Source organism: Nicotiana tomentosiformis, chromosome 9, assembly GCF_000390325.3.
Source record: "Nicotiana tomentosiformis chromosome 9, ASM39032v3, whole genome shotgun sequence".
NCBI lineage: Eukaryota > Viridiplantae > Streptophyta > Magnoliopsida > Solanales > Solanaceae > Nicotiana > Nicotiana tomentosiformis.
In genome coordinates, this window is record NC_090820.1 from 104,018,375 (window position 1) to 104,090,463 (window position 72,089).

The 72,089-nt window shown below is 39.8% G+C and overlaps 2 protein-coding genes across 2 annotated transcripts; both read left to right on the top strand.

Moving 5' to 3' along the window:
- Nucleotides 1-35,348: 35,348 nt before the first annotated feature.
- Nucleotides 35,349-42,469, top strand: LOC138899305 (uncharacterized; the record flags this gene model as incomplete). Its single annotated transcript, XM_070185463.1, has 5 exons — nt 35,349-35,673; nt 36,118-36,239; nt 41,147-41,370; nt 41,722-42,153; nt 42,253-42,469. Coding segments are annotated over exons 1-5 (1,320 nt in total), but the record flags the coding sequence as incomplete, so codon positions are not given.
- A 3,399-nt stretch (nt 42,470-45,868) lies between these two features.
- On the top strand, nt 45,869-46,874 carry LOC138899306 (uncharacterized). The gene is made up of 2 exons (XM_070185464.1): nt 45,869-45,990; nt 46,322-46,874. Exons 1-2 carry the CDS (start codon nt 45,869-45,871, stop codon nt 46,872-46,874), a joined length of 675 nt encoding a protein of 224 aa, XP_070041565.1.
- Nucleotides 46,875-72,089: the final 25,215 nt, after the last annotated feature.

Consider the following 72,089-nt stretch of genomic DNA (forward strand, 5'->3'; position numbering starts at 1 on the left):
AGTATTTGACATTAAAAATTTGGTATTGAGGCAAAGTGTTAAATTTGTGAAATATTATTTTTGTTGAGTTATTCACTCCCGAATATTTTGTGAGATTTTGTATTCATTGTGATTGAGCCGTGAGCTCCTTATTGTGAAAAATAATGTTGTTGTTGATTTATTTTGGCAAGTTAAAATATTTGGACACTTGAGGTGCAAAGTATGATATATTGTGATATTGATACGCATGCGGTGGTATAAGGTCTAGGTGTTGAAACGCATGCGATGAGATAAGGGTGGCTTGATTCGCGCGGCTAGTAGGGGAACTACTAGAAGTCATGCGGTGTGATAAGGGTAGCTAAAATGCGGGATGCTATTTCGAAAAATATAATTTCTTTAAAATTAAATGTGAAGGCTCCCGCTGTGATATTAGAAAAATAATTATTTTGAATTTATTTATTGTTTGGGACTATGAGGCGGTACCTCGGGAGTGCCCTTGTTGATATTTCTCTATGGCTGCACTTACTTTTGGTTATTTTGTATTTTCTTAAATATGAAAATTCTTGTTTTCCTTCCATGAGGTATTATTTGCCTTATTCTGTGTAGTTAAATTGTAACATACTCCTTACTTAATTCATTCCCAGTGTCATTATTATTATTATATTGTTAAACTTTTCACCCTGTCTTTTATTATTTCCAGTAGGGCCTGACCTGACCTCGTCGCTACTCTACCGAGGTTAGGCTTGGTACTTATTGGGTACCGATGTGGCGTACTCATACTACGCTTCTACACATCTTTTTGTGCAGATCCAGGTACTTTCTATCAGACCAGATATCAGTGAGCTAGTCGTACACGGGCCAGCATCCGCAGACCCCAGAGTCTCCCTCTATCCTTATTATATTGTTCTCCTTATTCTCTTTAGACTCTGATGCATAAAGACATTTAGTATTTCTCTTAGAAGCTTGTGACTTATTTCTACCGGGTTTTGGGAGTTGTAACTATTTTGAATTGCACTTTTTATTTAATATATTGAGTTTTGACTTTCAGTTTTAGATTCCATTATTCCGCATAATTGATAGGCTTAGGTGTCATCACGACATCCTACGGATGGAATTTGGGATCGTGACAAAAGCCTAAATTATTTATGTTGATGAGTTGGTGCTTTTTCTTTATGAGAAGATAGAATTTGAGTTGGTGCCCAAATTCAGTTGGAAAAGTGGAAATTATTGTAAAATTGTTTGTTAAAAAAATTATCAAATATAAATTATTAAATAGAATGTTCTAATTCTTAAGGATTTAGAAAGAAAAGAAAAAGAAAAAAAAGAGAGAACGTGTTTAGGACAACTAAAATATTGCCGAATACAAATCTTGTGAAAAGTGAAATTAAAATTAATGTTATGATTTTTTATATAGTTCAAATAAGGGAAGATTTTATAATTAAAAGTTTAGTTAATTTCAAACTCCTAAATATGAGGAAAATAATTTAAATGACAAATTTGTCTAGTGTAAAATCTATTTTTAAGGGGTAAAAAAGACGAACGACATTACCCTTAGGGCCTTCGTGCTTTTAATATAGTATATATTTGGCGTTCATTGCATCTTCTAGTTATTTGGTTTCTGGACTTTTTCTTAATATAAGGTAGCTAGAGCAAGTTTGTAAATACGGGCAGGGTCGTATCTAGTGTAAAACTATGGGTTCAACTGAACCCATAACGGGCAGGGTCGTATCTAGTGTAAAACTATGGGTTCAACTGAACCCATAGCTTTCGCTCATACCTTATATTTTTACTCAAAATTATTAAAAATGTACAAATAATAAATTTTAAACTCATTAAATTAGATGAGATATAATGCAAATTTGAACCCATAAATTTTAAGTCCTGGATCCACCTCTGTATATGGGTGCAGTTGCGGCGATATTTTATTAGACTAATTATTTGTCAAATCTACGATTACATTCAATTTTGATACACACATATACAGTGACGGACCCAAGATTTTATACAAGCGGAGTGAGTCAAACAACATAATAGCCACTTGTAAAAGCGGCACCAGTAAATAGAATTTTCTCCACTACTCAGTTTTGTTCATCATGTGACTTCAAAATAAAGTCATTGACGCTCTTTTTTAATCAAAGTTGGGATTTGCTTTTTAAACAAAACTAATTACTTTTAATTTTAAAATTATATATATATATATATATATATATATTTAAAAAAATTATAATTTAACAAAAAAATATTTAACCAACTTAAGAATCTTATAATTGTAAGAAATTTAACAAAATAAGAATTCACAAACAAAAAAGGTAAGAAAAGGAGTTTCTGTGTGATGAGACGATAGGTCATTTTCGGTTTTAGCCCTCATTTTTATGTTTCGAGACCTCGAATAGCTCCATTTAGCCTTTCTCGATTTGTGTGTGCAATTCGTGTCTTTTCCGGAAAGTTTTTATGCGGAAAATTTAAGAAAATGTGAAAATTTGGCTTAAAACTCATTTGAGTTGACTATGATCAATATTTTGTGTAAACGAACCCGGATAGTATTTTGACGGTCCATGTAGGTCCGTATCGTGATTTGGGACTTGGGCATAAGCCTGGAATCGTATTCGGAAGTCCCTAACTTGATTTAACGTAATTTATTGAAAACTAGTAAATTGAAGGCTTAAAGAATTCCAAAATTCGACCATAGGTTGACTTTATTGCTATCGGATTCGAACTTCGGTTCTAGAACTTGGTATAAGTTCATTTTACTATTTATGACTTGTCCGTAAAATTTGGTGCAAAACGGAGCTGATTTGACATGATTCAGACGTCCGGTTGTAAATTTGCATGTTCTTGAGTTTCTTTGGAAATATCATTCATTTTGGTGTCTGATTCATAGTTATAGGTGTTATTTTGGTATTTTGATCGCGCGATCAAGTTCGTATGATGTTACACTTCTGTGCATATTTGGGTTGGAGTCCGAGGGGATCAGGTGAGTTTCGGATAGGCTACAGAGTGATTTTTGGACTTGGGCATCTACTGCTTTTGCTGATATCTGATGTCTGGTGTTTTGTGCTTCGCGATCGCGAAGGGGAAATAGGACAGGGGCAGAATTCATTCATCGCGAACGCGATAGCTGGGTTGCAAATGCGAAGCATTTGGGGTTTTTCCTTCGCGAACGCGGCCAGCCTCTCACGAACGCGTAGGATTGAGGGGACCTGGGAAGGGGGCATCATTGTTAATCTACGCGAACGCGAGCCCCAGCTCGCGAACGCGAGCCCTTGCTCGCGAACACGAAGGCCAGGGGAAAAAAGCCTTCACGAACACGTGAGAAATATCGTGAATGCGTAGGCCATTCTGGGTATTGTGCATCGCGAACGTGTCAGGCTCTTCGCGAATGCGAAGAAGGCCTGACGCCCAGTCAATTAAAATTCCAAAGACGATATTTTCTTCATTTTTCTCCATCTTCACATTAGAGCTCGGCCTATAGGCCATTTTGAAGAGAAATTTCATTCCCATTTCATAGGTTAGTATACTTTAACTCGTTTTCTTCCATTTCCATCAACACCCATTGATTTCTAACCTTAATTTGTGCTCTTTTATGGTAAAAAATTAGGGATTTAGGTAGAATTTGTTTGGGGGGGGGGGGAGGGTTATAAAATTGGGATTTAGACCTTAAATTGAGGTCAGATTTCGAAACTAATCAAATAATCGGGCTCAGGGGTGAATGTGTAATTGGATTTTGGTCTGAATCTTGGGTTTTAACCAAGCGGGCCCGAGATTTACTTTTGTTGACTTTTTGAGAAAAGTATAATGATCTTAACTTATCTATTGTAATTGATTTCCTAGCATTGTTTGTTGATATTAAGTCAATTTTGTTAGATTCAATTGGTTTGGAGGCGAATTTTAGAGGAAAAACCCCGGTTGAGCTTTGATTTGCTTGTAAAGCGAGGAGCTTTGATTTGCTTGTAGAGCGAGGTAAGTATTGGGTCTAACCTTGATCTGAGGGAATTACGAATCATTGAACTATATGTTATGTGAATTATGTGTGTAACGGAGTATATGCGAAGTGATGAGTGTATATAAACCGTTAAAATAATTGTATCCATGTTTTCCCATATTTCATTAATTATCTTATTCCATGTCTTAACTGTTACATGTTTTAATTGCTTTCTATGTCTTAACTTGTTACTTGTCATTTATTTACTCTAGTATTGAAATGCTTGTTTCATCCATGGTTCCATGATTAATTGCTACTTGTCTTAATTGTCTTACTTGTATGTTTCATTCATGATTCCATGATTAATTGCTACTTGCCTTAATTGTCTTACTTATACACTTTAACTGTCATATATTTGGCTTGTCTTGTTGCTTTGTATTAATTGCAGCATTCCTTGATTTGGTACAGGGTTGCTTTATTCCATTGCTTTCATATTCTTTAATCGTAGAGATTTTTTTGAATTAAGTTGTTGGACTAATTACATTTATTGAATTTGTTTATGGATCGGGTTGAACGCCGCAATGGTTGTGATATGGTGTAATAAGGGAGGATTTGATATTAATATGGTGGGATCGGGTTATGTGCCGCAATGGTTGTGATATGGTGGAATAAGGGAGGATTTGATATTGATATAGTGGGATCGGGTTGCGCGCCACAATGGATTGTATATGTTATTCTTGATATTGGTATAGTGAAATAAGGGAGGATTGTGTTTGTACGGTGGGATCAGGTTACGCGCCGCAACGGATTGTGTGTGTTGTACTCATTGTTGTATTATGTTAACTTTCAGTATATTCATACGAGATTCTGAGGACTGATATTTATGGATTTACTGATTTCGAGGATTGAGTTTCTTTTCATTAGTTAACTACTTTACCGTCATTTCCTATTTTCTTTTCCTATTATTTTTATTATTGTTATTATACTGCGTATAGTTTATTATAAGTGTCTCCCCTTAGCCTCGTCACTACTTGGTCGATGTTAGGTTCGGCACTTACAGAGTACATGGGGTCTGTTGTACTCATACTACACTTTGCACTTCTTGTGAAGATTTTGGAGTCGGTACTAGCGGCGGTCAGTAGATTGCTCATATTCGGAGCCTGACGGAGACTTGAGGTACAGCTGCACAGCGTTCGCAGCTCTGAAGACCCCCTCTACATTGCTCTAGCTGTTTATTTTGTTTCAGACAGTTATTCTTTCATTCATACTTTTATTTGTAGTACTCTAGTCGCTCGTGTACTTGTGACACCAATTCTGGGATTGTATCTGGATATTGCTGTTAATTTGGTTTACTCACTCTACTTGAGTTTATTTAGTTTCTTGGTTATCATTTAATTTGAATTGTTAAAAATGGCTAAAAATAAATTTCTAATGTTGGCTTGCCTAGAAAGTGAAATATTAGGCGCCAACACGGTCTCGAGCGTGGGAATTTCGGGTCGTGACAAGTTGGTATCAGAGCACTAGGTTGCCTAGGTCTCACAAGTCACGAGCAAGCTTAGTAAATTTTGGAGGATCGGTACTATGTCGTCTGTACTTATCTTCTAAAAGATATGGAGTTTAGGAAAATTTTCACTTCTATCCTTCTCTATCGTGCGATTTTATTCTATCATTGATGACTGACTCATTCTATTCTTATTCTCTCGCAGATGGAAAGAACATGTGAAGCATCTACAGCTGGACATGAGCCAGATCCCCCTGTGACAGCTACTACCAGGGGCAGAGGCCGAGGTCAAGCCAGAGACCAAGGCAGAGGCAGAGCTCAGCATAGAGCTCGAGCAGCAACACCTGCAGTTGAGCCTCAAATTGATCATGAGGAGGAGGTCCCAACTCAAACCGTGCATGTCGGCCTTATGGAGAGTGTTGCCCAGACTGGAGCATTCCTGGAGGCACCAGCCGTCTCTCGGGCTGGGGGAGGTGCACATACTCCTGCTACTCATACCCTGGAGCAGGTGACTCCCCAGTATCAGACTCCAGCAGCCCAGCCAGTTGTGATGGTTCATCCGGTTATTACGACACAGGCCGGTGATAGGCCCATTATGTCTTCTAAGGCCTTGTTGAGGTTGGATAAGTTTGCCAAGATCTTTCCTGTTCATTTTAGTGGTGCACCTTCTGAGGACCCACATGATTATCTGGACAATTTCCACTAGGTGCTATGCAACATGGGTATAATTGAGATCAATAGGGTAAACTTTATACTGTTTCAGATGACTGGTTCCGCCAAGAAATAGTGCAGAGATTATATGCTGACTAGACCAGCTGGTTCGCCTACACTTACCTAGGATCAGTTTTCACAGCTATTTCTAGAGAAGTTCATTCTTGTCACTCTGAGAGAGGATTACCGCAGGCAGTTTGAGCGTCTTCAACATGGTAGTATGACTGTTACCCTGTACGAGACTCGATTTGTGGACCTAGATGGTCATGCCATTATCTTTCTTCCTACTGAGAGGGAGAGAGTGAGGAGATTCATTGATGGGCTCATATTCACTATCAGGCTGCAGATGGCCAAGGAGACTGGAGATGATATTTCTTTCCAGAGGGACGTATCTCATTCTGTGCAACCAATCTATATTGCACCATCAACTCCTATCAGTGCGCCTCCGATTCAGATCTATCACCGTGGTTATCCGACCCGTTTGGGTCAGTTATAACTTCAGCAGCCACAATAGCAGGATGGGTGTTTTGAGTGTGGGTGTGATGACCCAAAATGTCATCTTTAAATTTAATAATTAATTATGTGATCTAAGCACTATTTACCATTACTCGACTTGCGTGTGCAGTCCGTAAAAAAAATTTCAAAAAGTTTTCAGGTGAAAAATGGATTAAAATGTGAATTAGATGTTTAAAACACAATTGAGTTGACTTTGGTCAACATTTTGAGCAAACGGACTCGGATCAGTATTTTGATAGTTTCGGTAGGTCCGTATCGTGAATTGGGACTTGAGCGTATGCCCGGAATTAAATTCCGAGGTCCCTAGCCCGAGATATGGAATTTTGATGAACAATTTAAAGTTTAAGTTCAAATAGTGACCGGATGTCGAATTATGTGCAAATGACCCCGGAATAGAATTTTGATGATTGCAACAGCTCCGTATGGTGATTTTGGACTTAGGAGCGTGATCGGAATTTTATTTGGAAGTCCGTAGTGGAATTAGGCTTGAAATGCCGAAAGTTGAATTTTTGGGAAGTTTGACCGAGGGGTTAACTTTTTGATATCGGGGTCGAAATCCGATTCTGAAAATTTTCATAGCTCCGTTATGTCATTTATGACTTGCGTACAAAATTTGAGATCAATCGGACTTGATTTGATAGGTTCCGATGTTGTTTGTAGAAATTGAAAGTTTCAAAGTTCATTAGGCTTGAATCTATGTGTGATTCGTGATTATAGCGTTGTTTGATGTGATTTGAGGTTTCAAATAAGTTCGTATAATGTTTTAGGACTTGTTGTTGTATTGGGTTGAGGTCCCTAGGGCCTCGGGTGAGTTTCGGATGGTTAACAGATCAAAAATGGGACTTAAACAGCTGCTGCAAAAGCTGCTGCAAATTTTCTTCTGCTGTGAAATCAAGCCCCCAGAAATCGAGCCGAGGATCAAAGGCAGGATCGAGATCCATGATTGAAGGCAAGCTCGAAGGCCAGTGATCGAAGGCCACTGATCAAAGGCCCAAGATCGAGGGCTATGACCAAGGCCAGTGATCGAAGGCCATAAAGATCGAAGCCATGATCGATAGCCAGGATTGATGGCTGTGATCGAGCCCCAGGGTCGAGGACCATGATCGGACCCCATGATCGGACTCCCCTTAATAGGACTCCCCACGATCGGACTCCTATGATCGAGGTCCAGGATCGGACCCCATGATCGAGGTCACCCTGGACAGATCTGTAAGTTATAAAATCAGGGGGGCTTCGTCCCATTCGCCATTTTTAACAACTTGGAGCTTGAGCAGAGGCGATTTTTGATATTTCTTCAAGGAAAAACATTGGGGTAAGTGTTCTTAACTCAATCTTGGTTAGATTACCCGAATCCATCACTGTTTTTAACTTTTAATTGGTGATTTAAGTTGGAAAATTTTGAAAACCCTCTTGGATAGATTTGTGGATTTGAGGGTCGAATCGTTATTGGAATTTAGTCATTTTTGATATGGTTAGACTCGTGGTTGAATGGGCGTTCCTATTTCGTAACTTTTGCCGGATTCCGAGATATGGACCCCACGGGCAAATTTTGAGCTAATTTCGGATTTAATTGAAAAAATATAATATTTTCTTATGAAATTGATTCTATAATTTTTGTTGACTATATCGAATTAATTATGACTAGATACGAGTCGATTGGAGTCGAAAAATCGAGGAAAAAACATAATACTTGGTTAAATTCGAGCAAGTCGAGGTAAGTGACTTGTCTAACCTTGTGTGGGGAAATTTCCCCTAGAATTGATATTAATGTGATTATTGAAATGTGTTGAAAGTCGTGTACACGAGGTGACGAGTGTGTACACGGGACAAATGTGAAAGATTATATTTTTAAATTGTGTAGATCATTGTTGCGCATTTATTAAATTATTTTATCTTGTTATATTCTTCATCATTGATCTGTGATATATATTTTAAATTTGTTTGACCTTTTCCTGCTAATTGTTTTACCTGTTTAATTGAAACTTGGTTTCTTTTATACTGTGCATTATTTGAAGGTTGATTTTTTTAAAATTAAATATTATTAATATGAAGTATTTTACATTTTTAAATTTGATATTGAAGCAACGTATTAAAAATTTGAAATATTATTTTCCTAAATTATTTATTCTTGAATATTTTCGTAAGATTTTTTTTTTTTTTTGGATTATTCTGGCATGAGCCGTGAGCTCTTTATTATTGAAAAATATTGTTGTTGATTTTTTTGTGGAAAATTGAAATATTGGGCACTTGAGGTGCAAATTGTGATATATTATGATATTGATACGTATGCGGTGGTATAAGGTCTGGGTATTGAAACGCATGCGGTGAGATAAGAGTGGCTTGATACGCGTGGCTAGTAGGGGTGATTACTAGAAGTCATGCGGTGTAATAAGGGTGGCTAAAACGCGGGATGCTATTTCAGAAAAAATATTTTCTTTAAATAAATCGTAAAGGCTCCCGCGGTGATATAAGGAAATGAGATATTGTGAAATTATTTAAAATTTGGGACTACGAGGCGGTACCTCGGTAGTGCCCTTGTTGATATTGATTTATGACCATAGTTGCCTTCGATTAATTGTTGTAATTTTCATAAAGTTGAAGAAAATTCTGTTTTGATTCCACGAGATATTATTTGCAATTATTTGGTGTCATTAAATGTGACATACTATTTGATTCATTTCCAATGTCATTTTATTTTACTATATTGATAAACATTTTACCATGCCATTATTATATTCCAGTAGGGCCTCACCTGACCTCGTCACTACTCTACCGAGGTTAGGCTTGGCACTTATTGGGTACCGCTGTGGTGTACTCATACTACGCTTCTACACATCTTTTTGTGAAGATCTAGGTACATTTTACCAGCCTAGACGTCGGTGAGTTACCTGCGCACGGAGACTTTGAGGTATATCTGCCAGCGTCTGCAGACTCCGGAGTCCCCTTCTATCATTTTATGTTGCTTCCTTATATTTTATTTAGACCTTGACATATAGAGACATTGAGAATAAATTCTTAGAAGCTTGTGATTTATTTCTACCGAGTTTTGGGAGTTGAAATTGTTTGAATTGTAGTTTATTTATTTCAGATATTTATTATTATTCCGCATTGATAGGCTTACCTAGTCTTAGAGACTAGGTGCCATCACGGCATCCTACGGAGGGAATTTAGGGTCGTGACAGTGGGGGTACGGGTCATATAAGGAGGTTCTGTACGAGATTGTTGAGTAGCATGCCATAGCAGTGTTCTCATGCCATGGTCCCGACACAGTAGATCCACCGCCCGCTCAGCCAGCTAGAGGCAAAGGCCAGGCAGCCAGAGGTGGAGGTAGGCCGTTATAGGTGGAGGTCAGGACATTAGAGGCAGCCAGCTAGAGGTCGTTCCAGAGACGTAGGTCAGCGTAGTGGGGCCCAACCTCGATTTTATTCTTTCCCAGCTAGACCTGAAGTCGAGTCATCTGACGTCGTCATCACAGGTATTGTTCCAGTTTACCATAGAGACGCTTTAGTTTTATTTGATCTAGGCTCTACTTATTCCAACATGTCATCCTATTTTGCTTCATGTATGGGTGTTCCTCGTGATTCTTTGAGTGCTTCTATGTATGTGTCCACGCATGTGAGAGATTCTATTATTGTAGATCGTTTCTATCGCACGTGTGTGAATATTATTGGGACTCTTGAAACTAGTGTAAATCTCCTACTTCTTAATATGGTAGACTTTGATGTTATTTTGGGCATAGATTGGATGTCACCTTATCATGCTATATTGGATTGTCACGCCAAGATGGTGACCTTAGCTATGCCGAGGTTGCCTCTATTAGAGTGGAGAGGGACTCTTGGCCACTCTACCAACATGGTTATTTCTTATGTGAAGGCTCGACGTATGGTCGAGAAGTGATGTCTAGCATATTTGGCCTATGTTCATGATTCGAGTGCTGAGGTTCCTTCCATGGATTCAGTACCAGTTGTGCGTGAGTTTCCGGAGGTGTTTCCTGTATATCTGCCAGGGATTCCACCCGACAGAGATATTGTCTTCTGTATTGATTTGGCTTCGGGCACTTATCCCCTTTTTATTCTACCATACCGTATGACCCCGCCAGAGTTGAAGGAATTAAAGGAGCAGTTGTAAGACTTGCTTGATAAGGGATTCATTAGACCTAGCGTCTCATCCTAAGGTGCGCATGTGTTGTTTGTGAAGAAGAAAGATGGTTCGATGAGGATGTGCATAGACCATCGGTAGTTGAACAAAGTCATTATCAAGAACAAGTACATTTTGCCTACAATTGATGACTTATTTGATCATCTTTAGGGTGCCAAGGTGTTTTCGAAGATTGATTGAGGTGTGACTACTATCAATTGAAGATTAGGGCATCAGATGTTCCTAAGACGACCTTTCGCACTCAGTATGGGCAATATGAGTTCGTAATAATGTCATTTGGGTTGACAATTGCCCCAACAACATTTACAGATTTGATGAACCAGGTATTCAAGCCCTATTTGGATTCTTTTATGATCATATGCATTCCTGATATCTTGATCTACTCCTAGAGTCAAGAGAAGCATGAGCAGCATCTTCGGATTGTACTTCAGACTCTAAGGGATAGTCAGTTATATGCCAAGTTTTCAAAGTATGAGTTTTGGTTAGACTCAGTCGCCTTCTTTGGGCATATTCTATCGGCAGGTGGAATAAAAGTGGATCCTAAGAAGATTGAGGCAGTTTAGAACTGGCCTAGACCTACTTCAGCTGCAGAGATTCGGAGCTTCCTGGGTTTGTCGGGTTATTATCGCCGGTTCGTAGAGGGATTTTCATCCATAACAGTCCCATTGACTAGATTGACCCAGAAGGGTGCCCCATTCAGGTGGTCAGATGAGTGTGAGTTGAGCTTTCAGAAGCTCAAGACTGCTTTGACTATGACGCCAGTGTTGGTATTGCCCACAGGTTTAGGATCCTACATGGTGTATTGTGATGCATCTTGTATTAGAGTCGGTGCAGTATTGATGCAGGATGGCAAGGTGATAGCATATGCGTCGCTGCAGTTGAAGGTTCATGAGAAATATTACCATGTTCATGACTTAGAGTTGACAACCATTGTTCATGCGCTGAAGATTTGGAGGCACTGTCTTTATGGTGTGTCGTGTGAGGTATTCATGGATCATCGGAGTCTACAATATTTGTTCAAGAAAAAGGATCTATACTTCAGGCAGATGAGGCGGTTGGAGCTATTGAAAGACAATGATATCACCATTTTGAATCATTCCGGGAAGGCCAATATGGTGGCCAATGACTTTAGTAGTAAGGCTGTGAGTATGGGTAGCCTTGCGTATATTTCGGTTGGGGAGAGGTCGTAAGCATCAAACGTTCATGCTTTGGCCAATCAGTTCATGAGGTTAGATGTTTCGGAGCCCAGTCATGTTCTAGCTTGCACGGTCTCTCGGTCTTCTTTGTATGAGCACATCAGAGAGCGTCAGTATGACGACCCCCATTTACTTGTCCTTAAGGACATGGTGTGGCACGGTGGTGCCAAGTAGGTTACTATTGGAGAGGATGGGGTATTACGGATGCAGGGTCATCTTTGTGTGCCCAATGTGGATGGGCTTCGTGAGTTGATTCTTGAGGAGGCACATACTTCCCGGTATTCTATTCATCCGGGTGCCAACAAGATGTACCAGGACTTGTGGTGGCATTATTGGTAGAGGAGAATTAAAAAGGATATATTTGCATATGTAGCTCGGTGTCTGAATTGTCAGCAAGTAAAGTACGAGCATCAAAGGCCTGGTGGTTTTGCTTCAGAGGCCAGAGATTCCTGAGTGGAAGTGGGAGCGTATCACCATGGATTTTGTTGTTGGATCCCACAGACTCAGAAGAAGTTCGATGCGGTTTCAGTTGTTGTGGACATGTTGACCAAGTCAGCACATTTCATTCATGTGACAGTTAACTATTCTTCAGAGTAGTTAGCTGGGATCTACATCCGCGAGATAGTTCATCTTCACAGTGTGCCCGTGTCTATCATTTCTGATTGAGGTACGCAGTTCACCTCACACTTCTAGAGGGCCATACAACGTGAATTAGGCACACGAGTTGAGTTAAGTACATCAGTTCACCTCCAAACGGACGAGCAGTCCAAGCGCACCATTTAGATATTGGAGGATATGCTTCGCGCTTGCGTTATGGATTTCGGGGGTTCTTGGGATCAGTTCTTGTTACTTGCGGAATTTGCTTACGACAATAGCTACCAGTCGAGTATTTAGATGTCTCCCTATGAGGCATTATATCGGAGGCGGTGTCGTTCGCCAGTCGGTTGGTTCGAGCTTGGGGAGGCTCGGGTTTTGGGTACTGATTTGGTTCAGGATGCCTTAGAAAAGGTCAAGATAATTCAGGATCGACTTCACACAGCTCAGTGTAGGAAGAAGGGTTATGTTGACCGTAGAGTTCGTGATATTGCTTTCATGGTTGGAGAGAGGGTATTGCTCCGGGTTTCACCCATTAAGGGTGTGATATGGTTTGGAAAGAAGGGCAAGTTGAGCCCTAGGTACATCGAACCTTTTAATATTCTTGAGAGAGTGGAGGCGGCCTATAGGCTAGCATTGCAACCTAGTTTATCAGTAGTCCATCCTGTGTTCCAAGCGTCCATAATCCAGAAGTATCACGGTGATCCGTTCCATGTGTTAGTGTAATGACCCGACTTATCGTTTTGAACATTTACGCTTCTTTCAACTATTTGAAGTCTTGAATAGCTTCATATGAGGTATTAGTACATGCGTGAATCGTCGATTTATATTTGCAGGTGTTTCGGGACTAGTTCAGAAGAATAAATTTCATGTTGGAAGCTTAAATGGAAAAGGTTGACCGGAGTTTGACTTTGGTGCAAACGACTCCTGAATGACATTCTGATGGTTCCAATAGCTCCGTATGGTGATTTCGGACTTAGTAGTATCTCTTGATATTTATTTTGAAGTCGGTAGTTAAATTTAGCTTGAAATGGCAAAAATCAGAAATTGAAGGTTTGGAAGTTTGACCGGCATTTGACTTTATTGATATTGGGGTCGGAATCCAGTTCTGGAAATTTGAGCAACTCCATTATGTAATTTATGACTCGTGCGCAAACTTCGAAGTCATTCCAGATGGATTTAATACATTTCGGTACAAGATATAGAATTTGGAAATTTGGAAATAATTTAAGTTCGATTCGTGGTGCAATTTGTAATTTCGACGTTGTTTGATGTAATTTGAGACCTCGAGTAAGTTCGTATAATGTTACGAGACTTATTGGTATATTCGGACAAGGTCTCGAGTGGCTCGAGTGAGTTTCGGACGAGGTTCGGATCTATTGAAGCCTTGTTGAAGTTGCTGGAATTTTTGAGTTGCTGGTGCAACCACTTCTGCGGAAGCTTAGTCGCAGAAGCGACTCCGCAGAAGTGAGTAACCCAGCGCATAAGCAGACTGGGCACTGCTGGGTAAGAGCCACAAATGCGTAGGAAACTGCGGCAGATGCGTGACCCGGATGCGGTGATGCTGAGCGTAGTAGTGGAAGGAGCGCAGATGCGGACCCTTGGCTCGCACCTGCGATTCAGCAGAAGCGGAAGAATTTCCACGGGTGCGAGCAGCCCTAGACAGAACCTATAATTCGAGGTCTTTGGTTTCTTACTTCATCTTCGGATTTTGGAGCTCGGTTTGGGTGACCTTGGAGAGAAATTTTACCACACAACTTGGGGTAAGTGTTCTTGACTCCTTTGTGATTATATTCCAAGAATTAATCTTCATTTTCGGCGTTAGATTATTGATTTTTCAAGAGGAATCGGAGGAATTTTCTACAATTCCATAAAATGAAATTTCGAGTTTTGTACATCGATTCGGAGTCGGATTTGAGCAAAATTAGTATTGTTGGACTCGTAATTGAATGGGTTGTCAGATTTTGTGAGTTTCATCAAATTCTGAGATGCGGGCCCCACTGTTGACTTTTCGAGCTGAGTTGGGGAGATTTTATAAATTATTAAATTGTAAGCATTGGAGTACATTGTGATTAATTTGCACGTTGTTTGAATATATACGGATCATTTGGCTTGAATTGAGGAGATAGGAAGACGTTTGGAGGTTGATACATGCAGAATAGAATTTCCGAAGTATTGTTTATCTTTTCCGGCATTGGAATTGGCTTGTTTGAGGTATGTGTTTTGCCTAACTTTGTTGAGGGAATATTTCTATTAATTGCCATTATTTGCTACATGCGAGGGTGATACATATATGAGGTGACGAGCATATATGCATGTGCTAGGGTTAAACATGCTCGAGGGTAAATTATACGATTAATTGTGCTTTGTAGAATTATGTGATATTCTTGTTTCATGTCTTCTTTGACTTCTAGATTTATATGTATACGAAATTAAATGCTAGAAACCATGGTTAGGATTATTATAATTTGATTAAAATATTGACGGACTTTTTATGAAATTATTGATGTTCTAAATCCGGTCGTTATTATACTTAATCACAAATACATCGCTACGACCGTTATTCTTGAGATTTTGAATTCTATATTTGAGTTGAAGATTATTTTTTAGACTTGTTGAAATACTTGAATAATAAAGTACTTGAGGTTTACTGAATTGTTATTGGCTTGAGAGTCGTGATTGATATTCAATTTGGAACATTCGTTCAAACACTCTTATTGATATTATTTATGCTTCGTACCTTACTTGTTAATGATATACATATGCTTGGTAAAGAAGAGTGTAAATCACAAAGAGTGATGACATGTCATTTCATATTTGTTATTATGTGAGGAAGAGTGTAAAGCACGAAGGGTGATACCGTGCCATTTCAATTATATTATTATGCCATCATGAACATTATCATGTGAGGATGAGAGTAAAAGCATGAAGGGTGATGTCGTGCCATTTCAGTTACATTATCATGTTTTATATTATATAGGTTCATGTCACGAAGGGTCTTTCCGTGCAGGCGAGGATGAGAGACATACATTATATTGTGATATCTTTTCGTTGTGTATGCATTCATGCCTTTATCTTGAGCTGTCATTGTGCACCTATGTTTTCTATGTGATTTGTAGTCGCTCTGTCTGTGTCCTCTACCCCAATTGTTGTTGTGTTATTCATGCCTTCTATCTGTTTAATTTGCAAATAATATTCTTCCATCCTAATTATTGTCATAATTTCTATGCCTTCCACCTAATTAGTACGGTTATATGTATGCTCGGTGAGAAAGAGATAAGTGCACGAAGGGTGTTGATATGCGAATTGATTTGATTTATAAACATACATTGGGTGAGAATGAGATAAATACACGAAGGTGTTACCGTGCCATTCAATTTGATATGTGGAATATATTTCTCACACCAGGAAAATTATGATTTTACTACTACAATTTCTCCTAGTAATCATTTACAGCCTCGCACAATTATTTTATTGTACCCTTAACTGTTATGTTCTATAATTGTTTCTACTGTTAGCATACTTCACAGGTTAAAACGGTGAGTATCATTTTACTAAAAATCCTCGTCACTACTTCGATGAGGTTAGACAAAACACTTATTGAGTACATAGGATCGGTTGTACTCATACTACACTTCCGTACCTTGTGTGCAGATTTTGGATGTTGACATTACGTGTATGGCAGGAGCTGGCATTAAAGATATTTTCGCAATCCAGTCATAACTGCCTCATATTCTTGGTAGCTTTAGAATTATTAATTTGTTCATGTATATTTTAGACAGATGATGTATTTTTATTTCACACCAGTTTTGTAAATTCTAATCTTAAAAGCTCATGATTTGTACTACCAGTCCTTGGAGAGTGTATTAGAGTCAGTTAAATATTAATTGAATCGGATTATTGTTATTTGACTTACCTAGCGGGTGACGTTAGGTGCCATCACGGATAGTTAGATTTTGGGTCGTGACAGTTATATTTCAGCTCAGTCCAATTGGACAAGGATTTGACTTATGAGAAGGAGTCGGTGGCCATTCTAGCTCGATGGGTCAGGAAGTTAAGTCTAAGAGTTATCCTTCAGTTAGAGTACAGTGGAGAGGTCAGTCGATCGAGGCATCCACGTGGGAGTACGAATCTGACATGCGAGGTAGATATCCACACCTTTTCACCAGTCTAGGTACATTTCTATGTTCGTTCGAGGACAAACATTTATTTTAGAGGTGGAGAATGTGATAACCCGATAGGTCATTTTCGGTTTTAGCCTTCATTTTTATTTTCCAAGACCTCGAGCAACTCCGTTTAGCCTCCCTCGATATGCATGCGCAGTCCGTGTCTTTTTTCAGAAAGTTTTTATGTGAAAAATTTAAGAAAATGTGAAATTTTGCCTTAAAATACATTTGAGTTGACTACGGTCAATATTTTATGTAAATAGACCTGGATCAGTGTTTTGACGGTATCAATGGGTCCGTATTGTGATTTGGGACTTGGGCGTATACCCGGAATCGAATTCGAAAGTCCCTAACTTGATTTAACGTAATTTGTTAAAAATTAGTAAATTGAAGGCTAAAAGAATTCATAAGTTTGACCGTAGGTTGACTTTGTTGCTACCAGGTTCAAATTTCACTTTCAGAACTTGGTATAGGTTCATTTCATTATTTATGACTTATCTGCAAAATTTGGTGCAAAACGGAGCTGATTTGACGTGATTCGGACGTCCAGTTGTAATTTTGCATGTTCTTAAGTTTCTTTGAAAATATCATTCATTTTGGTATCCGATTCATAGTTATAGGTGTTATTTTGGTATTTTTATCGCGCGAGCAAGTTCGTATGATGTTATTACACTTGTGCACATGTTTGGTTTGGAGCCCGAGGGATTCGGGTGAGTTTCGGATAAGCTACTAAGTGATTTTTGGACTTAGGCATCTGTTGTTTTTGCTGATATCAGATGTATGGTGTTTTGTGCTTCGCTATCGCGAAGGGGAACTAGGATTGGGGGGAATTCCTTCATCGCGAACGCGATGGTTGGGTCGCGAACGCGAAGCATTGGGGGTTTGACCTTCACGAATGCGGCTAGCCTCTCATGAACGTGGAGGGTTGAGGGGGCTTGGGAAGGGGGCATCGCTGTTAGTTTATGCGAACCAGAGCCCTAGCTCGCAAACGCGAAGGCTAGGGGGAGAAACCTTCGCGAACGCGTAACGAACATAGCAAATGCTTAGGCCATTCTGGCTATTGTGCATCGCGAACGCGAAGAAGGCCTGACGCCTATTTATTGATTGCCTGATTGCATGTTTTAGCTATTGGGAAGAAGTGTAATCTGAGTAAAGTTCGGACTCGTGCTTCTTCTAATTTCCATCTTAAGTAATCAGATATCAAAAATATAGTTTGTTCTTATAGTAATCGACAATTACATGCACACCACTAAAGGGTTATAATTATATGAGCACTTTATTTTTCTCATACGTATGTAATAGTATAAATTAAGAATTATGTGATTAATAAATGGTTACCGTTAAAATGTTTTATTTATTTGAAATTACTGAAAACCCTTAATACTTTATATGTGAGATAATATTATATATGGATTAAGAATTTATGATTAATAAATAGTGACAACCAAAGCGGTTTATTTGATTGAAATCATTGAAAATTCTTAATGGCTTTATATATGTATGATTATATCAACACATGGATTGAGAGTTATAATTAACAAATAGAATCCACAAAAGTGGTCTATTTATTTAAGTCATGAATAAATGTACTCAATGTACCATATGAAAAATCATCCTTGATAAGTTTACGCTAGTAGTAGAGTTTTCATCTACACCAAAGAGGTTTACCTCTTGATACTAGTGACGTTAAACTAATTAATGAGAAAAGATATTGAGGTTTTCACCAAATATGATGAAAAGTAATATCTTGAATTCTCATATGTATAAAACGGGAGGACAATTGGATATAACAAGAGGCAGTTTTATGTACCTTACGGAAAAGTAAGGACATAATCTAGGTCTTGTGCTCATAGAATAATTATAAGGAGAATAGAAAGTATGATCATATTTATTTAATCCATGAGAATGCCTAAAACAGTTAATCTCTTAATTTGGTCATGAATTTGACAAACTCCAATTGACTTGAAATTGGAAGGTCCATTGAAAACGATCTAGTAATAAACATTCACTTCTACACAGTGGATCGTTCGTTTTTTATTGTTTCGATGTCGTTTAGATGGGGTTTTAAGCAATTTATTGGATTAAATGAGTTTTAAATATGAAAAACTATTCTTTGTATATGGGTTTTATTTGTGTTAAATTTGGAACATGATTACACATGATGATTTAACTTGATATGATATATGGAAAGAATGTAAATCATATCGATTTAATCTCTAAATTCGCCTGAAGAAATTAATCTGAATTTGGTCATAGTTTTGGTGATCATTAATTTTACAATCTCTGATTGAATTGGAATTTGCTGAGTTCATTGAAAATAACCTAATAAGAAATACTCTTTGTTGTGCAGTGAATTATGTCATATATCGGTAGTTCAGGGTCGTTTAGATGGGTTTTTGGCGGTTTGCGGGATTAAAACATGATTTGCATATGAAAAGTCATTCTTTATGTCGGGTTTATTTATGTTAAATCTGAAACATAGTAACACATGTTGATTTGACATAAATTGATATATGATAAGAATGTAACTCATATTTTTAAATTCCTAAAAATGCTTAAAATTGTAACTTTTCAAATTTGGTCGCAATTTTGGAGATCGTGACTTTTACGATCTCCGATTGACTTGAAATTTGAGATGTTTGGATGGGTTTTGGGGCATTTTTTCGAATTTGGAAACTTAATTTTTTTTTTAAAAAATACATAGTTGTGATTAAATTGTGATAGGAATTAACCTTTATGGTCTCCACTATCTATCTATAGTGAAATAATAAATTTATGCGTCGACTTTAGGTCTTACTTCATATCGGATAAATTTATTATGAACTCACAGAGTATAATTACTAGTTATTGATAACCTGTATTGACTCTCCATCTGAGTTTACATGTTGAATCAATTTTGTAATTATAATGCAACCATGATTAAGTGATGATATGAATATGTTTATAAGGTCTCCCACTATTAATTTCAAGTGAGTGTAAATTTACGCATCGAAAGTCTTCCTCCATATCGGATAAATTTATTGCAAGCTGTCTGGTCAGTCCTACACAATCACGTACCACCTTCCGCGAATGCATTGAGTAAAAATCCTAGCTTCCCAAAACAAGCCTTCGTGATCGCATACCTACCCACGCGATCGCATAGAAGGAAACCAAAACTGGACGCCAGAAATTCTTCAGTAGTATTCCAAGTCTAAAATTGATCTGTTAACCATCCGAAAGTCACCCGATGCCCCCGAGACCTCAACCAAACATACCAAAAAGTCATAAAATATCATACTAACTTAGTCTAGCATTCAAATCACATCGAACAACATTAAAACCACGAATCACGCATTGATTTAAGCCTAATGAACTTTTGAACCTCTAACTTCTACATTCGATGCCGAAACCTATCAAATCAGGTCTGATTGACCCCAAATTTTTTACACAAATCACAAACGACACAACGAACCTATGCCAACTCCCAGAATGCCAATCCGAGCCCAAAAACCACAAAGTAAACTCTCAATCAAACTTTCAAATTTCTAACTTTCGCCATTTCAAGCTTAATTCAACTACGGATCTCCAAATCATAATCCAGGCACATTCCTAAGTCCAAAATCACCCAACAGAGATAACGGAACCATCAAAACTCTATTCCAGAGTCATTTATATATAAGTCAATATTCGGTCAACCATTTCAACTTAAGCTTTCAACCTTGAGACTAAGTGTCTCAACTCATTCTGAAATCTCTCCGGACCCGAACCAACTACCTCGGCAAGTCACATAATAGCTGTAAATCATAAAATGAGTAGTAAATGAGGAAACAGGGCTACAACTCTCAAAACGACCGGCTGGGTCGTTACATGATATCATGTACTTACTCTCCGTCTAAGTATGTACGTTGGATCAACGGAACTAGATCTATTAATTATGATGTTCACTTGACTTAAATTAACAGTATACTCTCCATCTGAGTTAGGTTTGTTTTAATTTATTGGAGTGAATAATCTAGCATTTCATGTATATGTTGCATGCGTAGTTCTTTTCCCATCAAACCTTTCTATGCAAGGTGCATGAATATATGTGTGTAGTGCGTTTGAAATTTTTATATTAAATGGTTATATACAATTGAATAAAAATAACAGTTTGCTCTCCATCTGAGATGGTTATGGCTCTTTTTAGATTGTATAATTCTTGTATTATATAATATACTTGGCATGAATGACTCTTTTCCCATCGAAATTTGCTATTCGAGATGCATGTATGTATATAAATTGAATGCAATATGAATTTTATTACTCAGTGTTAATTGACTTATTATGATCTATTTAATGTTGTATATCTCAACTCCACAATGACTTCATGTAGTTTGTCATATCACTTGTCAAACTTTGGTCGTGATAAGACATTAATTTAAATGATGCCATATGTGTACCATTTGCTATAAGGAATTTAATTTTGGGTTTTGAGCAAAATAAGAGATAGATATCTGGTTTATTTTCAAATATCTCTTGTGTTATTAATTTTGATAAACATTTTATCTATTGTGGTACATTGATGCATGACCTTGTTATTGTTAATGTCTCTCCTGAACTGAACAATATTAGTCTACCTTATAAGAGAAAATGTTCTTCAAAATTGAGTGAAATTTATTTGTGCACTTGCGTCTAAGTCATAATTATCTGAATAGGATTTCAGTTGGTCAATTATGAACCTTAAGGTTCATTTAAAGTAGAGGCACTACCAACTTATGGATCCTGTTTAGAAGGAAATATGACTAAAAGATAATTTTGCTCCAAAGGAAAGAGAGCTGGTGATAAGTTAGAACTAATTCATTTTTGATTGTACTGTCTAATGAATATATAGGCAAGAGGTGATTTTGAGTATTTTTATGATATTACTAAATGATTACTTGGACTATAAATATATTTATTTGATGCATTGTAAGTTTGAATGCTTTGAATAATTTCAGGATTTTAAGGCTTGATACGGAGAAGCACCGTGAAAATATATTAAATTACTACTATCTGATCGTAGGTGGATAACACTTCTCTACAAAGTTCATTAGTTACTTATCAAAATAGAAGATTATATCTCAATTGTCTACACCGGATACTCCATAATAGAGTGGTATAGTAGAGAGAAGAAATAGGACTCTTATAGAGATGTTTAGATTAATGGTGAGTTATTCTGATTTTATTTTCGTTATGGATATGCCTTAAAAACTGCAATTACATTCTGATTTTAGTTCTTTCTAAGTCAGTATCTTGGACCTCATAGAACTGTGGACTTAACGTAAGTCCGGTTTGCGGCAAGTTCGGATATGGAATTATCCAATATATATACTGAAAGGGAAAACGGATAAGATAAAATTAAGGATGAATGTCTGCGCGTTTATTGGATATCCAAGGGAACGAAAGGAGGTTTATTTTATTTTCCTAAAGAAAATAAGGTAATTGTTAACAGAAATACCAGTTCTCTATAATAGGAGTATTTAATAAACTATGTTCCTAGAAGTAAACTAGTTTTACAGGAACTAAGAAAAGAAATAATAAATGAATCATCTAAAAATTCCAACGTCAAGAACATATAACTCTATATGTCGGAATTGACGTTCCATTGCAATTAAGTAGTGGAAGTGATGTTGAGCAGAGAAAAGTCATTAATATTTTAATACCATAAGGTAATGAATATAATATTAGTAGTACTTCATCGTAGTGGGAGAATAGTAAGGAAAATCATAGTTTGGTATGTACTCTTAGGAGAGTTTCATAACAAGATCCCTGAAGAACTTAATACAAAACTGGTTAGTTACGATAAAGCACTATTAGACAAAAATTACATTTGAAAACAACTTGGCAAGTTCCTGTAATGACCCGGCCAACCATTTTGAGGGATTTCGGAATGAATTGAGACACTTAGTCTCAAAGTTAGAAGCTTAAGTTTAAAAGGTTGAACGGATGTTGACTTATGTTTAAACGACTCCGGACTAGAGTTTTGATGGTTTTGTTAGCTCTGTTAGGTGATTTTGGACTTGGGAGCGTGTCCAGATTGTAATTTGGAGATCCTAGTGGAAATAGGCTTGAAATGGCAAAAGTTAGAAATTTGGAAGTTTGACTGAGAGTGGACTTTATGGTTACCAGACTCGGATTGGAGGAGTTGGAGTAGGCCCGTGGTGTCATTTGTGACTTATGTGCAAAATGTGGGGTCAATCGGACGTGATTTGGTAAGGCTCTGTTGATGCGGAGAAGAGGAGTTGGGTTGTTTCCGCAGAAGCGGATAATGGGTCACAGAAGCGCTTCTGTAGGTGCGGAACCTGGAGCGCAGATGCGGGCCCTAGGGATTTAAGTGATTTCCGCAGAAGAAGAGGATATTTCGCAAAAGCGGTTCCGCAGGTGCGGATATTTGGCCCGCATGTGCAAAAAGCCTGGGCATTATTTTAATAACAAGGGTTTCGAGAATTTCACCATTTTAAACATTTCAAGCTCGAGATTTGGCGATTCTTGAGAGGATTTTCGGGGGATTTCTTAAGGTAAGTCACTTGTGGTCTAATTTATTCAGTAATTTTGTTTCCCCGTTGATTTTTCCACCTAGTTTAAGTGTATTTAAAGTAGAATTTATGAGTTTGAGGCTAGGGATTTAGAGAGTTTGATTTGGGGATTTGGGTGGTGATTTTGTGTCAGATTTTGGTAAATTTGGTATGGTTGGACTTGTAGTTGAATGGACTTTCGGATTTTGTGACTTTTATTTGATTCTGAGACATGGGCCCGGGGTAGATTCTTTAGTCGACTTTTGAATTTGATTCAGAACTTAGTGTTTTCTTATAGAATTGATTCTTTTTGCTCGTGTTGATTATATCAAACTGTTTATGGATAGATTCGGGGCATCCACAGTCCGTTTCGTGAGGCAAGGGCATATTGGAGTAGAGATTTCCACGGTTTGAGGTAAGTAACACTTCTAAACTTGGTCCTGAGGGAATGAAACACCGAATTATGTGTTATGTGATTGGTGCTGAGCTGACACACATGCTAGGTGACGAGCGTGTGGGCGTGCACCGTATGAACTGTGTCTTGGTCGATGCCATGGAACTGTATAGTTAATTTACCTTGTTGTTATCCATATTTTCATCATGTGATAAAGTAATTGGACTGTCAATCATGCTAGAAATCATATCTAGGTTATATGTTGGTGTTGTTGGGACCCACAATGGTCGTTCCTTCATTTTGAGTTAATTGTTTAATTACAGTCATGTACTCAGTCATATGCATCATTCATATCATATCTTAGTCTCTATTTTTGTACATTGTCACATATTGCATCATTGATTAGGGCTTCTTAGTATGAGCGTTATGAGCCCGAGAAACTGGAGAGATTGATGATTGAGTGAGGCGGAGGTCCTGATTGTAAGTGACATTATGGGATCCGGACGCACGCCGCAGCATGTTTTATTCATTTATGCCTAGATCTGGCTTATTATAGCGCTTGGGCTGAAGGAGCCCCTCCGGAGTCTGCACACCCACAATGAGCGTAGTTGACTTATATTGAGGGATGGATCTTCCCTAGGCATGAATCTTGCCCGAATCATTCATATTTAAGGATGGATTTTCCCTGGGCTGGATTGGCCTTATATAGTGCTGAGTGACTAATTGTCAGTTGATGTATATATATTTGAGGATGGATCTTCCCTGGGCTGGAATGGCCATATATACAGTACTGAGTGATTGAGTATTCTGAGAGTGTGAGTACACGAGGCTTCCATTGTGTTACACCACATACGGTATTCACCTTGGCACGTAGATATAGAGTTGTCATTTTCATATTATCAGCCACACTTGGCCTATTGTTACTTGTGCTAAACTTAACTGTTGAACTTGGAAGCATGTCCACTTTTCTGCATTTTCTAAATTATGTATCTCTAATGTATTGTTAGAGCTCGTCACTACTTTCAGTCGAAAGGATAGATTTGTTACTTATTGAGTTGGTTGTACTCACGCTACACCCTTCACCTCGTGTGCATATCCAGGTGCTTCCGGTCATGGTGGTTGCTCAGTTGAGGAGTCCGGACCTTCGGAGACCATCGAGGTAGCTGCTTGGCATTCGCAGACCTTGACTCTCCTCTCTTATCTTTCATTTTATGTTTCTATTTTGTTTTCTAGACGGTGTATTAGACTATATGCTTATGTAGATGATCATGTACTCGGTGACAGCCCGATTTTAGGAGAGATTATGTATTGAGATGACTTCCTATATTGTCTTTCAAAATATTTTCTTTAAAGTAAACTATTTTCGTATCTTTCAAAACTTTAAAGTGTTGGAAATGTTTGAGTAGTCGGTTGGCCTAGTACTATGATAGGCGTCATCACGACGAGTTGGTTTTGGGTAGTGACAAGCTGGTATCAGAGCCTAGGTTACATAGGTCTAACGAGTCATGGGCAGGTTTAGTAAAGTCTTGCGGATCGGTACGGAGACGTCTGTACTTATCTTCGAGAGGCTGCCAAACCCTTAGAAAACTTCATCTTCTTGTATTCTTGTCGTGCAGATTTGTTAATTCCGGTAACTGGACTTCTGTTATTCTATTCTCTCATAGATGGTGAGGACACGTGCTATCGGTCAGGATGTGTCACGACCCCAAACTGATGGGCCACGACGGGTGCCCGAGTCCTACCTGTCGAACACCCTTAAACATGCGTCTAAGATATAAACATGTATAATATATGTGAGGGAAACTTGTCCGAATGACATATGTATATATACATGTGGAATATAGTGGACGAGCCGGCAAGGCTACTATAGACAACTATATACCCAAAACTGGAAGCCGACAAGGCCACACACTACCCCAACTATACATAACTGTCTACAAACCTCTAATAGAAATACAATTGTACAAAGACGGGACTGAGCCACGTCATACCCATATATGTATACAAGCTCCGGATCAAGTGGAGCACGCCAACTCTCGCTAATCAAGGATCCTAAGAAGGGGGACCGTCAGCTTGCCTACCTGCACCTGCGGGCATGAAACGTAGGCCCCGGGAAATAGGGCGTCAGTATGAATAATGTACATAGTATGTAAGGCATGAAAATCAGTACATAAAAGACATAGATGAAACATAAAATAAAGAAATCCACCTGTAAGTCTGGATAACTTTGTAAATTTTGAAACATTTATAGTGTCATGCACGTGCATATAAATGTCGTGTCATGCATAGGTATATGTGTATATATATCATCATCAAGCCTCTGAGGGCATCCCATCATATCGTCTCGGCCACTGTGGACAACATCATCAGCATATACCAACTGATCAGGTGGTGGTGTGTATATAATACCGTAACCTATTTCCCATATCCCATATACATATATACATACATATAAATACGCGTATATAACGCCATCAGGTCATGGGTCAATGTACATGTATAAATGAATGACATGCATGAAAATATGCTAATAATCTCAATATTCATTTCGGATAAATTTTATCAGCTACGTATTATTCTGAAACCCATGAACAGAAGATATAATAATATGTCACATGGGGAATCAAGAACATAGAGACCCCTAGTATTTCTATGAATAGAGTCGCTAATGGAAATTGTGCGTTTGTTCGTTTCTTCTGTATAATTTGGATCATGCCAAAAAGAAAGAAGGAATAGCCTTAACATACCTGGAGTAGGGAAAAATTCGTATGATATTCTTGGAAAAGGTCGCACCGTACTCCCTTAGAATCACAAAATCTCACATTCCTACTGTGCTAAGAAATTTCGTTGGTTGAAAAAATCACGTTGTAGTGTTAGAAATGAATCATGTGAAATCACGTTGTAGTGTTAGAAATGAAGAAATCACGTCTGATTGTTAGAAATGAAAAGGTTAGAAATGAAATGTCTTGTATTCTTAACTATGAAAAGAGTTAGAAAAGTCTTGGTGAAGTTTGAAGAGATTATGACTATGCTTAACAGAAACGTTAAGAGAAGTGAGTTACTGAAGTTATGGAAAGTTTTTGTTAAAAGTCTTAGAATTAAAGTGTTGTTAAAAAATAAAAACATTAGGCATGATATGTCTTGTAACTAACATACTAGGTTGCCACATAATCCAAAGTGACTATGAGTCATTTATTTGGAAAGTGGTTGCTGCCACGTTTGGGGGGGGGGGGGGTTAATCTTATCTTATAATTTATTAACTAATTGGCTAATACTGTGTTACTCGGTAATTAACCAATTACCCACATAATTAAGAATTATCTCGAATTACTTAAAAGTTTACTCATTTTTAATACACCTTATACATCATACTATCATGGTCATATGGTACCTTGTATGGTACTAGACTATAAATATCGGGTATTATAGCTCGGACCGTATTTTATCCCAAATTGACAACCTTTAACAAAACTCATTTTCTTTAATTTTGTATACCCTTTATCCTCCATGGCACTTACTTATCGTTTGTTATAAATAGTATAAATACGTTAACCTCAAAATAATCTCACCCTCGCGTCTACGTCGATTAACTGAAGACGAAACTTTAACGTATGAAAATGCGAGATGTAACATCCTTCCCCTCTTAGAAACATTCGTCCTTGAATGTTTAACTCCCCATGATCTATATAACTTTGGTAGAGTCACCTTTGTAACAATACTAATACCAACTCTTCCTGTAGAAACTCAATAATTCAACGCCATATAGGACCACAATCATCAATAACGACAATGGCCTCACACGACCAATGATATAACTAACACAAGAATCCATACACGTACCTTAAGTTTGTGATGTCTCAGTCGGACCCTTCTCTGGAGTAGGAAATAAGTGAGGATATTTAGACTTTATGTCTTCCTCGGCCACCCAAGTTATTTCTTCCACATTGTTGTTTCTCCAAAGTACTTTCACCGAAGCTATGTCTTTAGTTCTGAATCTCTGAACCTGTCTGTCTAGTATAGCAATGGGGGTTTCTTCATATGATAGGTGCTCTGTGACCTGAACGTCATCAACTGACACGATTCTAGAAGGCTATCCAATATATTTACAGAGCATAGACACATGAAAGACTGGATGTACGGATTCCAAGTCTGAAGGCATGTCCAACTCATATGCTACCTGGCCTACCTTGCGTATGACCCTATATGGTCTAATGTACCGAGGGATAAGTTTTCCCTTCCTATCGAACCTCATGATACCTTTCATCGGTGATACCTTTAGGAATACCCAGTGGTCAACCGGAAACTCCAAGTCTCACCGTCGATTATCCGCATAAAACTTCTGACGACTTTGAGCTGCTAATAGCCTTTCCTGTATAAGCTTAATTTTCTTGATTGCCTGTTGTACCAATTCTGGTCCTACTAACGTAGTTTCCCTAACATCGAGCCACCCTATAGGCGACCTACACTTCCGTCTGTAAAGAGCTTCGTATGGAGCAATCTGAATACTGGAATGGTACCTATTATTATATGCGAACTCAATAAGCGGCAGATGATCATCCCAGCTACCTTTGAAGTCTATCACACAAGCTCGTAACATATCCTCAAGTGTCTGAATAGTACGATTAGCATGTCCGTCTGTCTGGGGATGAAATATTGTACTAAGATTTACTTGAGTCCCTATCCTTTTTGGAAGGACCTCCAGAAGTTAGATGTAAATTGAGCTCCTCTATCCAAGATAATAGATATAGGGACACCATGCATTCGTACTATCTCCTTAATATAAAGCCTTGCATAATCCTCTCCCATAACCTGCCGACGCAGCCCTACAATATTATGGACACATAATCGTCCTTGATATCTGAGGACCCATCTTTTGTAATTTCAAACAGTATCTTTTCCTTCTGAGGGGTGGTATCCCTATAATGAACTAACATAGGATCCTCGTACTGGCGTTCATTTACCTCAGTTACTAAAGAGGATGTTGTTGTATCCTGAATAGTAATTCCAATATCACCTGAGTCCAGTAACCGAACTCCAAGACTAGCTAGTTGATGAATCTCATGGGCTATTCCTCTCTTTTCTGGCTGTAAATATGATAGGCTACCCATAGATCTACGGCTGAGGGCGTCGGCTACTACGTTCGCCTTCCTCGGCTGGTATAAAATATCAACGTCATAGTCTTTAAGTAGCTCCAACCATATCCTTTGACGGAAATTCAATTTATTTTGCTTGAAGATATACTGGAGGCTCTTATGATCCATATAGATATCAACATGAATGCCATACAAGTAGTGCCTCCACATCATTAGTGCATGAATTACTGCGGCTAACTCTAAATCGTGGGTCGGGTAATTCTTCTCGTGCTTTCTTAGTTGTCTAGAAGAATAAGCTACAACCTTATGATGCTGCATCATCACGTAACCCAATCCAATGCGTGAAGCATCACAATAGATAACATAACCATCGGTCCCTTCTGGGAGCGTTAGAACCGATGTTGAAGTTAATCTGTCCTTCAATGCCTGGAAACTCCGTTCGCAAGCATTAGTCCACTGAAACTTAGCTACCTTTTGAGTCAACTTACCTAGGTATTCTAATCTTTTACAATTCATGAAATTACTCCTTTTAAAGGCCCAAACGTCATCCTTTATCTATCATAATTACGCCATTATTCCACTACCGGGGCAACATTCCATCTCTTCTAAATGCTACTGGTCTTGGACTCCTTTGAGTTCACTCAGGCTATGCTTAGCTTGCTATGACTTAGAGAAACCATCAGCTCTTTTATTTTCATGGACTTAATCCCAAGGACTTATCCATTCTCGTCACCTTCTCACTCACCTTTTCTTATCCTTATTCATGTCTTCCTAAAACCTTGTCGATCTACCATACTTTAGCTTGAGATACACATATCTATTTATACTTATTCGCAACCTTCCTTCAACTTGTTTGCACCATAGATTTTCTTATGTTATTCTGGAACATCAAGTGAGACATCACGTCTTCACACTACTTTTGTCAAAGGTGCTGAAAGCGAAGAAAATCCCTTTACAAGTTTCCTCTAATAATCTACAAAACCGAGAAACTACCCAAACCGAGAAAGCTACGAACTTCCGTCGGTGTCGTGGGTCTAGGTCAAGTCTTTACTTCCTCAATCTTTTGTGTATTAACCAAAATACCTTCACTTGAAATAGTATTCCCAAGAAAAGCTACAGAATTTACATTTAGAGAATTTTGTATACAACTTCCCTTTTTGTAGAACTTTGAGCACAATATGCAAATGATCTGCGTGCTCAGTTTTTTAATGAGAGTACACCAATATATCATCAAATAATACAATCATGAATAGATCTAGAAAGAGTCTGAACACTCACTTTATCAAGTCCATGAATACTATTGAGGAACTAGTCAAACTGAATGACAAGATACGAAACTCAAGTGCCCATATCTGGTCCTGAATGCTTTCTGCGGGATATCTTTCTCCTTATCCCTTACCTGAGGGTAACCGGACCTCACGTCTATCTTCGAGAAATACTTGGCACTTTGCAACTGACCAAATAAATCATCAATCCTTGGGATGGGGTATTTATTCTTGATTGTCACCTTATTCAACTGTCTATAATCAATACGCATCCACAAGGAACCATCTTTGATCTACACTTGATGTTAGCATAACAAAAAGACAACCAATCCATACCCATTATAATATCAAATTCTACCCAACCGAACACCACGTACCTTATCCTTATTTATTATCAAATCTATCACGGGCCATTACAGGCGACATCCATATATATAAGTAACAATATTAATACTTAACTCGCATAACTAATTTAGAAAAAGGTTTATATACATAGGGGTCGACAAGGCCGTATACATATCATACCCAAAACTATATACAGGATATTTTCTGCAAAACCTCTAAGTAAACATAACCATAATATATACAAGTCGGGACAGGATTCCCTACGTCCTAAAAAAACAACCTAACATATTTAGAACCCTGAATATGTAATACTCCAAGAAGAAGTGGAGCTCACCAACCAAAAGCTGACATCTAGAGGAAGTCTATAGTAGAGGGTCCTTGCCTCGTCCTATATGAGAGCCTCGATCAGACACACTTCGAAGCGGAATCTTCATATCCTAATCAGTTACCTTTCTCCTCATGGCCTGACTACTATCCTCTTCCGCATATCCCATAACATACACTAACGAACCTTGATTGACGGACTCCCAAGACTGTGGACTATCTGGAACCTCAGAAGAGCTGGTGTCCGCAAATACCTTAACATAGTTTTGAGCCTGAGGGGAACCCGGTTGTGCCAATCCATGCACCACTCCCCTTATACCCTGATCAATGGGCCTTGATAATGAAACTAAGGGCCTTGGTGAGGTTGGAACTCCCCTCACCTCATATGCTACCAGCGAAATCAAAACTACTCGAACGGATGACTCATATGCATCCTCGGATGGATCCTCCTCGATAAAACCCATGATCTCCGATGGATCTGACTCCATAGTGTAACTTATATCTCCTTATAACACCTTCGTTGCCTTCTAACCCATGCTAGCGGTTGTAGTCTTCGGAGGCATCGCTGAAAACGTAACATATCGTTAGGAACATGAATTTTTATATCGCACGTTCTAAGATAAGAAGAGAGGATAACATCCCATATGTCCTGTAGCCTCATGTCTATAAGTGTGGTGCACAACACACCCATAAACAATACTCTACTAGACACGGTCTGTAGACAACCCTAGGACAGAACTGCTCTAATACCACTTTTTTTACGACCCCAAACCGATGGGCCGTGATAGGTGCCCGAGTCCTACCTGTCGAACACCCTTAAACATGCGTCTAAGATATAAACATGTATAACATATGCGAGGAAAACCTGTCCGAAAGACATATGTACATATACATGCGAAATACAGTGGGCGAGCCGGCAGTGCTGCTATAAACAGCTATATACCCAAAACTGGAAGCCGACAAGGCCACATACTACCCCAACTATACATAACTGTCTACAGACCTCTAATAGAAATACAACTGTACAAATACGGGACTGAGAAACGTCATACCCATATATGTATACAAGCATATCATACCAAAATCAAAAGCAGCTACGGATCAAGTGGAGCACAGCAACTCTCACTGATCAAGGATCCTAAGAAGGGGGACCGTCAGCTTGCCTACCTGCACCTGCGGGCATGAAACGCAGGCCCCGGGAAATAGGGCGTCACTATGAATAATGTACTGAGTATGTAAGACATGAAAATCAGTACATAAAAGACATAGATGAAACATGGAATAAAGAAATCCACCTGTAAGTTTGTAGTGTCATGCGCGTGCATATAAATGTCGTGTCATGCATAGGTATAGGTGTATATATATCATCATCAAGCCTCTGAGGGCATCCCATCATATTGTCTCGGCCACTGTGGACAATATCATCAACATATATCAATTCATCTGGTGGTGGCGCGTACATAATACCGTAACCTTTGTCTCATATCCCATATACATACATACATACATTATATATATATATATATATATATATATATATATATATATATATATATATATATATATAAATACGCGTATATAATGCTATCTGGTCATGGGTCAATGTACATGTATAAATGAATGACATGCATGAAAATATGCTAATAATCTCAATATTCCTTTCGGATAAATTTTATCAACTGCGTATTATTCTGAGACCCATGAACAGAAGATATAATAATATGTCACATGGGGAATCAAGAACACAGATACCCCTAGTATTTCTATGAATAGAGTCGTTAATGGAAATTGTGCGTTTGCTTGTTTCTTCTGTATAATTTGGATCATGCCAAAAAGAAAGAAGGAATAGCCTTAACATACCTGGAGTAGGGAAAAATTCGTATGATATTCTTGGAAAAGGTCGCACCGTACTCCCTTAGAATCACAAAATCTCACATTCCTACTGTGCTAAGAAATTTCGTTGGTTGAAAAAATCACGTTGTAGTGTTAGAAATGAATCATGTGAAATCACGTTGTAGTGTTAGAAATGAAGAAATCACGTCTGATTGTTTGAAATGAAAAGGGTGGAAATGAAATGTCTTGTATTCTTAACTATGAAAAGAGTTAGGAAAGTCTTGGTGAAGTTTGAAGAGATTATGACTATGCTTAACAGAAACATTAAGAGAAGTGAGTTACTGAAGTTATGGAAAGTTTTTGTTAAAAGTCTTAGAATTAAAGTGTTGTTAGAAAATGAAAACATTAGGCATGATATGTCTTGTAACTAACATACTAGGTTGCCACATAATCCAAAGTGACTATGAGTCAATTATTTGGAAAGTGGCTTGCTTTCACGTTTGGGGGGGGGGGGGGGTTAATCTTATCTTATAATTTATTAACTAATTGGGTAATATTGTGTTACCCGATAATTAACCAATTACCCGCATAATTAAGAATTATCTCGAATTACGTAAACTTCTACTCATTTTTAATACACCTTATACATCATACTATCATGGTCATATGGTAACTTATATGGTACTAGTCCATAAATATCAGGTATTATAGCTCGGACCGTATTTTATCCCAAATCGACAACCTTCAACGAACGTATTTTCTTTAATTCGTGTACCCTTTATTCCTTTATGGCACTTACTTATCGTTTGTTATAAATAGTATAAATACGTTAACCTCAAAATAATCTCATCCCCGCGTCTACGTCGATTAACTGAAGACGAAACTTTAGCATATGAAAACACGAGATGTAATAGGACGGATAGCCACCAGTACCACCGGCTGGGCCACAAGAGGCGGGGATCGCGGTAGGGCTGCGGTGGGGGCAGAGGTGCAGCTCGTACAACAGCTAGGGCAGCGCATGTAGATCCACATGTTGCTCCGCTTGAGGAGCAGGTACTGGATACAGTTGAGCCATTTGGGCCAACTGAGGAACCAGTTGTGCCCATTGTGATTCCAGGCCTTCAGGAGCTTTGGATCAGATTCTGACTGTATGCATCAGCCTTGCTCAGGCAGTCTCTGTTACGGCCATAGCTGCCACTTCTCAGGCCGGGGAAGGTACTCAGAGTCCCGTCGCCCGTACTCCAGAGCAGGTGATGCAGGGACTTCAGACTTCGGGGGTGCTACCAGCCCTGCCGGTTACAGTTGCTCAGACCTAGGTGGGTCCCGTTAAGACTGATGATGAGTAGAGGAGACTAGAGATATTTGGGAGGCTTCAACCTCCATAATTTAGAGGGGCTGAGTCAGAGGATGCTCAGGGCTTCTTGGATAAGTGCGAGCTAATTCTTGGCACGGCAGGTATTCTAGAGACCAGCGGGGTCTCGTTCACTACCTTTTTGTTTACTGGGGTTGCCTTCAGATGGTGGGAGGCTTATGAGAGGTGCAGGCCAATCGGTGCAGCACCACATTCATGGTAGGAGTTCTCTATTCTCTTCTTGGAGAAGTTCCTGTCACAGTCTCGCAGGGAAAAGCTGCGCAGATAGTTTGAGCAGCTACGTTAGGATGGTATGTATGTGACCCATTACGAGATGAGGTTTTCCAAGTTGGCTCGTCACGCAGTTTGGTTGGTTCCCACTAAGAGGGAGAGGATTTTGAGGTTCATTGATGCCCTCACATATCAGTTGCGGTTGCTTATGACTCGGGAGAGGGTATCTGGTGCTACTTTCGATGAGGTGGTTGATATTGCTCGACATATAGAGATGGTTCATAGTTAGGAGTGTGAGGAGAGGGAGGCCAAGAGGCCTCAAGGTTTGGGTGATTTTGGTGGTGTTCCTTCTGGAGGAAGCCTACCATAGCAGGGGTTGTCCTTATAGACCCGCTCGAATGACTCATCCAGCTTATCGTGGTGCATCATCTATCCATGGATCATACAAAGCACATTCAGGTCAGTCATATCTCAGTGCTCTTCCAGCTCAGAGTTCATCATGTGCTCCTTTAGTTCAGGGTTCATCTACACCAGGTTCTTATAGCGGGTATTCTGGTTCTCGGGCCTGCCTCAGTACTTGCCGCCATTTTCCGAGAGGGGTTGCTTCGAGTGTGTAGCTTTGGGTCATATAAAGAGACATTGTCCCCGGCTTTCGGGAGGTCCAGCTCAGCAGAGAAATCAAACTATGACTTCAGCACCAGTTACTTCGCCAAATGCCCAGCCATCTAGGGTGGGGCTCAAGCAGCTAGGGGTCGCCCAAGAATGGGAAGCCGATAAGGTGGCAGTCAGGGCCGATTCTATGCTATTCCTGCTAGGCCAGATGTCGTTTCTTCAGACACAGTGATCACATGTATTATCTAAGTATGCCACATGGATGCTTCTGTATTATTTGACCCTGGTTCCACTTATTCGTATGTATCATCGTATTTTAATCATTATCTGGATATGCCCTGTGAGTCCTTAGTTTCATCTGTTCATGTATCCACGCGAGTGGGCGATACTATTGTGGTGGACCATGTATATCGGTCATGTGTAGTGACTATTGGGGGATTGGAGACTAGAGTTAATCTTTTATTGCTTGGTATGGTTGATTTCAACATGATCTAGGGTATGGATTGGTTGTCTCCATGTTATGTTGTTCTGGATAGCCACGCTAAGACTGTGAGGTTAGCAATGTCGGGTTTGTCAAGGATTGAGTAGAGAGGTTCTCTAGACTATGTTACCAGTAGAGTGATTTCACATTTGAAGGCCCAGCGGATGGTTGGGAAAGGTGTTTTATCTTATTTGGCCTTTGTGAGGGATGTTGGTGCTGATACTCCCACTATTGATTCTGTTCCGGTGGAGCGAGATTTTTTGGATGTATTTTCTGCAGACCTGCTGGGCATGTCGCCCGATAGGGATATTGACTTTGGTATTGGCTTGGTGCCGGGCACTCAGCCCATTTCTATTCCACCGTATCATATGGCACCGGCTGAGTTGAAGGAATTGAAAGAGAATCTTCAGGAACTTCTAGATAAGGGGTTTATTAGGTCTAGTGTGTCGCCTTGGGGTGCACCACCTATGTTTGTGAAGAAGAAGGATGGTACTATATGGATGTGCATCGACTATAGGCAGTTGAACAAAGTTACAATCAAGAACAAGTATTTGTTGCCGCGTATTAATGATCTATTTGACCAGCTTCAGGGAGTGAGGGTGTTCTCCAAGATTGATTTGAGGTCTGGGTATCACCAGTTGTAGATTCGGGACTCAGATATTCTAAATGCAGCATTCAGGACCCGTTATGGTCATTATGAGTTGCTTGTGATGTCTTTTGGGCTGACCAACGCCCCAACTATATTCATGCATCTGATGAACATTGTATGTAAGCCTTATCTCGACTCTTTTGTTATAGTATTCATTGATGATATCCTGGTGTACTCTCATAGCTAGGAGGAGCATGCCCATCATTTAAGGATTGTGTTACAACTGTTGAGGGAGGGGAAGCTTTATGCCAAGTTCTCCAAATATGAGTTTCTGCTTAGCTTAGTGGCGTTCTTGGGGAACGTGGTGTCCAGTGAGCGGATTCAGGTGGATCCAAAGATGATAAAGGTGGTTCAGAGTTGGCCTAGACCGTCCTCAGCTACGGAGATTCGGATCATTCTCGGCTTGGTCAGTTACTATCGTCGCTTCATGGAGGGTTTCTTGTCTATTGCATCGCCTTTGACCAAAGTAACCTAAAAGGGTGCTACTTTCAGGTGGTCGGATGAGTGTGAAGAGAGCTTTAAGAAGCTCAAGACTGTCTTGACCAAGGCTCCAGTTCTAGTTTTGTCTTCAGCTTCAGGTTCTTATATAGTGTATTATGATGCTTTTCGGATCAGTATTGGGTGTGTCTTGATGCAGAAGGGTAGAGTGATTGCTTATGCTTCACACTAGTTGAAGCCCCATGAGAAGAACTACCATGTTCATGATTTGGAGTTGGCTGCCATCGTTCATACATTGAAGATTTGGAGGCATTTTCTCTACGGTGTGTCTTGTGAGGTATTTATGGATCATCGGAGTCTCCAACACTTGTTCAAACAAATGGATCAAAATTTGAGGCAGCGGAGATGGTTGGAACTGTTAAAGGATTAAGATATCATCATTCTGTATCATCCTAGGAAGGCCAATGTGGTGACCGATGCCTTGATGTTACAACCCAAATTCGCATATCATAGATCACGCCGTAAGGTAATCGACGTAAATCCAAGAAGAGATTATCTTTGAGATGATAATAAGTTAATCCTATTGGTCTTAAACGATACAAGGGTGTATAAGAGTGGTTAACAAGTATTTGAAGTTAAGCTAATCAAGGATGTTGTAACCCGTATTTTCGGGTAACACTAGAGGTGATTAATTGTCCCAAGAGGTCATGTTTTAATGTATTTGAATCATATAATATCCGTATCATAAGTCTTGAAGTCAAGCGAGTTATGAAACAAAAGTCGATAAAAGTTGTCGCAACTTAGGTTTATAATTTTACTTAAACTTTAGGTCAAATGTTACTGCATTTTACTCCCAATGTACTTGGAATTATGGGGTGATCTACCTATCAAATTGAAGATCTATGAGTCTAGTTTCCAACGCATTAAACCGTTCGTCGATACGATCTCGAAATAGAGAGATATTCGCGTTTTCGCGAGAGTGCGCCAAGCTGCTCTCTATGGGGCCCACAAAGGCGGTTTAAGACATTTGGACATATATAAGATAACTCAACCCCGTTTTAAGTCATTATTTTTCAGTATATTCAGACCTTATAACCCTAAAAACAGTCTCTCAAGGTTCTCTCATGATCCAAGACCCAAACAAAGGGCAAACAACACAAATCAAATGTCGGGAATCCCGTGGCGCTAGTAAGTTTCTTGTTCTTCTTGTTGTTGCTGATTTTTGTGTTGTTCCAGCTCGTGTGGGAGGTTGTTTTAAGTGCTTTATGTTCTGTAAATACACCTTCAAGTTTTTAATATCAACCCTAGGTGATTTCAAGTCTTCTAAAGTAATTCTAGTGCCGAAAAACCCGAATTAATTGCTAGTTTCGCTTCCTTGTTCTTGTGGCAGAATTGAAGGGATATTTCGTAGAAAATTAAGGTCAAATTGGAGTTGTTCTTTCTGTTTAAAGGTAAGTGAACCTCTTACTCTATATATATTTAAGATTATCCAAGTTGCAGCTAAGTCGTTGAAGCTAGAACTTGTGAAATATATATCGAAAAGCTTGGTAGTAATGTTGTTGGTTGGTGGACTGTTTTGGAGGCTCAATATGATTATTAATGATGTTGTTTGGGCTGTTTGGTGATTGTATTGACTTGTGGGAAGTCATATAAATAGGGGAGGTGCTGTCCGTTTCATCGTAAAATAGGTTGTGGTCGATACATAATAGTTACGACGCTTAAACGATAATGATAGTGTCATTTATCTTATTGTAGACTAAGGAGTCGTGATATTTGCATAGCTTGAGGTTGGGCAGTATATACAAGGTATGTGAGGCTATCCCCTTCATTCTTTTGCACGACTCCGATTGTACATAATGTAATGAACGAGCTCCCAAAGATACTCTACTCTTAGAAGCTAGCAGTACTTACATTGCTGCCCTTCTTATGAAACGATTGATATTGATGTTACTTCTCTTATTCTTATATTATCAATGTTGTTGGTAGTTCCTGATTCTTATAAGATTCTTGATGAAGAGTTAATCCTAATAACGTGTACGAAGGATACCGACCTTACGTCACTCCGAAAGGTTCAAATTATGATTCCAACGAGTCCAGCATGCATCATATATATGTATCTATTTTACTCTACCGAGCCGCGCTATAGTCGGCCGGGTATGGCACCTATTGTGCAACCACTGATCAGTTGGGTTTTACCGAGCTCCACGTGGCCGGGTACGATTCTACCGAGCCCTATGATGGCCGGGTACGTTTTACCGAGCCTATTATGGCCGGGTACGATATGATGATGATGATGCCCACAAAGGCATATGTTTTAAACGTTTATGTATATATATATGTATGTATCATGTATTTCATGTCAGTAGCCCTCAGAGGTACCCAGATGTCACAGGTTGTATATTCCCTATCACTGTTTACATTATTGTTCTTACTTATGCTATTCTGCCTTACATACTCAGTACTTTATTCGTACTGACGTCCTTTTTATTTGTGGACGCTGCATGTCGTGCTGCAGGTCCTGATAGACGGGTAGACGCAGCTCCCCCATCACAGTAGGCTATCCGGTTCAGCGTTATTGGCAAGATCCTTTCTCCGGACTTGCCGTGGTCTTGGTATGCATTTTTGTTATAGACCTTATGGGTATGTCGGGGCCCTGTTCCGGCAATGTTGTAGCACTTATGTTCTTTTAGAGGCTCATAGACAGGTGTCGACTCATGGTAGCTCGTACCTTATATATAGTTTCTTGACAGTCTTGTCGTCCCATGTTATGTATGTTCATGACATTATCTTTCATTGTTGGATGTTCATGATCCATGTCTACCATTTATATTGATCTTGTCGGCCCTTAAAGATAATAAGGAAGGTTAGATAAAATGTACGTTGGTGCTCGGCAAGTATGGCCCGGGTGCTAGTCATGACCCTCCAGTTGGGTCGTGACAAACTTGGTATCAGAGCAAGTCTGTCCTAGGGGTTGTCTATGAGCCGTGTCTAGTAGAGTTTTGATTATGGATGTGTAGCGCGCCACATTTATAATCAGGAGGCTACGTGACATCTAGGGTTGTTACCTTCTTCCTGAATCTAGATCGTGCGTAGAGTTGAGTCGTAAGTGTTCATATCTAATATTCACCTTGTTTTCTTTTAGCGATGCCTTCGACTAGGAAGCAAGCGATTAGTAAACGGCTTGATACAGCTGTGGGAGAGGGTAACATTCAGGTGCCTCCAGCCAGAGCAGGCCAAAGTGAGGCTCAGAGTGAGATGCCGTCTCATACCTCTCCGTCTCCTCCAGAGGATATTAGGAGGCACCCAGTACATCCAGTTCCTCCGTCTGGCACTACAGACCACGATATGCGCAGTGCGGTGCAATTGTTGACTAGCTTGGTAGCTGCTCAGGCTCAGAGGCAGAATACCGGTGCTGCTGATAAACCGGTTAGTGCGAGAGTTCGTGATTTTATTAATCTAGACCCTCCAGTGTTTACCGGATCAGACCCCAAGGAGGACCCACAAATATTTATTGATCAGATTCATCGTACATTGCGGGTTATGCATGCTAGTGATACGGAGGCAGTAGAGTTGGCTTCTTATCGGTTACGGGATTTAGCGGTTTTCTGGTATGATAGTTGGGAGAGATCTAGGGGTCCGAACGCTCCTCCAGCCGTGTGGAAGGAATTTTCTGAGGCCTTTCTTCGTCACTACTTGCCAGTTGAGATACGACGAGCTAGAGCTGATAAGTTCTTGAACCTTCGACAGGGTAATATGAGTGTACGAGAGTATAGTATACAGTTTGATTCTTTAGCAAGGTATACTCCCCATATGGTGGCCGAGATGAGTGATAGGGTGCACCTGTTCGTGAACGGGTTGGGACCACATCTGATAAATGAGTGCACAACAGCCTCCTTGGTAGAGGGCATGGATATTTCCCGTATTCAGGCTTATGCCCAGACCCTTCAGGATCATAAGTTATATGCTAAGCTCTCTAAATGTGAATTCTTGCTGAACTCAGTAGCATTCCTTGGCCATGTGATATCTGATGAGGGTATTAGTGTCGACACTCAGAAGATCGATGCAGTGAAGAATTGGCCGAGACCTACAACACCGTCAGAAGTCCGCAGCTTCCTGGGGCTAGCAGGATATTATAGGCGGTTTGTAGAAGGGTTTTCCTCTATATCAGCACCATTGACTAAGTTAACACAGAAAACTAAGTTCCAGTGGTCTGATGCTTGTGAACATAGTTTTCAGGAGCTAAAGAATCGATTGACATCCGCGCCAGTGCTCACTCTCCCAGAAGGAACAGAAGGTTATGTGGTATATTGTGATGCCTCAGGTATAGGTTTGGGGTGCGTATTGATGCAACGTGGGAAGGTGATTGCTTATGCATCAAGACAATTGAAGAAGCATGAAAAGAATTACCCGACTCATGATTTGGAATTGGCTGCAGTAATATATGCTTTGAAGATATGGCGGCACTACTTATACGGCGTCCATGTTGACATCTACACAGATCACAAGAGTTTACAATACATCTTCAAGCAGAAGGAGTTGAATTTGAGGCAGCGTAGGTGTCTTGAATTACTGAAAGACTACGACATCGAGATATTGCACCATCCTGGTAAAGCCAATGTTGTGGCAGACGCTCTCAGCCGTAAGTGAATGGGAAGCTTAATACATATTGAGGCAGGTAGACAAGGGTTGACCAAAGAGCTTCACCTGCTGGCCAATATGAGAATCAGATTGTTGGACTCTGATGACGGAGGTGTTACTGTACAGAATACAGCAGAATCATCTTTGGTAGCCGAGGTAAAAGCACGGCAATATGAAGATCCTACCTTAGTAAGATTGAGAGAGGGAATTCAGCAGTGTAAGATTACAGCTTTCAAGATCGGAGGAGATGGGACACTAAGATACCAGGGCCGATTATGTGTACCTAGTGTGGCAGGGTTGCGAGAGAAGATTATGATTGAGATTCATCAGTCCCGATATTCTATCCATCCTGGCTCGACAAAGATGTATCATGACGTTAAGGAGCAGTATTGGTGGGATAACATGAAGAAGTCTATTGCAGAATTTGTAGCCCAGTGTCCTAATTGTCAACAAGTAAAGATCGAGCATCAGAAACCCAGTGGATTGATTCAGAATATAGAGATTCCGACCTGGAAATGGGAGGTGATTAATATGGACTTCATTATTGGATTACCTCGCTCTTATCATAAGTTTGACTCCATCTGGGTGATAGTTGATCGACTTACAAAATCTGCCCATTTTCTACCAGTTAAGACAACTTACACGGCTGAAGATTATGCGAAGTTGTATATCAAGGAGATTGTTAGGCTTCATGGTGTGCCGGTATCTATTATATCAGACCGAGGAGCTCAATTTACGGCTAACTTTTGGAGGTCTTTTCAGAAGGGTTTAGGCACACAAGTAAATCTCAGCACTGCATTCCATCCGCAGACTGACGGACAGGCTGAACGTACCATCCAGATGCTTGAAGATATGCTACGAGCATGTGTTCTAGATTTCAAGGGGAATTGGGATGACCATCTGGCACTTATAGAATTTGCCTACAATAATAGCTACCATTCCAGTATTAAAATGGCCCCGTATGAGGCACTGTACGGGAGGAGATGTAGATCACCAGTTGGATGGTTCGAAGTCGGTGAGACAGAATTATATGGGCCAGATTTGATTCACCAAGCCATTGAGAAGGTGAAAGTGATACAAGAGCGACTGAGGACGGCACAAAGCAGGCAAAAGTCTTATTCCGACGTCCGACGTCGTGATCTGGAATTTGAGGTTGGTGATTGGGTTTTCCTGAAGATCTCGCCGATGAAGGGTGTTATGCGTTTTGGGAAGAAGGGTAAGTTGAGTCCGCGGTATATTGGGCCGTACAAAATTCTTCGACGAATTGGACAGGTTGCTTACGAGTTAGAATTGCCATCTGAATTGGAATTTGTCCACCCGGTATTCCATGTATCTATGTTGAGGAAATGTATTGGAGACCCTTCTCGGGTCATCCCTATCAAAGATGTACAAGTTACAAAGGATCTATCATATGATGAAGTGCCAGTGGCTATATTAGATCGACAAGTCCGCAAGCTGAGAACAAAGGATGTAGCTTCCGTGAAAGTATTATGGAGGAACAAGAATATAGAAGAAATGACATGGGAAGCAGAAGAGGAGATGAAGTCTAAATACCCTTACCTATTCCAGAGTGAAGATAACGAGGATGCCGGGGGAAAGAAGGACGCATTATAAGGTGAAACGGCTCTATGAGATAAGCAATAGCTTGTGAATACTCTTTTTTTAATACAAAATGGTGATATGCAGATAATGTACATATCCATAATGCTTTGTATAGTCTTGTATGGCCATAGGTTGGGTTTAACTGCTTGCAAGTTTGGCTAGTGTCCATTTTATAAGGGAAACTCAGCCGGAAATCTCCGTCGGAATCCACGATGAGTTAGACACCCCATAAACCCTTACATTCGAGGACGAATGTTCCTAAGGGGGAGAGGATGTTACAACCCAAATTCGCATATCATAGATCACGCCGTAAGGTAGTCGACGTAAATCCAAGAAGAGATTATCTTTGAGATGATAATAAGTTAATCCTATTGGTCTTAAACGATACAAGGGTGTATAAGAGTGGTTAACAAGTATTTGAAGTTAAACGAATCAAGGATGTTGTAACCCGTATTTTCGGGTAACACTAGAGGTGATTAATTCTCCCAAGAGGTCATGTTTTAATGTATTTGAATCATATAATATCCGTATCATAAGTCTTGAAGTCAAGCGAGTTATGAAACAAAAGTCGATAAAAGTTGTCGCAACTTACGTTTATAATTTTACTTAAACTTTAGGTCAAATGTTACTACATTTTTCTCCCAATGTACTTGGAATTATGGGGTGATCTACCTATCAAATTGAAGATCTATGAGTCTAGTTTCCAACGCATTAAACCGTTTGTCGATACAATCTTGGAATAGAGAGATATTCGCATTTTCGCGAGAGTGCGCCAAGCTGCTCTCTATGGGGCCCACAAAGGCGGTTTAAGACATATGGACATATATAAGATACCTCAACCCCGTTTTAAGTCATTATTTTTCAGTATATTCAGACCTTATAACCCTAAAAACAGTCTCTCAAGGTTCTCTCATGATCCAAGACCCAAACAAAGGGCAAACAACACAAATCAAATGTCGGGAATCCCGTGGCGCTAGTAAGTTTCTTGTTCTTCTTGTTGTTGCTGATTTTTGTGTTGTTCCAGCTCGTGTGGGAGGTTGTTTTAAGTGTTTTATGTTCTGTAAATACACCTTCAAGTTTTTAATATCAACCCTAGGTGATTTCAAGTCTTCTAAAGTAATTCTAGTGCCGAAAAACCCGAATTAATTGCTAGTTTCGCTTCCTTGTTCTTGTGGCAGAATTGAAGGGATATTTCGTAGAAAATTAAGGTCAAATTGGAGTTGTTCTTTCTGTTTAAAGGTAAGTAACCTCTTACTCTATATATATTTAAGATTATCCAAGTTGCAGCTAAGTCGTTGAAGCTAGAACTTGTGAAATATATATCGAAAAGCTTGGTAGTAATGTTGTTGGTTGGTGGACTGTTTTGGAGGCTCAATATGATTATTAATGATGTTGTTTGGGCTGTTTGGTGATTTTATTGACTTGTGGGAAGTCATATAAATAGGGGAGGTGCTGTCCGTTTCATCGTAAAATAGGTTGCGGTCGATACATAATAGTTACGACGCTTAAACGATAATGATAGTGTCATTTATCTTATTGTAGACTAAGGAGTCGTGATATTTGCATAGCTTGAGGTTGGGCAGTATATACAAGGTATGTGAGGCTATCCCCTTCATTCTTTTGCACGACTCTGATTGTACATAATGTAATGAACGAGCTCCCAAAGATACTCTACTCTTAGAAGCTAGCAGTACTTACATTGCTGCCCTTCTTACGAAACGATTGATATTGATGTTACTTCTCTTATTCTTATATTATCAATGTTGTTGGTAGTTCCTGATTCTTATAAGATTCTTGATGAAGAGTTAATCCTAATAACGTGTACGAAGGATACCGACCTTACGTCACTCCGAAAGGTTCAAATTATGATTCCAACGAGTCCAGCATGCATCATATATATGTATCTATTTTACTCTACCGAGCCGCGCTATAGTCGGCCGGGTATGGCACCTATTGTGCAACCACTGATCAGTTGGGTTTTACCGAGCTCCACGTGGCCGGGTACGATTCTACCGAGCCCTATGATGGCCGGGTACGTTTTACCGAGCCTATTATGGCCGGGTACGATATGATGATGATGATGCCCACAAAGGCATATGTTTTAAACGTTTATGTATATATATATATGTATGTATCATGTATTTCATGTCAGTAGCCCTCAGAGGTACCCAGATGTCACAGGTTGTATATTCCCTATCACTGTTTACATTATTGTTCTTACTTATGCTATTCTGCCTTACATACTCAGTACTTTATTCGTACTGACGTCCTTTTTATTTGTGGACGCTGCATGTCGTGCTGCAGGTCCTGATAGACGGGTAGACGCAGCTCCCCCATCACAGTAGGCTATCCGGTTCAGCGTTATTGGCAAGATCCTTTCTCCGGACTTGCCGTGGTCTTGGTATGCATTTTTGTTATAGACCTTATGGGTATGTCGGGGCCCTGTTCCGGCAATGTTGTAGCACTTATGTTCTTTTAGAGGCTCATAGACAGGTGTCGACTCATGGTAGCTCGTACCTTATATATAGTTTCTTGACAGTCTTGTCGTCCCATGTTATGTATGTTCATGACATTATCTTTCATTGTTGGATGTTCATGATCCATGTCTACCATTTATATTGATCTTGTCGGCCCTTAAAGATAATAAGGAAGGTTAGATAAAATGTACGTTGGTGCTCGGCAAGTATGGCCCGGGTGCTAGTCATGACCCTCCAGTTGGGTCGTGACACTTGAGTAGGAAGGCACTAAGTATGGGTAGCCTTGCATTCATTCCTATTGGTGAGAGATCGCTTGCAGTTGATGTTCAGGCCTTGGCCAACCAGTTTGTGAGATTGGACTTTTCGGAGCCCAGTCGGGTTCTAGCTTGTGTGGTTTCTCGGTCTTCCTTATATGATCGCATCAGAGAGCGCTAGTATGATGATCCTTATTTGTGTGTCCTTAAGGACACGGTTATGCCAAAGATGTTACTATTGGTGAAGATGGGGTGTTGAGGATGCAGGGTCGAATTTGTGTGCCCAGTGTAGATGGCTACGTGAGTTGATTCTTGAGGAGGCCCACAGCTCACGGTATTCCATTCATTCGGCTGCCGTAAAGATGTATCATGACTGAAGGCAGCACTATTGGTGGAGAAGAATGAAGAATGACATAGTGGGGTTCGTAGCTCGATGCCTTAACTGTCAGTAGGTGAAGTATGAGCATCAAAGACCAGATGGATTGCTTCAGAGACTTGAGATTCCGGAGTGGAAATGGGAGCGTATCACCATGGATTTTGTAGTTCGGCTCCCATGGACCTCGAGGAAGTTCGATGCTATTTGGGTGATTGTGGATCGGCTGACCAAGTCCATGCACTTCATTCTAATGGGGACTACTTATTCTTCAGAGCGGTTGGCTGAGATTTACATCCGCGAGATCGTTCTCCTTCATGGTGAGCCAGTGTCCATCATTTTAGATTGGGGCACGCAATTTACATCACAGTTTTGGTGAGTCGTGCAGCGAGAGTTGGGCACTCAGGTTGAGTTGAGTACAACATTTCACCCTCAAACAGATGGATAGTCTGAGTGTACCATTCATATATTGGAGTACATGTTACGCGCTTGTGCCATTGACTTTCAGGGTTCATGGGATCAGTTACTGCCGGTCGCAGAGTTTTCCTACAACAACAGCTACCAGTCGAGCATTAAGATGGCTCCGTATGAGGCTTTGTATGGGAGATGGTGTTTATCTCCGGTGGGTTGGTTTGAAACAGGTGAGGCTAGGCTTTTGGGTACTGACTTGGTTCAGGATGCTTTGGACAAGGTTAAATTGATTCAGGATCAGCTTCGCACGCTGCAGTCTAGACAAAAGCGTTATGCCAGTAGAAAGGTTTGTGATGTTGCTTTTCATGGTTAGGGAGAAGGTACTACTCAAGGATTCGCCCATGAAGGGTGTTATTAGGTTCGAGAAGAAGGTAAAGTTGAGCCCTCTATATATCGGGTCATTTGAGGTACTTCAGAGGACAGGAGAAGTAGCTTACAAGTTTGCCTTGCCACCTAGTTTGTCAAGCGTGCATCCAGTGTTTCATGTTTCTATGCTCCAGAAGCATATCGGCAATTCGTCTCATATTTTGGATTTCAACATGGTTCAGTTGGATGGTGATTTGACTTATGATGTGGAGCTAGTGGCTATTTTGGATTGGCAGGTTCGAATGTTGAGGTCAAAGAACATAGTTTTAGTGAAGGTGCAGTGGATAGGTCAGCCAGCTGAGGAGGCTAATTGGGAGACCGAGCGGGAGATACGGAGAAGATATCCACACCTATTTGAGACTCCATTTACGTTTCTAGACATGTTCGAGGATGAACGTTTATTTAAGAGAGGGCGGATGTAACGACACAGCCAGTCATTTTGAGAGTTGTAGCCCTGCTCCCCCATTTACTGCTCATTATCTACTTTATAACTGTTATGTGACTTGTCGGGGTAGTCGGTTCGGCTCTAGAGGGATTTCGGAAAGAATTGAGACATATAGTCTCAAAGTTGGAAGCTTAAGTTGAAAATGTTGACCAAATGTTGACTTATGTGTAAAGGAATCCGGAATGTAGTTTTGATGGTTCTATTAGCTCCGTTTGGTGATTTTGGACTTAGGAGTATGTCCAAATTGTAATTTGGAGGTCCGTTGTGGAATTAGACTTGAAATGGAAAAAGTTGGAAATTTGGAAGTTTAACCGAGAGTGGACTTTGTGGTTATGTCACGCCCCGAACCTGGGGGCGAGACCGGCACCAGGTACCTCACCTATCCTTGCGTACCAACTTGCGACTAAGGGAATCTGAACATATAATGTCATACTTTGGCCATGGTCCACATTGCAAGACAATTTGCGAAGCAAAATATAAAACTAAATAGAAACCAACGCTGACTAAACATCAATATAAAGTTGGGCCGGCAAGGCCGTCATAACTACTACAGCTGACAAAGCAACAAAATATACATACAAGGCCTACAATCCCAACATACTGCACTAACTGATATGTTATGTCTATAAGCCTCTACTGATGAATGTACCGTGATCGGAACAGGGGCCTGACCTACCCATAATCTACATACATATATACACAAGATGTACACAAAACTTCTAGACCCGGCAACTCCGAAAGACGTGGAGCTTACCGATAAATCTGAACTCGGGCAACACCTACTGAGGAGGTCTACCCGCCTGTCTGTCTAAACCTACACGCATGAAATGCAACGTCCCCAGAAAAAGGGACGTCAGTACGAAATAATATACCAAGTATGCAAGGCAATAAAAAAACTCAAAGCTGAAACTGAACTGATAATATAATAACTGAAAGTAACTGGGAGTCAAAGATGATCTGGAGATATAGTTACCTGCTGATACTGACTCAACTCTCTCAATATAGTAAGTAAAATAAGTGTCCGGCCCTATAAGGCTCGGAATGTGTAACTGCTCCGCCGTAGTAGGCTCGCTCATAGGCACTCTGCCATACTAGGCTCTATATCTCGGCAATTCTGGGCTCGCTCATAGGCGCTCGACCACAGTAGGATCAGTATATAACTTACAATCTGATCAGAGGTTGCCCAATAGGGGTCTGCCCACCGATAGCTCGATGGTGGGTAAACTACTATAATATTGTATATATATATATAGACCCTCTGCTCTCTTGACTAGAAGAAGATAATACTCAATTGAATATGAAGTCTCGATAAGGGAAAATACTATAACTTATGAGACTAGGATAATATATAAATTCGGGAGTATGTACATCTCTTTATGCCTCGTTATCAAACGCATGTAGTTACGAGATCATGCCAAAATGAAGGAAGGGCTTAACCTTAACATACCTGGAGTAGGAAAAAATCGGTATGATATTCTTGAGAAGGATTGCACCGTACTCCCTTAGAATCGCAAAATCCCGTTGCTATTGTAATATGGAGTCTCGTATGAATTTCCAAATTCTCTCACCTTCGTTCTTGGCTTTGCCTCTATGTATAACTCCCTTACCAAATGAATTTTGATATTAATTCAATATAAGTGTAGGGATGACTAATATAACTTCCCTTTCTAGTCTCACTTATTCATAGTTCTGTGAGACATATGCCACTAGTTTGTAATGAACTTATGAATCCTTCTTCTTTAGATTGTCGAGACATTTTACACAAGAAAATGAATGAAAATGATCAAGAAGATGATGAGAAACAAAGGCAAATAAATGACAAAGTCCAACTATGGAGATCTCTGAGTTTAGGATATTTTGTTTGCAAGGAATGGCTAAGGACATTATCCAAGTGTCCTCCTAATTTAATTGCCTAAGTTAAGAGTCACTATTAACTTTCTCCACTTGCTTCCATGGGGAGGGTGGTGGGGGGGGGGGGGGGGCTTTGTCCCCACTTACAATTATCCATGAATCCTTGATTACATGGTTAATTTCCCATCAAACCAATAATTAATTAATTACCCACGTAATTAAGAATTATCTCAGACTACTTAAAATACTACTCATTTTTAATACACCTTATACATCATACTATCATAGTCATATGGTACCTTGTATGGCAGTAGTCCATAAATACGGGGTATTATAGCTTGGACCGTATTTTATTCCAAATTGCCAAACATCGACGAAACTCATTTTTTTCTATTTGCTCACCCTCTCTCCTTCATGAATTTACTCATCACGTGTTTGAAATAGCATAATGCTTATAATCCCAAAATAATATCATTCCCGAACTTACGTCGATTAACTTATGACGAAACTTTAACGTATGAAAACGCAAGATGTAACATACTTATCCCCTTAGAAACATTCGTCCTCGAATGTTTATTCTTAGAGACTTTGGGATAAGTTTTCCAGAGTCTCCTCCGTAGGCAACCAGAAAATATACTATACATGCCACACATGGCCAATGTCTACAAATAGTAACATTTGGCCTCACACAGCTGTCCATTATAAATTCTGAAAGTCAAGAATAAGAGCTTACATGATGGCATGCTGGCCTGAATAGAACTGTGCTGAGGTATCCCACCTTGAGCCATATCTTCAGTTTGAAATAGGTGGGGGTATTTTGACTTCATTTCTTCCTCTGCTTCCCACGTCATCTCTTCCATATTCTTGCTTCTCCATAAGACCTTCACGGAGGCTACCTCCTTATTATGTAGCTTGTGGATTCGTCGGTCTACGATGGCAACCAGAATTTCCTCATATGACAAGTCCTCTGTAATCTGTACATCATCTGTGGGCACAACTCAGGTAGGATTTCCAATGCACTTCTGTAACATAGATATGTGAAAAAACGAATGGACAAACTCCAATTCCGAGGGCAATTCTAACTCATAAGCTACTTCGCCCACTCTTCGAATGATACCATAAGGCCTAATATATCGTGGGCTAAGCTTGCCTTTTGATGTTTGGCATATTTCGATATGTGTTGATGTTACTTTACCCATGCTTTAACCACTTTTTGATGTTATTTAATCTTTAAAACACCCAACATGGTGTAATTATTGGTTTGATGACTAATTAAGTTATGTGTGACGATTTAAGGTGTTCGGAGTGCAAAATATGAAGAAAAGGTGGTTTAGCTAGAGGAAGAAGGGTTGGATGCGTCGCATCCAACCTAGGAAAACATCATCCTGCATGCAACCTTAGCAGTGAAGTTGTGCCATCGCGTCCACCATCGCATGCGAAGCTGAGAAATAGAGGACAAGGTGGATGCGTCGCATCCGCCTTCGCAGGCAAAAATTGAAATGGAGGACAAGGTGGATGCGTCGCATCCACCTTAGCATCAATCCCTGAAGCCGAATTGGACTAGGAATGGGAGAGCTTTGGCCCACGACTTTTGTACGCAATATATAAGCTAAAAACGCCTCTTTTAGGTTATCTAACATATTGGGAAGAGAAAAAAAAACCAGGAAAAAGCTGTGAAGGCCGGAATTCATCAAGTTTCATCTTTCTCCCACCAAACTTAGTAATTTTTATGTTTCTTTGTATGATTTGTTGTTTGGCTACCATGTCTATGTGGAGCTAAACTTCACGTTCTAGGGTTGTGGTTCTTTCATGACTATTGTTATTCGGATATTGATTTTGACTTCTTGATTTATCATATTAGTTTATTTATTCAATCTTGCGCTTAATTATTTAATTGCTTGATCACCAATTGAATATTATCTACGAATCTAGAATTGAACTCGAAAGTGGGAATTCTATATTGCATATAGGATTGAGTAGGGCAAGTTCTTGAACTCGGGCATCGGGGAACGGATTCGTGGTTAGGATAGACATATACCTAATTACCTTGCTTGGTTGATTTACAGGAATTATAAATGCGTTCTTGTTGATTCTAACTCCATAGACATATAGGCGTTAGGTTAGCTTGAATAGGCGAGTAAGAACTCGACAGATTCTTATGAGCAATATTAACCCTGTCAACCAATAAGCTAGATAAATTAGTCGGTCAATTCAATTGAAGAATACAATAGGATTGTTAGATAGACCATAACCCTAGATCGTTTTCATTACATTGATATCATTAAAATCTGCTCTTCCTCTGTTCAAAGTTTATTATTTATATTTTTCTTATTTAATTAGTTAGAATAAAATATTTTTAGATTTAATTCTTATTTAGATAATTAAGATAGTCTAATTTAGTTAATAGTTAATCATAAGTCCTCGTGGGTTCGACATCCGACTTTTAGTCACTTTATTACTTGACGACCGCGTATACTTGCGTGAGTGTGTTTGGTCGCAACACCTTTCTTGCCAAACCTCATCACGCCCTTCATAGGTGACACCTTTAAGAATACCCAGTCATTAACACCGAACTCTAAGTCTCGTCGCTACACGTTAGAATATGACTTCTGACGACTCTGGGCTGTCAACAGTCGCTCCCGGATAAGCTTTATTTTCTCTGCGGCTTGTTGAACCAGGTCTAGCCCATGTAACCCAGATTCACCAACATCAAACCACCCTATAGGAGATCTACACTTACGCCCACACAAAGCCTTGTAAGGAGCCATCTGGATACTGGAGTGGTAACTGTTATTATATGCAAACTCGATAAGAGGTAAATGTTCATCCCAACTTCTTTAAAAATCTAACACACATGCTCGTAACATATCCTTGAGCATCTGAATTGTGTGCTCGGCTTGTCCATCAGTCTGTGGATGAAAACCTGTGCTGAGATTCAACTGACTCCCCAGACCTTTCTGAAATGACCTCAAAAAATATACTGTAAACTGGGCCCCACGATCAGATATAATAGATACCGGTACTCCGTGTAGCCGCACTATCTCCTTAATATATAACTTTGCATAGTCTTTTGATGTATATGTATATCTGACCGGTAGGAAATGAGCTGATTTCTTGAGCCTATCGACTATGACCCATATGGAATCGAACTTACGATGAGAATGAGGTAAACCCGTGATAAAATCCATATTTATCGCCTCCCATTTCCACGTCGGGATATCTATAGTCTGTATTAGCCCTCCGGGCTTCTTGTGCTCTACTTTCACCTGCTGGCAACTAGGACACTAAGCAAACTTAGCAATGTTCTTCTTCATATCGTTCCACCAGTACACATCCTTAATGTCATGATACATCTTCGTCGACCCAGGATGAATGGAGTGCCACGAATAATGTGCCTCTGACATAATCCTGTCTTGTAGCCCTGCCACATCTGGAACATACAAACGACCCCTATATCTAAGAATCTCATCTCCCTTGATCTCTAACAACGGCTTCTTCTGTTGCGAAACTCGCTCTCTCAACTCGACCAACTCTGGGTCCTCGTACTGCCTCTCCTTTACTTCAGCTATGAGAGATGATTTTGCAGTATTTTGGAGTACAACTCCACCATTTCCAGAGTCTACTAACCGAACCCCCAAACAAGCTAATTGATGAATCTCTCTATTTAATTGTCTTTTCTCAGCCTCTATATGTGGTAAGCTACCCATATATCGATGACATAAGGCATCTGCTACCACATTAGCTTAACTTAGATGGTAGAGAATGTTAACATCGTAATCTTTCAATAACTCAAGCCATCGCCTCTGTTGCAAATTCAACTCTTTTTGCTTGAAGATATATTGCAGGCTTTTATGATCTATAAATACATCAACATGAACGCCATATAAATAATGCCGCCATATATTAAGTGCATGGACAATTGCGACTAACGCGAGGTCGTGCATTGGATAATTCCGCATATGTTTCCTTAACTACCTTGAAGCATACGCAATTAACTTCCCATGTTGCATTAGGACACATCCTAACCCAACACGTGAGGCATCACAATACATGGCATAACCATTTGGACCCTCTGGAAGTGTTAGAACTGGCGCTGAGGTCAACCTATTCTTAAGCTCTTGGAAACTCTGCTCGTAAGCCTCTGTCCACTGAAACTTAGTTTCTTTTTTTGTCAACTTCGTCAATGGTGCCGAAAGGGAAGAAAAGTCCTCTACGAACCTTCGGTAGTATCCTGCTAAGCCTAGAATGCTACGAACCTTTGTAAGAGTGGTAGGTCTAGGCTAGGATTTCACAGCCTCAATCTTCTGAGTGTCTACCTTTATACCTCCATCGGATACAATGAGCCCCAAGAATGCTACACACTTCAACCAGAACTCACATTTAGAAAACTTAGCATATAATTTACTATCACGGAGGGTTTGGAGTACCGTTCGTAGGTAGTCCGCATGTTCATCCTCTGAACGTGAATAAACTAGAATATCATCAATAAATACTATCACGAACAGATCTAAAAATGGACGGAATAGGCTATTCATCAAGTCCATGAATACGACAGGTGTATTCGTCAAGCCGAAGAATATGACAAGGAACTCGAAGTGGCCATATCGGGTCCTGAAGGTTGTCTTGGGAATGTCTTTCTCCCAAACTCTGACCTGGTGTTACCCCGACCTCAAATCTTTCTTTGAAAAGCATCTAGCCCCCTATAACTGATCAAACAAGTCATCGATCCTTGGAAGTGGATATTTATTCTTAATAGTTACCTTGTTCAGCTGCCTATAATCGATACACATCCTCGGCGAGCCGTCTTTCTTCCGCACAAACAGTATCGGTGCACCCCAAGGTGAGTTACTGGGCCTGATGAAACCTTTCTCCAGTAAATCTTTTAACAGCTCCTTCAACTCCTTCAATTCGGCAAGTGCCATTCTATACAGAGGGATAGATATTGGTTGAGTTCACGGAAACAAATCAATGCCAAAATTAATCTCTCTCTCTGGAGGAATACCTAGAAGTTCATTTGGAAGTACATATGCGTACTCTTTGATTACTGGAATAGACTGAAGTGTAGGTATCTCAGCATTTGCATCTCTAACTCACACAATATGATAAATGCACCATTTTTCGATCATTTTCCTTGCCTTCAGATAGGAAATAAACCTACTTCTGGGTGTCGCTATATTACCTACCCATTCAAGGACTGGCTCACCCGGAAAATGAAATTTGGCTTTCTTTGCTCAGCAATCAATTGTGGCATAGCAAGCTGCCAACCAATCCATGCCCATGATAGCATCAAAATCCAACATCTCTGGCTCAACTAGGTCGGCTGAGGTCTGACAACCACAAACTATCACCGTACACCCTCGGTAAACCCGTCTAGCAATAATCTATTCTCCGACCGGTGTAGATACCGCAAAAGGATCACTTTAGTGTTTCAGGCACTATACTAAACTTCCCTGGGACAACTGGGGTAATACACGATAAAGTAGATCCTGGGTCTATCAAGGCATAAGCATCGTGAGAGCAAATGGTCAACATACCTGTCACAACGTCTGGTGAAGACTCTTGGTCTTGTCGACCCGCTAAAGCATAGTTATGATTCTGGTTACTACCTGAACTGGAACCTCTACCTCTGCCTTGACCTCTACTAGCCGAAGACTGAGACTCGCGCCCTGAAGGATGCACGGACATAGATGATCTTATTGTTGAATTCGCTGGTTGTGCCATACCCCCAGAATCTCTATTTGGGCAATCTCGCATCATATGCCCCAGAACCGGCTCGACATTGGCCCAAGTGTCCTCTACCACAGATGTCACACCACGGTGGAAATGACCATGTCTACCCTGAACCTCGCTCTCGCTGCAAACCCGATGCCCGTGAGCTGTCACCTGGTCCTGACTGAGTATATCGGTCATACCTATAACCCTGTAACTTAGGTGGCGGAGGCCTAGGTGGCCGTTTGAAGTACTGTGGCCTATAACTACCCTGAGACTGCTCCTGAGACTTGGCAAATCTCATCCTCTTACACTGTCCTGACTCAGTCCTCTATGTACCCTGCTGTCGACGCCTACCCCTTTCTACATTCTGGGCGAATGCCTGAATCCGGGAGATATCCATACTATCCTACAATGCATCGACGGCACATGCCTTGGTCCAGTCTGGAGCCAATCCTGCTATAAACCTGTGGATCCTATCCCGCATAGTAGCAACTATAGATGGTGCATATCTGGTTAATTGTCACGACTCCAAATTCCCTCCGTATGAGGTCGTGATGACACCTAGTATCTAAGACTAGGTAAGCCTATCAATGTGAAATAATCATAAATATCTGAAATAAATAAAGTACAATTCAAATAATTTTAACTCCCAAAACCAGGTAGAAATAAGTCATAAGCTTCTAAAAATATATTCTCAATGTTTCGATGTATCAAGGTCTAAAGAAAAATAAGGAAACAACATAAAATGATAGAAGGGGACTCTGGAGTCTGCGGACGCTGGCAGATATACCTCAAAGTCTCTGTGCGCAGGTAACTCACTGACATCTAGACTGGTAAGATGTACCTGGATCTGCACAAAAAGATGTGCAGAAGCGTAGTATGAGTACACCACATCGGTACCTAGTAAGTGCCAAGTGTAACCTCGGTAGAGTAGTGACGAGGTCAGGTCAGGCCCTACTGGAGAATAGATAATGACATGGAAAAATGTTTAAATAATTTAATAAGATAAAATGACTATGGAAATGAATCAATTAGTATGTCACATTTAATGACATCAAATAATTGCAAATAATATCTCGTGGAATCAAAACAGAATTTCTTTCAACTTTATAAAAATCACAACAATTAATCGAAGGCAACTATGGCCATAAATCAATATCAACAAGGGCACTACCGAGGAACACCTCGTAGTCCCAAATCATAAATAAATTCACAATATCTCATTTCCTTATCTCACCATGGGAGCCTTCACAATTTATTTTAAAGAAAATAGTTTTTCCGAAAAAACATCCCATGTTTTAGCCATCCCTATCACACTGCATGACTTCTAGTAGTTTCCCCTACTAGCCACGCGTATCAAGATACCCTTATCTCACTACATGTGTTTCAATACCCAGACATTATACCACCGCATGCGTATCAATATCACAATATATCACAATTTACACCTCAAGTGCTCAAATAATGTAACTTGCCAAAATAATTCAACAATAATATTTTTCCACAATAAAGAGCTCACAACTCATGCCAAAATAAATCATCAATAATATTTTTCCACAATAAAGAGCTCACGGCTCCATCACAATGAGTACAAAAATCTTACAAAATATTCAAGAATAAATAATTCAGGAAAATAATATTTCAAAACCTTTAATACGTTGCTTCAATATCAAATTTAAAATGTCAAATACTTCATTTTAATAATGTTTAATTTAAAGAAATCACCCTTCAAATAATGCACAGAATAAAAAAAACCAAGTTTTAACTAAACAGGTATAACAATTAGTAGGAAAAGGCCAAGCAAATTTAAAGTATACAAATCAAATCAATGATGGAGAATATAACAAGATTTAATAAATTAGTTAATATGCAACAGTGATATTCACAATTTAAAAACATAATCCTTCACATTTTGTCCGTATACACACTCGTCACCTCGTGTACACGACTTTCATCACATTATAATTAATACCAATCCTAGGGGAAATTTCCCCCACACAAGGTTAGACAAGTCACTTACATCGACTTGCTCCAATTTAACCAAGTAGTATATTTTTTTCTCGATTTTCTAATTTCGGTCGACTCGTATCTAGTCATAATTAATTCAATAAAGTCAACAAAAATTATAAAATTAATTCTGTAAGAAAATTCTATATTTTTCAATAAAAATCCAAAATTAACTCAAAAATGGCCTGTGGGGCCCACATCTCGGAACTCGAAAAAACTTACAAAATCCGAAAGCCCATTCAACCACGAGTCTAACCATACCAATTTTATCAAAATCCGACCCGAACTCGACCCTCAAAGCTTCAAATCTTATTTTTAAATCCCTAAGTTCCAACCCTCGATTTACACCTCAAAAATATGTAATCTAGTCGGATTATTTGATGATAATTCAATATTATGGAGTAGAAATGATCACAAGGGACTTACCTCAAGTTTTCCCGTGAAAACCTTGCTCAAAAACGCCCAACTCGAGCTTGAAATTCTCAAAAAATGGCAAAAGCTCGGAACCCCTGTGTTTTTGTACTGTCCAGGAATTTTTGCATCTGCGGCAACTTGGCCGCTTCTGCGCCAACCGCATGTGCGGAAAAAGTCTCGCATCTGCGCGCCTGCTTGCGCTCATGCGCAGGCCGCTTCTGCGCACGTCCCTCCGCATCTGCGCTCACGCAGGTGCGGAATTTCCCTCGCACCTGCGACCATTGCCCCATAGTCCATTTGCGCATCTGCACTTGCCAGGCTTGCTTCTGCGAGCTCGCACCTACGATAGAATTTCCGCAGGTGCGAATGCAGCAGAGGGCAGAAACTTCAGCTATTTCTTCTAAGTCCTAATGAACTTTGAAATTTCTAATTTTTACAAATGACTCCGGAACCTATCGAATCATGTCCGATTTACCTCGAATTTTGCACACAAGTCATAAATGACATAACGGAGGTACTCAAATTTTCAGAATCGTATTTCGACCCCGATATCAAAAAGTCAACCCCTCGGTTAAACTTCCCAAAAATTCAACTTTCGGCATTTCAAATCTAATTCTACTATGGACTTCCAAATAAAATTCCAATCACGCTCTTAAGTCAAAAATCACCATACGGAGCTATTGGAATCATCAAAATTCTATTCCGGGGTCGTTTGCACATAATTCGACATCCGGCCACTATTTTAACTTAAACTTTTAATTTTTTATCAAAATTCCATATCTCGGGCTAGGGACCTCAGAATTTGTTTCCGGGCATACGCCCAAGTCCCAATTCACGATACGGACCTACCGGAACTGTCAAAGCAGTGATCCGAGTACGTTTGCTAAATATGTTGACCAAAGTCAACTCAGTTGAGTTTTAAAGCTCTAATTCATATTTTAATCCATTTTTCACATAAAAACTTTCCAGAAAATTTTACGGACTGTGCACGCAAGTCGAGGAATGATAAATAGTGCTTTTAAAGGTCTTAGAACACATAATTAATTATTAAATTTAAAGATGAAATTTTGGGTCATCACACCAATGAGTCAAAACGGAGACTATACTCCCGAACACTCATATTGCCCTGCTTGAGGGCTAGAAACTGATCGACTTGAGCCTGTCGGATCTCCCGCGATAAGTACTTGTCAAGGAAGGCATCTGGAAAATTCTCCCAAATAGCTGGAGGTGCATCACGTCCCCTAGACCTCTCTCATCCCTCGTACCAAAGGATGGCTATATCTCGGAGTCGAAAAACGACTAGCTCAACTGCCTCTTTCTCCGTGGCATGCATAACCTGAAAGATCCTATAAAGTTGATCTATGAAATCCTGCGGGTCCTCCCTCTGATATGTCCCCGTGAACTCTGGGGGACTCAAAGCAATAAACTCTCGGAACCTTGAACTCCCAGACCCCTCAGAAGATCCTGCGCTAGCGGATGCCCTAGCATGTTGCTGGGTAGCTACCAACTGTGTCAACAAATGCACCGCACTACTCAATTCCTGATCCGATGGAAGTAGAGGGGGAACTATATATGCGGTCTCCCTAGGAATCTCCTCATGTGGTGGATGAGCCGGTAATGGCTGGGTAGGGGTCTCTCCATGCGCCTCCGATTGGGCCCCATCTACTGGGGGTACCCTGCTGGTCCCCTCACCTACTGTTGTATGTCTCCTCTGACTAGTCGTAGTCTTCCTACTCACCGTCATTTGTGCATGCAAATGCCAACACGCAAGTTTAACTCAAATTTCCTATAACTTAGTTCTATAGCACGATTTAGATTTGAAAGAAGGGTAACCAACTCCTAAATGCCCTGTAGCCCCTTGCTTATATAATGTGGCGCACAACACATCTATAAACAAGACCCTACTAGACACGGCTTTTAGACTCCCTAGGACAGAATTGCTCTGATACTATTTTTTTCACGCCCCGAACCTGGGGGCAAGACCGGCACTCGGTACCTCACCTATCCTTGCGTACCAACTTGCGACTAAGGGAATCTGAACATGTAATGTCATACTTTGGCCATGGGCCACATTGCAAGACAATTTGCGAAGAAATGGAAACCAATGCTGACTAAACATCAATATAAAGTTAGGTCGGCAAGGCCGTCATAACTACTACTAACAAACCAACAAAATATACATACAAGGCCTACAAGCCCAACATACTGCACTAACTGACAAGTTATGTCTACAAGCCTCTACTGATAGATGTACCGTGATCGGAACAGGGCCCAGACCTACCCATAATATATATACATATATACACAAGATGTACCCAAAACTTCTAGACCCGAAAACTCCGAAAGACGTGGAGCTTACCGATAAAGTTGAACTCGGGAAACACCTACTGAGGAGGTCTACCCGCCTGTCTGTCTGAACCTGCACGCATGAAATGCAGTGTCCCCAGAAAAAGGGACGTCAGTACAAAATAATGTACCGAGTATGCAAGGCAATAAAATAACTGAAAGCTGAAACTGAACTGATAATATAATAACTGAAAGTAACTGGGAGTTAAAGATGATTCGGAAATATACTTACCTGCTGATACTAACTCAACTCTCTCAATATAGTAAGTAAAATAAGTGTCCGGCCCTATAAGGCTCGGAACGTGTAACTGCTCCGTCGTAATAGGCTCGCTCATAGGCGCTCGGCCATAGTAGGCTCGGTATATAACTTACCATCTAATTAGAGGTTGCCCAATAGGGGCCTGCCCACTGATTATAGCACGATGGTGGGGAATATACTGTAATACTGTATATATATAGACCCTCCGCTCTCTTGACTGGAAGAAGACAATACTCAATCGAATATGAAGTCCCGATAAGGGAAAATACTGTAACTTATGAGACTAGGATAATGTATATAAATTAGGGAGTATGAACGTCTCTTTATGCCTCATTATCAAAAACATGTAGTTACGAGATCATGCCAAAATTAAGGAAGGGCTTAACCTTAACCTACCTGGAGTAGGAAACAATCCGTATGATATTCTTGAGAAGGATTGCACTGTACTACCTTAGAATCGCAAAATCCCGTTGCTATTATAATATGGAATCTCGTATGAATTTCAAAATTCTCTCACCTTCGTTCTTGGCTTTGCCTTTCTGTATAACTCCCTTACCAAATAAATTTTGATATTAATTCAAGATAAGTGTAGGCATGATTAATATGACTTCCCTTTCTAGTCTCACTTATTCATAGTTCTATGAGAAGTATCCCACTAATTTGTAATGAACTTATGAATCCTTCTTTGGATTGTCGAGACATTTTACACAAGAAAATGAATGAAATTATCAAGAAGATGATGAGAAATAAAGGCAAATAAATGACTAAGTCCAACTATGGAGATCACTGAGTTTAGGATATTCTGTTTGCAAGGAATGGCTAAGGACATTATCCAAGTGTCCTCCTAATTTAATTGCCTAAGTCAAGAGTCACTATTAACTTCCTCTACTTGCTGCCACGTGGGGGAGGGGGGGGGCTTTGTCCCCACCTACAATTATCCACAAATACTTAATTACATGGTTAATTTTTCATTAAACCAATAATTAATCAATTACCCACGTAATTAAAAATTATCTCAAACTACTTAAAATACTACTCATTTTTAATACACCTTATACATCATACTATCATGGTCATATGGTACCTTGTATGGCACTAGTCCATAAATACGGGGTATTATAGCTTGGACCATATTTTATCCAAATTGCCAAACTTCTACGAAACTCATTTTCTTCTATTTTGCTCACCCTCTGTCTTTCACGAATTTACTCATCATGTGTTTGAAATAACATAATGCCTATAATCCCAAAATAACCTCATTCCCGAACTTACGTCGATTAACTTACAACAAAACTTTAACGTATAAAAACGCGAGATATAACAGGTTACCAGGCTCAGATTGGAGTTTTTGGAGTTGGAGTAGGTCTGTGATGTCATTTGTGACTTGTTTGTAAAATATTGGCTCAATTGGACATGATTTGATAGGTTTCGACGTCGTTTGTAGAAGTTGGAATTCCTTAATTTCAATAGGCTTGAATTAGGGTGTTTGTATGGTGTTTTAAGACTAGTTGGTATATTTGGTTGAGATCCCGAGGGCCTCGGGTTGATTTCGGATGGTTACCAGATCGAAAATGAGACTTTGTGCATTGCTGAAGTTGGGAGTTTTCTGGTGTGATCGCACCTGCTAGGGGTTGGCCGCAGGTGCGGAGCTAGGCCGGCCTGGGGTAGGATTCAGGTGCGAGGGGTAAGCCATATCTGTGAGCCCGCAAGTGCGAGCAAGGCTCCGCATATGCGTAGAAGAGGAGATGGGTTATTTTCATAAAAGCGGATAATGGGCAGTAGAAGCACTTTCGCAGGTACGGAACCTGGAGCGCAGATGCGGGCCCTGGGGATTTAAGTGATTTCCCCAAGAAGTGGAGAATTTTCCGCAAAAGCAGTTCCGCATGTGCGGATATTTGGCTCGCATGTGCGAAAAGCCTGGGCGGTGTTATGGTTCCGAGATTTCCACCATTTTAAACATTTCAAGCTCGGGATTTGGCGATTCTTGAGAGGATGTTCGGGGGATTTCTTGAGGTAAGTCACTTGTGGTCTAATTTATTCAGTAATTGTGTTTCCCCGCTGATTTTCCTACCTAGTTTGTGTGTATTTAATGTGAAATTTGGGAGTTTGAGGCTAGGGATTTAGAGAGTTTGATTTGGGGATTTGGGTGGCGATTTGGTGTCGGATTTTGGTAAATTTGGTATGGTTGGACTCGTGGTTGAATGCGCTTTTAGATTTTGAGACTTTTATTGGATTCCGAGACGTGGGATGGGGGTTGATTTTTGAGTCGACTTTTGAATTTAATTCAAAACTTAGTGTTTTCTTATAGACTTGATTCTTTTTGCTCGTGTTGATTGTATCGAACTGTTTGTGGCTTGATTCGGGGCAGCCCGAGGATGTTTCGCGAGGCAATGGCACACTGGAGTAGCAATTTTCATGGTTTGAGGTAAGTAGCACTTCTAAACTTAGTCTTGAGGATATAAAACCCTGAATTATGTGTTATGTGATTGGTGCTGAGGTGACGAGTGTGTGTGCGTGCACCATATGAACTGTGACTTGTTCGATTCCATGGAACTGTATAGTTGATTTACCTTGTTATTATCCATATTTTCATCATGTGATAAAGTAATTGGATTTTCAATCATGCTTAGAAATTATGTCTAGGCTATATGCTGGTACTGTTGGGACCCACAGTGGTTGTTCCGTACTATTGAGTTAATTGTTTGATTGCATTCCAGTACTCAGCCGTATTCATCATTAATATGATATCTCAGTCTCTTTATTGTACATTGTCACATCTCGTATCATTGATTAGGGCTGCTTAGTATGAGCGTTGTGAGCCCGAGAGACTGGAGAAATTGGTGATTGAGTGAGGCGGAGGGCTTGATTGTGAGTGATATTATGGGATCGGACTGCACGCCACAGCATGTTTTATTCATTTATGTCTGGATCTGGCTTATTATAGTGCTTGGACTGAAGGATCCCCTCCGGAGTCTGCACAGCCACAGTGAGCGCAATTGACTTATATTGAGGGATGAATCTTGCCCGAATCATTCATATTTAGGGATGGATTGGCCTTATACAATACTAAGTGACTAACTGTGAGTTGATGTATATATATTTGGGGATGGATCTTTCCTAGGCTGGAATGGTCATATACAATATTGAGTGATGGAGTATTCTGAGAGTGTGAGTACATGAGGCTTCCACGGTATTACACCACATACGGTATTCACCTTGGCATGTAGATATAGAGATGTCATTTTCATATTATCAGCCACACTTGGCCTATTTTTACATGTGCTAAACTTAACTGTCGAACCTGGAAGCATGTCCACTTTTCTACATTTTCTAAATTCTATATCTCTACTGTATTGTTAGAGCTCGTCACTACTTTCAGTCTCAAGGTTAGATTAGTTACTTATTGAGTTGGTTGTACTCATGCTACATCCTGCGCCTCGTGTAGATCCAGGTGCTTCCGGTCACGACGGTTGCTGAGTTGAGGAGTCCGGACCTTCGGAGATCATCGAGGTAGCTGCTTGGTGTTCGCAGACCTTGACTCTTCTCCCTTATCTTTCATTTTATGTTTCTGTTTTGTTTTCTAGATGGTGTACCAGACTATATCATTATGTAGATGCTCATGTACTCGGTGACACCCCGATTTGGGGAGAGATTATGTATTGAGATGACTTCCTATCTTGTCTTTCAGAAGATTTTCTTTAAATTAAACTGTTTTCGTATCTTTCAAAGCTTTAAAGTGTTGAAAATGTCTAACTAGTCGGTTGGCCTAGTACTATGATAGGCGCCATCACGTCGGGTTGGTTTTGGGTCATGACAGTTCCTTTTAGTAAAAGCTTATTGGCAGAGACTTTTTATAGTCATGCAAAAGGATAGCTGTGAAAGTTATAGATGCATGGTTATGAGTCTAACTGGGAGATTATTAGGGCATATACTATTAACCATGCATTTAGATATAGTATATTCTAATAATTGTCATGGTTAAAAGTCTAAGTGGGATATTGTTGGGATATATACTATTAACCATGAATTTTGGTTTGGATACTGTATTTATTATGGAACAAAATTATTTATTCAATTTTCATAAAAAATTTAAATAGATCATATATTCGTTTGTATCCTTTACTTATATAGTAGATGATTTAGTATATAGAGTTTATCTTATACATAGAAGATTAAATCATCGGTTATTATAAGTATAACGATCACGTTCACAATCTAATGATGGAATTGGACAAACCATCAGAAATGATTGTAGTACAAGATTAAATATAATTTATCTTGATTATGGAAATGGTTTAATTCCGACTTCTTGTGATAGTATATTTTGTATGTATTGAACGGACCAAGTAGAGATAAGTATTTTATACTTACTTAATAAAATAAATTCTCTAGCCATTAAATATAATTATACTCTTAATCTTGATATAATTATTATTAGTTGTGTATATTATTTATTGTTTTGATTTATTAAAAGGCGAGATTCTTTTGTGGATCAATATGCCTAGTAAATTGGACAATGATGATATACATTGGTGAAGTAATAGTTAGTTGATGGAATCCATGTCTCGGTCTAGAGATTGATGATACGCCTTTATGAAAGCTTATAAGTTTTCATGTGTAAACCCTGCAGGTGGATTTTGTATCTGTCATATGAAATAAGTTAAGCGAAAGTCTAAAGGAAATAATCAATGAATTAAATTGTCAGTAATTTAATTTATTTGATTAGTATCTGATTCTTAACATGGGGAGTTAAATAAGGTTTAATGTAAGAAGTTTGAAATTGAGTTGAGTGTAGTTGCGAATTTTTAGTGGAATAATTAGTAATTTATTATGGTAGTATTAATTTAGATATTTCGAATTAAGTCCATAATAGAAAGCGTCGTTAATTAAATATTGTGGTCCCTGTTGTGCCCTAATAATTAGGAATTAAATGGAATCATATTTTGTTGGTGGAAAAGGAAGACCCAACAGGTTTAGGAAAAGGTTTTAAACCCTAAACCCTGTGGCTATATAAAGAGGTCTTATACCATAAGGAGGCTATGGTTTTTTACTATACGGATTTCCTAGGAGAAACTCGCCCACACGAGTTCTGCCAATTCCGGTTATCATTTGGGTCATACAACAGAAGACTGTGGAACCGGAGGATGATCTCGTGGACGGTGTTTGCTCTCACTCGAAGGCTCTTTTTTCGATCGCGGTCATGCTTCAAAAGATAAGTATCGATTTTATGTTTTGATTAGAATCTGTGATTATGTGTTGTCTATATTAGATGCAAATGATCTTGGCTATTTGCTTCCGTTGTTCATACCTGTTTCCCATCAATTGGTATCGGAGCCTGCTTGCATCTATGAATGTGTGCTTTATATGTCCTTATCGATTCATGTGCGGATTTTGGGAAGACTCAGAGTTTATGCTTCTTGTGGATCTGATGTACAAGGAAAGGAATTCATCTGGTTGCTTCTTTGGGAGTGTTCATATCCTAACAGAGCATAGGAGTTTGATTATATTCGGTACCAGGTCAGAGTGGGTGACTCTCAACAACGGTTCTAGTGGGTTCAAGAATTAAAGTGCAATGCCTAAGGATTTCGGGTCCGTTATGTGGTTAAGGGTCAAGTTTTTGCAGTGGATTATGAAAGGGACTTGGAGTGTTCTATGTTATCATCGGGTATGCGGTGCAGTATTGGAGAAATAGGAGAAAACAACTTCGAATTCGTAAAGGATCTTTCATAATGAGTGTACCAGTTGGAAATGTTAGTATGCGCATAAAGAGGGTATGAGGTAGCTATTATTATTTCTAAGGCAAGTCTAGAGTAAATTGGAGGAAGTGGGGTCGGTTAGTAATGGTTTGAATCAGCATGATTGTGCCAATGATCAGTACCTTCGGCGTGTTAAGTTATACAGATGATTTGTGGTTATACGTACGGGCTTGACGACCACCGTAATTTTCTTAATTTGGGAGGTATTCGATTCCTATGGCCTTGTTGTGTAAATGGATCCCGAAAGAGTTATGGCGATTTATACCACGACTTAAGGTTTGTATTTTCTGCGATCGTGGGAATTCAGTTACGTGTTGCGTGTTGCAATGGCTCTTCTAAAAGGAGTTAAGTGAAAGGTTTATAGACAATGAAGTATTTATTCTACTAGTAGTTCATGGGTTATGAGGAATTCTTGTACTCTCGCGTAGCAGCATGATAGGTGCAGTGAGCAGCATAAGAATTGGAGGTTCAGGATCAAGGTTGCGGCTCGGTGTTGATAAGAATGTCACCAGTTCGGATGGGCCGGGAAGAATTCTTATGTTTAGAGTAAGCTAGCATTAAGTTAGTGTCGCCTGAGAAGGGTGTCATGTGGAAGAGGCATTGTGTGTTGATTTGCGGATTCATGATTTGCTTTACAGAATTAGTACGGTTGGTGGTATGGAGGTGCGTACTTTTCTACCTGGTGCGAAAGGTAGTGGGAGTATATCCCACGGGAGAATTGTATAAGTGTAGCATGTTAGTCACTTGATTGTTAAGGATTGAAACCAAGTATGGAGATTCTGGTACTATCGCTAATGTAAGAGTTTATGTCGGAAAGGCGTTCTATTCCTTTGGTTGTGGACTGTGGAAGTTTGTTCCGGATTGGATAGCTGCTCGTGTGCGTCACGAATAGGGCCATTGTGGATCCTTGAAAGTTTGTTGGCGCAATATGGTATGATCAAAATTAGTTTGAGGTTTGTTAGTGGGTCTAATGTGAATGTGTTCTCTACGTCAGGTCGGATGTGTTCATTCGGCATAGCATTTATTACCGAGGAGTCTTTGGGCATTGGATGTTATTCCCATCGTCAGCTATTCCATGTAATACTCTATTGTGCCAGGTGGGTTGTGAGACGGCTTGATTATTCACAAATATGTTGTGACCCCGTGTAGCTTGTGGTATTATATGAGCAAGATGGCTCTCGAGATGTAGGTCATTTATTGCACCTTGGTCGTACTTGGGTTTTTGTAGCATATGGCACTATCAGTCTCCCCAAGGTTGTATTATGCACCTGGCATGCTTGTGATCGGTATTCGGGCATTTTGTAAGTATAAGCATTTCAGCTTGATGGGTGTTTCCTTATTTATTGTTATGAGTGGATCGGGTGGCACGCCGCCATATGTATATTGTTTGGATCGTGTGGCACGCCGCCACAGGTTATATTTAGATCAGGTTGCATGCCACAACAGGTCATATTTTGATTTAGTTGCACGACGCAATAGTGAGATGTTGCATACGGTTCCCTATACTTATTTTTGTGTGTCTTGTTTCTTATCTCTGAGGAAGGTTCATAGCAGTTGTTGGTCGTTTTATTCGTTATGTAGGCTTGATAGTTCTTTGCCAGAGTTCGTTCTTTCCTATGGGTCATATTCGAGTTGTATCTTATTGGCTCTTTGGTGGCATCATATTAGATTCTAGATGGTGTTTGAGGTGGCTTATTGCCCGAGCAACTTGTACTGGGTGAGACGAGATTATTGGACCTGGGATCAATGCGATCGGAGTTATGTAGGGTATACTAAAGAGCAAATATTGCTATTCAGTTCAGAATGAGGTAATGGCTCCTGTCAGGTGGAGAGACCCCATGATTTATTGTTTTAGTAGGTGGTTATGAGTTTCTATACATCTCTTTCATCGTAGAAGTATTGCGAGAGTTGGAACAAGGCTTGCATGTATTATGAGGCGTATTGCGGGCATCGGATTCGTGAAATTGCATATATTGTGGTCGCATGATGTTATTATGGGCATACGAATTATGCGGTGCATGGTGTGATTTCAGCAAAATTGCATGATCATATTTTTGTACAGTGTGTAGTGATTGATGTGGTGTTCGTATGTTAGAATCGGGTCTCGTCGAGAATTCCGGATGTTAGAATTTGGTTCTTAGGCTTCTTAGCCAAGGTTATAGGGAGGATCTTCAGTCTAGCTCGAGCTAAAGTGCTCACATGGGTTGTGATGGCGCGGGTAGGTGAACGAGGTGTTAAATAGTGATTTTGGACAACTCCGGAACAATTCTTGGCACGTTCGAGGACAAACGTATGTTTAAGTGGGGAGAATGTAATTATCCAATAGTTCATTTTGAGCTCCAGTGCATTGTTCGGCGGTTTGAGGCCTGGAGTAGCTTCACTTCATGTTTTATGACTTGTACGCGTAGTCGGAATCGAATTTCGGGAAGTTCAGAGTTGATTCAGATGGAAAATTCTAATTTCGGAAGCTTTAAGTAGGAAGAATTGACTGAGGTTTGACTTTTGAGTAAATGACTTCGGAATCAGGATTTGAAGGTTCCAATAGGTTCGTATGATGATTTTGAACTTTGGTGTATGTTCGGGTTGAGTATCGGGTGATCGGAGGGCATTTCGGCGCTTAATATAGAAAGTTAGCATTTTGAAAGTTTAAGAATTTCCTAAGTTTGATTTGAAGTGGACTTTGGTGTTATCAACGTCCGTTGAGGTTCCGAGGCCTTGGAATAGGTTCATATCGTAACTTATGACTTGTACGTAAAGTTTGGCGTCATTCTGGAATGTTTAAGTATGACTCAGATGCGTTCATTGAAGTTTGAAAATTTAAAGAAATATTTTGATCGTCGATAGTTTTGGTGTTGTTTTGTGTGATTTGAGGCCTCAAGCAGGTTTGTGTCATGTATTGGGACTTGTTGGTGTGATTGGACGGGGTCCCGGGCATCTCGGGTGTATTTCAAAAGTTATATGGGTCGTTTCGCCATATTGAGCTGCTATTTTCTGAGGTCTAGTAAACCTTCTTCGCGTTCACAAGGAAAGGGTCATGTTCGCGAAGAGAAAAATGGGAGAAAGGGGTCTGTAAATCGCGTTCGTCGAGGCAGATTCACGTTCACGAAGAAGCAATTTCTGCTGCAAAGGGCTGATTTTGGAAGCTTATAACTTTCAATCTATAAGGAATTTGGAGATGATCAAAAAATAAAATATATAGCCCTTGGTGTCTAGTTTTCAGAACATCAAACCATTTATCATTTGAATTTTCTTACGAAACGTTATGACCATTATAGTAAAGGCTATCTGGAGGAGTTGGGAAGCTTGCTCTTCGCGATCGCTATTGGTTTTCTGCGATCGCGAAGGGAAATTTTGAGCTGAGAAAAGTTGTGCTTCGCGATCACAAAGAATTTCCACGATTTTGAAGGGTTAATACCTGGGCAGGAGCTATCTTAGGGGGTTTGGCTCATTTTCATCTCATTCCTTCCATGAGAGACGACTTTAGGTAAGTGATTTCTACACTTTGTGAGTTAAATACATGGTTTATATGTGAATTAAAACATGAATATTTATGGAAATTATGGGATTTTAAGAGAAAAACTTAGAATTTGGTATTGTTGGATTTTTACCAAGAAATTGGACATGGAATTAGGAATAAATTATATATTTGAGTTTGTGGCATTATGAGTGAAGTTTATCTTCAAGAATTTTAGGAATCCGGGCACGTGGGCTGGAGGGTTGACTTTGTTGACTTTTCGAGCGGAGTTGAGAATTATTATATATTGTTAAATTATTTGCATTGGAGTATATTTTGATTGATTTGCATGTTGTTTGACTAGTTTCGAAACGTTTGGCTTTGAGTTGAGGTGTTAGAGAGGCGTTGGAGCCGGTTATGGAACTTCGGAGCAAGGTAAGTCTCATGTCTAACCTTGTGAGGGGGAAACTACCCCCTAGGTGATGTAATTGTTATGTGCTACTAATTGTGGGTGCTACGTACGCACAGGTGACGAGAGTCCGTACGTAGCTAAAGCATGTTTATGTCCGGGTAGACTTAGGACTTTATAATGTAATATTTGAATTATTTGAACTCATTTTGCTTGCTTAATTAATTGAATTTATAATTGAAATTGATTTAGAAATATATGTATATATTAGGCCGAGCCTTATCACCTTGAGTTGTTGGCAAGTTATTTGAGAAACGGTAAAGGTTATATTCATTTTGTGCTCATGTACTGTATTGTATGAACGTGTCTCGTAATTCGATAATTTTCTTCCTTTCTTATTGAGCGGCCCGAATGCCTCGGCAGTATAATAGATGCATCTATGGTTCTTGCCGCTCTACCCTCGGCAGTGTACATATTATTCTGGATCGGGTCGAACGACCTCGGCATAATCGTGCGTTATTTCGCTGGCAGTCCGAATATTCACGAGGTTATCCTTCCTCGGATGCCTAGCATTTTATATGGTATTTATTATCCGTTTGACACTGGCACTTGATATATCTGAGCTGTTGAGGTAGAATACAAGACTGGGAAATTCATACCTTTAAAAGAAATTTATGTGTGCTTCATATTTGCTTATGATTTTTTATATTGCTTTATTGGAACTCTAGTAAGTGTCGATGTCGACCCCTCGTCACTACTTCTCCGGGGTTAGGCTAGATACAACTTGGTATCAGAGCTCTAGGTTCTTTTGGGTCGTGATAACTTAGTATCAGAGCTCTAGGTTCTTTTGGGTCTCATGAGTCATGAGCAAACCATTTTATTGTTAGACATTTTTTCTTTTGTCCTTGCTCTTTTGCCTTAATATTGTTTTTGACAACCTTTCATTTGTATCTTTGAGAGCTTGTCTTATCCGTTTCATCCTCATCAGTTCGCCAAAATCAAAAGCGAAGTCGGTTATGTACACAAAAGAAATGGTTATTAATAGGCTTCTATATGAAAGGCCAAATACATACATATCAATTTTAGTTTCAAACACCATTTAGTCAAAGGTAACAACACATAGTTGTCACGACCCAAAATCCGACTAGTCGTGATGGCACATAACCAAACCCGCTAGGCAAGCCAATTAACCACTAACCAATTCTAATAACAATTAATAAAGCAATTAAGTAAAGAAATATCTAAATCTAATACATTCCCCAAGAATTGGTAGTACAAATCATGAGCTTCTAAGAATAGAGTTTACAAAGCGGATATGAAATAAATACATAGTCTGTTTGAAAAGTACATAAACAGAGTTTTATAGATCTAAGGTTACCACGAACAAGAGGCAGCTATAACCGGGACGCGGGTACATCTTTAATCCAGCTCCCATCGAACACAACAACATCAGCAACCCATCCACATCTGCACGTAAGGTGCAAAAGTGTAGTATGATTACAACTGACCCCATGTAATCAATAAGTAACAAACCTAACCTTAGGTTAAAAGTAGTGACGAGCTTGTACCAAGGTCGGGTTCTCACTTCAATAACTAACAATAGTTCATAACAACATAAATCAAGTAATACCAGAAGTAACTCAACAATCAAATGCTCAACAAAAACATGATTTCTGAAAATAGTTCTGCTTTTCAAGTACATCAATGAAAACCCAAATCGTTTACCGGAGTTTCCAAAAATATGAATAAGTTTGAAAACAATAATTTTTTCAAAATCCTTTCCATAATAAATAAGATATATCATTTTCTTTCGAGATAACCAGTGTAAAACAAATACATCATTATGCTCATCTGTCAACATGTGTGAGAAATCATGAATGATGTGATACCGTTTGGCATGAGGAAAATACATCTATATGCATGTATGTCATGTGTGCATGTCAATGCAATGTATCTCAGAGATGATTACGTACTCTCACTCTCAAAGTACTCAATCTCACTTTCTCACATATTCCACTCATCATGCCCAATCACTCGGTACTGTATATGGCCAATTCGGCCCAGGGAAGATCCTTCCCGGAATATACATATCAACTGATCATCAGTCACCCAGTACCGAGTAAGGCCAATCCATCCCGTGGAGGAGATCCATCTCCAGGTATATAATGCTTCGGACAAGATCCATGTCCAAGAAAATTCCATCCCTCAATAATTTCAACCGCTCTCACTGGGGTGTGCAGACTCCGGAGGGGCTCCTTCAGTCCAAGCACTATATCAAGCCAATCATGGAACAAATCAATATAACTTGTTGCGGCGTGCAGCCCGATCCCATAATATAATCAATATAACATGATGCGGCGTGCAGCCCGATCCCATAATATCACTCATAATCAGGCGCTCGGCCTCACTCAGTTATCAATCTCTCTAGTCTCTCTCCCACGGGCTCACAATGTCATGATACTAGCCCGGAAACAATGATATGATGCATCAATAAATAACAATAGAGACTGAGATATGATATGCATCTGAATGTGTATGACTGAGTATGTAATGAAATGAAAGCAGATAACTCAATAGCATAAATGACCTCAATGGGTCCCAACGGAATAAGCATGTAACCTAGACATGGCTTCTAACATGGATCACAGCTCGATAACTCTAGTACGTAGAGATTTCATGATTACATATAAGTTCAGGAAATTACACAGTACCATAGAACTAACGGAGTCACAGTTCACACGGTGCACGCCCACACGCCCGTCATCTAGCATGTGAGTCACCTCAGCACCAATCACATAAGACATATAGTCAGGGTTCATACCCTCATCTCCAATATTAGAAGAATTACTTACCTCGATCAAGCCAATACCAATGCTGAGCAAGCCAAGCGATGCTCCAAAGATGCCATCAGGCGCGTTCTGACCTCCGAACGGCTCGAAAGTAACCAAAAACAACTCAAATACATCAAACAATGCTAAAACAAC

Coding starts and splice junctions, on each gene's coding strand:
- LOC138899306 (XM_070185464.1), top strand. CDS start 45,869: ATGGGGACTACTTATTCTTCAGAGCGGTTGGCTGAGATTTACATCCGC. Junction 45,991..46,321: donor CAATTTACATCACAGTTTTG/GTGAGTCGTGCA, acceptor AAATTGATTCAG/GATCAGCTTCGCACGCTGCA.